General features: G+C 38.6%; 1 protein-coding gene, 1 non-coding gene and 1 pseudogene across 2 annotated transcripts; all 3 read right to left on the bottom strand.

The window, feature by feature from the left end:
- Positions 1-4159: 4159 nt before the first annotated feature.
- Positions 4160-4266, bottom strand: LOC148800543 (small nucleolar RNA R71). The gene has a single exon (XR_016071092.1). It is a non-coding gene; the product is annotated as a small nucleolar RNA R71 (small nucleolar RNA).
- Positions 4267-10515: 6249 nt separating this feature from the next.
- LOC104590527 (putative folate-biopterin transporter 7) lies at positions 10516-42210 on the bottom strand. The gene is made up of 2 exons (XM_088886613.1): positions 41863-42210; positions 10516-11831 (listed from the first exon to the last, which is right to left on the bottom strand). The coding sequence occupies exons 1-2, from the start codon at positions 42110-42112 to the stop codon at positions 10807-10809; spliced, it is 1275 nt and encodes a 424-aa protein (XP_088742739.1). The 5' UTR covers positions 42113-42210; the 3' UTR covers positions 10516-10806.
- Positions 42211-68926: 26716 nt separating this feature from the next.
- On the bottom strand, positions 68927-70138 carry LOC148800542 (UDP-glycosyltransferase 92A1 pseudogene; annotated as a pseudogene).
- Positions 70139-70712: the final 574 nt, after the last annotated feature.

Raw genomic sequence — 70712 nt, 5'->3', positions numbered from 1 at the left:
AGTACAACCAAAATATGCTCAAAACTCAACTAAGTTGCAGCCCAAAGGGAGCAAAGGGCAGAAACTTCTAGAGGTTTCAAGATGAAGAGAGAAGGGCAATCAATTCTAGAAGATTCAAGAGAGGGGTGAGGTGACAACATACTAGGCTTCTTGAAAGCCTATTTAAGGAGGCCTCTTGAAGGGGGAGAGTGTTCAATTGCTGGAGTTCAAGGTTCTCCATTCCCTTGGGTTCGAAATCCTTGAAGAGAAGAGGAGAGGAGAAGGAGCTAGGCGCAAGAAGGAGAAGGGCTAAAGAGATCCAAGAAATCAAGAGAGAAGAAGGTGAATTCGAATTGGGGGAAAGCTTGATTGAGAGATTCTTTGTTTCTATTTCTACTTAATTTGTGTTTTCTTGAGTTCGAATTCAGCTTCAATTCATGTAATTCCTCTTCCTTTCTTTCATTCCTTCTTGTTGTAATCAAATGTTATAAAATTCAGATTGTGTAATCAAGTTCATTGACGCATTCGAATAGAATAGATCTAATTTTGTTGTTTCCTAAATAAAGCATGAATTGTAGATCAGATTGGCCGAATTGATCTCTTAAAAATCTAGATCTGAAATTTCATATATGAGATTTGTAAGGACTGAATTACTTGAGAAAGAATTCAAACTTTCATATTTCAACTTGGCCGATTTGATCTAATTCTTGGAATTTCTAGAGTGCTTGAGAGAGACTCTAGAAATTCAGATCTGCTATTTAAGAACTGAATTGCATGCAATGTTAGAAATAATTTGTACAATGTAGTTGGTGATCAATTCAAATATGAATTGATGCCCTTGAAGTGTTTGATTAAATGCATGAATGATTAGATTCTTGATAGAGATATAAGAATTATCATTCTTACATAGGATGATCATGCACTTGAAAGATGATGTTCATTGCCTTGGGGTTTCACCAAACCAAGGCTAAATCATGTCCTATTCGAATGAGTTAAGAAGGTTGATTGTTGAATCATGAATTTGGATTTTTAGCTTACTCTTTCATCTTGAATGTAAGGTATTTGAGCCAATGCTTCTTAGGTAGATTGTAGGTTAGGATTTTGGATTTGAATAAAGTTGTAATGTTTTGTTAATCAGATAAGAATTAACCAATTTAGTATTAATAGTTGCTTCCTAAATCCTCGTGGGAATGATGCTTTATTCATCTCTTTATAACTTGAACGGCTAGTGCACTTGCTAGTGTCACAATGATCCATCAAGTTTTTTGCGCCATTGCCGGGGACTTATTGTAGCAATATTAGGAACCATTGGCCATTCTTAATATGATTTGTAGCTTTACATTCATTACTAGTTTTCAATTCTACATCTTAAATTTCAGTTTTGAATGCAATGGCTTCTTTGATGGAGCCGGTTTCCTCTTTTAATACTTGATTGCTCCATCTTTAAATTCAGTTTTAGTTGAATTTATCTAGATCTGATCACTCTCATTTTTGTTTTAGCTTCATTATCTCAAAGAGAGCCAATATATATAAACCTCAAAAGAGTACAAATCTGATTGCATTACTTGTTGTTTCTTGAATTCAGCAATCAGACCTACACTCACATAAAAAGATTTTGGCTGCATTACTTTCTTTTGTTTTAGTTTTCTTCCATCAAGGTTTTTTTGGTATGTGTGCTTTCATCTTAAAAGAAAAAGAAAAAAATAGTATGTGTACTTTCAAATCCGAGCTTTAGATCTGAGATCAGATCTGAAATGGTGTGAGTACATGTCTGATTTCAGATTTGTAGCTCACCTCCATTCAAAGATACATCAAGACTGATGAGAAGAAAGCTAGAACAACCGATGCACAAACCTGAGATCAATGATTTTGCATGATTTTATATCTGATCTACTGGTCTCAGATATGTATGCACCAATATACCTTGTTGAACTCTCATATCAGCTTTGATAACTGAGGTTCTAGCTGCTGAACCAAGCATCAGTAGCTGCTGAGATGCAAAATCTCAGATCTGAAGGTGAAAGGCATTCAAGCATATATTCTCATAAACTTCAGATCCCAAGGTATAGAAATCATGTACAATATCTCTATCCTATTTGGTTGGTGGTCTGAATTCAGTTGAGTTCAGATACTCAGACCTGAGCCCACTCAAATCAGATTTGAATTTGGGTGATAACAGTGCCAAAATTGCAATCTGATGCATCAGACCTGCCTCATTAATGAAAGTGTAGAAATAAATGATGAAATCAGACCTGAGTGCACTTGATTTTTAATGTGGACTGATATGAGATCTGATGCAGTATATGATCTGAAATATCTGTGGACTGATGTTTTTGTTATCTTATTTGCATCCAATTTGATTGACTATTTTTGTGTTAATTCTGATGTTCGAAGATCTAAGAAGGGCATCATATCAGTGGACTGATGTTTGTTTTGTAAACTACTGGCATCCGATCTGATTGCGGCTGCTAACAATACCAAAAATTGCAGACCTGATTTCAGGTCTCTGCAATTATTTGATATGTTTGAGCTATACAAGTTTGAACTTCAATTACAGAGCTTAAAGCTCTTGAACCAAGCCTAATTCAGATTTGATTACAGTCTAGTTCATATTTTTTCCAGTTCAGATCTGATCTCAGCCCTAATTGATGTATATTTCAGATCCCAATGGATGCGTATTTGTATACATAAATAGCTCAGATTTGATTGTTATCTTATCTGTGGACTATCAGTACTAAAAGGTTAAAGACTTGAATTCATCCAAATCAGATCTGAATTCGGATACTAACAAAAATTGCATACCTGATTTCAGGTCTCTGCAATTTATGGATGTAGATAAGATGTGCAATTTTGAACTTTGAATAAGCTCTTGATTCCAGTCTTTTCTCATATCTGGTTGTAGTAGATTTCAGATCTACTTATTGATGTTAGGATTGGAATTTTGTATTCTAAATTCCTTGTACATTTCAATAGCCATTGCTCTCTGCTTTGAAATCATGGTTCCTCATCATCCGTAATTCCTTTCAATCACCTTGCATTTCTTTTCAGATTTGATCTGTAATTCATTTCAGTTAGCCTGAGGGTAGGGTATGGAACCAATGCTAGTGTTCTAATAAACAGATCTGAATACTAATCATCTCTTTGCTCCTCAACCAGCTTTGAATTCAGATTGGTACAGTGAGAAAGAGTTTGTAAAATTGCAGTAGCTTTCAGATCTGATCTCAGACCTATGTAGAACTGATGTCTGAACTGCAGGTATAGATTTCAGATATGAGTCGAAATGATTTCAGACCTGTATACTGATGATGTGGCTATTGGGATTTCAGATCTGATTTTATATACTGTATACTGAGAATTTTTTTTTTCTTTGTAAATTGTAGTAGCTAACTGTTTTCAGATCTGTTATTGAGAGAGAAATTGTAAATTGTTGTCCTACTCTCAGTAGCTACTAAATTCAGATCTGTACATTGATATCTAATAGCCTTTCATTAATTCAAATCTGTATACATTGGCTTATGCTTTTCTAACTTCAGGCCTGAGTTGATAGATTGCTGATTTGCTAAAACTTTTAGATTGGTTAAATTGTATTCTTAGTTGCCTTATATATTCTAGTTAGAGTAGGATCATTGATTGGTTAAATTATTCATATTCTTTTGTGGATACTAGTCTTTTTATTGCTTTGACTTTTACAGTTTATGACAAGCAAACCTGAATTGGAGGAAATTCTTTATGATCTGGAGATTGAAAGGACTCTCCGTATCCGATTAAGAGATGCTCGACAAGTCAGACCAGAAATAGAAGAGATGGCTGAACCTAGAACCATGATGGATTATGCCAAGCCCACCCTAACTGGAGCTGCTTCGAGCATTGTGAGGTCGGCCATTGCTGCTAATAAGTTTGAAATCAAGCCGGCCATAATTCAAATGATTCAAAACATGGTTCAATTCTGTGGTATGGCTCACGAAGACCCAAATTCCCATATAGCCAATTTCTTGGAAATTTGTGACACCTTCAAGCATAATGGGGTAAGTGATGATGCTATAAGGCTGAGGTTATTCCCATTTTCATTAAATGATAAGGCCAAGGCTTGGCTAAATTCATTACCAGTCGGGTCTATAGCCACTTGGGAAGAAATGGCTAGCCGTTTCCTTTCTAAATATTTCCCCCCTCGAAAACAACAAAAATGAGGAATGATATTACCACTTTCTTCCAATAAGAGGGAGAATCTCTCTATGAGTCATGGAAACGATATAAGGAGCTGCTGAGGAAGGTTCCTCATCATGGCCTTCCAATATGGCTGCAAGTACAAACCTTTTACAATGGTGTAACTGATTCAAATAAGACCATCCTAGATGCAGCATCCGAGGGCTCTATCAATAATAAGACCCCTGAAGTAGCCCATGCACTCATAGAAGAAATGGCAGCCAATAATTACCATTGGCATTCAGAAAGAACACAAGCAAGAAAGCAGCATGGCCTTCATAATGTTGATTCATACACGACTCTATCTACTCAAATTGGTGCCCTCAGTAAGAAATTAGACGAGATGCAGATGGCTGCCATGCATGTGCAGTCCGTGACATGTGATTTGTGTGGGGAGGCCACATCAGTACTGAATGCCAAGTTGGCAATCAGTTTAGGCAGTCTACTGAACAGGTTGATTTTGTCGGAAACCCTCCAAGGCAGCAAAGATATCAGTACCCTCATGCCTTTCAATCGGGATGGAAAGGACACCCGAACCAATCATGGCAGAATCATCATGCACCAAAGCCCTTTCACCAAAATTTTCATAAGCTAGAACAAAAATCTAACTTAGAGGAGCTGATGACAAAATTCATAGCCAGTGCTGAAACCAAGTTTCAAAACCAAGAGGCTTCAATAAAGAACTTGGAAAATCAGGTTGGGCAGCTGATGCAATTGATCTCAGCAAGGATACCAAGCACATTACCAAGCAATACAGAGGTAAATCCACGAGAACAAGTGCAAGCTATCACTCTAAGAAGTGGTAAGGAGCTCCAGAAGTAGAAAAGAAAGCAAGGGCTGAACCCAAGGAAGATGCAACCCTTGAAGCCGGGAACCAGAAGAAGGAGCAATCTGAACCGCAGCAAGAAATGCACCAACAGCCACAAGTCCCCTTTCCTAATCGGCTAAAGCAACACAAGCTTGAAAAGGAATTCGGTAAGTTCCTTGAGATATTTAGAAGTTTACATATTAATATTCCTTTTGCTGATGCTTTAGCCCAGATGCCCCACTATGCAAAATTTTTGAAGGAACTATTGGCAAACAAAAGGAAATTGGGAGAGGTGGCTACGGTTGCTCTAAATGAAGAATGCTCAGCAATCCTTCTGAACAAGCTGCCTCAAAAGCTTAAAGATCCAAGGCGTTTCACTATCCCTTGCACTATAAGAAGTTTAAAAATTGAAAAAGCTTTATGTGATTTGGGAGCTAGCATAAATTTAATGTCATACTCGGTTTTCAAAAAATTGGGATTGGGAGAGCCCCAACCCACCAGAGTTGCATTGCAATTGGCAGATAGGTCCATTTAACATCCTAGGGGGATCATTGAGGATGTATTGGTTAAAGCAGACAAATTTATTTTTCCCATTGATTCATTGTATTGGACATGCAAGAAGATGTGGATGTCCCTCTCATCCTAGGGAGACCTTTCCTGGCTACCGGGAAGGCAATGATTGATGTCCAACAAGGACAACTCAACCTTAGGAGGAAGGATTTGGTGAAATCTTTGGGCGTGAACACCTGCATTGGGAACTACTATTGATTCATTATCAGGTATATCCCTCTCTTAATCTTGGTTTCAGATTTGGTCTAATTTGTTTCAAGAACGAACCTTTGAACATGCAATTTTTCTAAATTAGGGAATAGGATTCCCGGAAGGGAGAAAGAAATTTTTGAAATTTCGCCCAGTCACCCTGCATGGTTTGGCCATCCATATGATGAATCTCCCTTCCCTTCACCTGGACTGTTGCGTCGAGGTTGGTCCGCAATGGACTTGCTAGTTTGGAGAGTGCATCTGCTCGAACGTTCTTACCTCGAGGGATTTGCTGGATAGTGAAGTGATTGAGCCGTTAAACGAGCTCTTGTACCTTTTGCAAGTAACTTGCCATCGTCGGGGTCTACGTTTCGAACTGGCCATGGAACTGGTTAACCACCAACTGGGAGTCGCTAAAGGCTTCTACGTGTCGTGCACCGAGCTCTAGGGCAAGTCAAAGTCTAACGATCAAGGCCTCGTACTCGACTTCATTGTTGGAGGCTTTGAACTCAAACCTCAGGGCATGCTTGAGCGTTGTGTCTTCTGGTCCAAAGAGAATGAGGCCGGCCCTGCTGCCCTACTTATTGGGTGAACCTTCCACATGGAGAGTCCATATCTGCGGTGTCAGGCTAGGTCCTATACTGTGAATGTGCACTCTGCTAGGAAATCGGAAAGGGCTTGGGCCTTAATGGCAGGCCATGGAGCGTACTCTATGTTGAACTCACTCAATTCCACATTCCACTTGATTAGGCAGCCAGATGCTTTCGGTTACTGTAATACTTGTTTGAGGGGTTGGTCAGTAAGCATGCAGACGCTATGGGCTTGGAAGTATGGCCTGAGTTTCCTTACTGCGGTGATTAGGGCTAGGGCTACGTTTTCAAGATTTGTGTATCAAGTTTCCACATCGTTGAGAACTTTGCTTGTATAGTAGATCGGCATTTGTGTTCGGTCCTCTTCTTTAACTAGTATTGAGCTGACCGCCTCGTCACCGACCAAGAGGTGGAGCAGCAGCTCGTCCTTAGGGCTTGGCTTTGTGAGGAGAGGTGGTGAACTTAGGTACCTCTTTAGCTCTTGGAAGGACTACTCGCACTCTTTAGTCCACTGGAAGTCTTTGACCTTTTTCAGGGCCTTGAAGAAGGGCAGGCATCGGTCTGCAGACTTAGACACGAACTTACTAAGGGCATCTACTCGCCCAGTAAGGCACTACACTTCTTTGTGAGTTCGGGGTGACTACATATTGAGGATGGCTTGGATTTTCTCTGGATTGGCTTTGATTCCTCACTAAGTGACCATGAACCTAGAAATTTGCCGGAACCGATCTCGAAGGCACATTTGGTCAGGTTCAGCTTCATCTGGTACTTCCTAAGGGTTCTAAAGACTTCCCTGAGATCAGCTACTTCTTGCTTTATGGAAACAACAACAATGGTGCCAAAATAGAAAGAAGAAAAACATTTTCTAAGAAAATGGCATGCCAATGTAGTAGTTGTTTTCTCAAAACACACACACACACACACACACCCCTCAGGAAACAACATTGGATCCAATTACCAATTGCATCACCATCAATTGGTATTATGGAAATTTAGTTTTTTTTTGTTTATTTGAAAAACTGCCAAAAAAAGGTGCTTAATTTGGCCATCTCTAAAACTTGTGGCATTGACTCTTTTCTAACATTCAACCATACTATGACATGATTTCAAAGTTGTTTAGACTTCCTTATTGAATGATGCTGGCAATCCCTTTTAGCTTACCCACTTTGCAATTACCTAAAAGTATTATTAAAATTTCTCTCCTAAAGTATCTCCATTTCCTAAATTATTGCTTTGAATTAAACCTCATGTCTTCTCCAAAAACACTCGTTAATTTAACCTATCAATTTTTACTATTACTCTCTCTCTCCATGTCATTAAACACATCCTCTCATTTATTTTTCTCCCACTCCCCCTCTCACTCTTCTATTAATTATTTTTAATAAACTAGTAAGTGTGCATGTGCTTTGCACGTGGTAATTCTAGATGATGATAATGATAGTAATAATGTATCCAATTTTTTTTATAAATTTTATGTATTTCTATTTTTTTGTTTACATATACATATATATTTATTTTTTATTATTAATTGAATGTGGATTGAAAATCCAAATATGATTACATAAACACCTCATCCAAATATGTGATAATCGGATCTAGTTGTGAAGTTTGAAGTATCATTGATTGGCCTGTTTGCTTGGCTAGATTCTTCTTTTTGTAATATTTAATATTTTTGGTGTACCTTTTTTTATTCATTTATTAAAAAAATGTAAGATTTAAATAAGGAGAATTGAACGGGGTGAAAAGTAGTAGTTCAATTTACAATTTAAACCTCATAATTAAATAGAGACTAAATTAAAAAATGAGTATTTTAGTCAAAAGAAAGTTCCATAATCTTATTTATATTTTTAATAGTACTGTAAATATAAAATTGTAGATGTATTCAATTTTTTCTATAAGTTTTTTTTTTTGTATTTTTGTGTGTAAAAATAATTTCAGTATGTCACACTTACCTTTTGTTTAATATGATAAATATATGATATTATACAGTAAAATAATTTCTTTTTTGGTCAGTTCTAAATTATGTATTTCATTTTCATTACCAATAAAAATAATTCTTGTTTATTATAAATATTTTTTTAATTTGATTAATAAAAGTACCATAAATGTGCATAATTTTTTTTTACATTTTTTGTAAGTTTCTATATTTATTTCTATTTGAAAAATTTTATTAACTTACTATGACTTTGTTGGTTGATCAATTTGATTCAGATGATTGAATTTCTTAGCCACCTCTTGGATTAAAAATGGTTTTGTTTTTGAGTTAGTCTTAAAATATGTGGGTTTATATTGTTAAAAATATTGACATAGATCTAATTTAGTAAGAGAAAATAGGAGTTAATAATTTAAGTATATAAGACTTAATGAGAGGGGATTAAATGAGGTGGAAAGTAATAATTGAAGTTACATTTTCAACATTATCATTAGAGATGGACTAAATACAAAATTGTGGGCATTTTAGCAGCCATTAAAAATGACATTGAAGATATAATAAAATGGCTTTTATACCCTTTCTCAAACAAAGAAGTAGAGGGTAATTTTAGTCCAATTAGTCCAATATATTTATATGTATGTATGTATGTATGTATGTATGTATGTATGTATGTATGTATGTATGTATGTATGTATGTATATGTATATGTATATGTATATGTATACATAAATCTCTATTTCTCTCATCACATCAATCCATTTTATCTCTTCTTCTCCCCTCTCTCATCCATTATTATTTTAAAATAAGTATAATGCATCAAAAAATAGTTATTTATTAAGTTGACCTAATTTACTTAATATAATTTAATTAGATAAATTAGTTAATTTATTAAATTTAACTTAATTGACCTAACATGATAAATATAATTTAATTAAATAAATTTACTTAGTCAAATTAAACTAACTTGGTAACACAACTTAATTTAGTTAATTGGGATGATTATTGGATATATAACTTCCCTAACTTGATTGGGTCAAGGATGGAGACTACTTTGGCGGGGACAAGGATGGGGGATAGGGAATTATTGGGATAGGTGATTGAGGATGGGGAGTGAAGTCCTTATCCTGAAAGGGAATGCCGGGACAAATCAGAAACATTTTGAAAATAATTTTGTATAATTATAAAAATGTCACTGCATATATTAGACAAATTTCAATCTTATCTTGGTGATTAATGATGATAGTTAAGTGTAAACCAATTTAGATTACTGAACTTGTCTCTATTTTAAGCAAATCTTTTTCCTAAAGCAAGCTTTTAATTAAAAAAAAAGGGATTAAGGTCCTCAATGTGGAACCTATCTCCATTGGAGATGGAGGTGGACTTATTTTGAAATTGGGGACGAGGATGGTTAGTATGGTCCCCACCCTAAACTCATCTCCTTTGACATTCCTAAATTCCATCATGTCAATATATAAAATTAATAAAAAATAAATATGTAATAGAAGTAAAAAATAATAACTAATAGTATATAATACCAACACATAAAGTTAATCACAATAAAATAATACTAAGATAAATTAAGAAAATAGAAAAAACTGTTAATAAATAATACTAAAACAAGTTAATTAGTAACTACATATGCATAATATTTCTTTAGATGTTTTAAATTAGCAAAGAATAAAAAATTATCTAGCAAAAATTAATACAAATGAAAATTCATTTAAATTCAATTTAGAATAATAAATAATTACCAATAGTTTATCTAACCATTATAAAAATTAATAAGCAGTAATAGAAAAATTAATACAAGCTTATCTGACAATACATAAACCAAAAATAATGCTTGGGTAGGAATCAATTTGGCTTTGCCCAATTAAAATTGTCACAAGGGTCCTTCAACTTGGATTTTGTGTAATAAAGCCCATGCATTGCATGGGCCTCTGCTAGATTATTAGATAGGTCAATTTACTTAATATAGCTCAGTTACCTATGCTACTTTAGTTTATATTAAAGTAAAAAACACAGATTAATTATACCTATAAATGGTTAATTGAATTTGTATATAGATTTAGTTTAGATTGATTAACAGTGGTTGGAGATTAAAAACACAAACTTTGATATTACTAAAGACTTGTCCTATACATGGGGCGACTATAGGATATGGTCTGGCGGGCTAGGCCAGCTTGGTTGCGCTTAGCACCTACTATAAGGGGCATAACCAAGGCATCTCAGGCCTACAAACTTATATATATTTTATGTTTTATATAGATATTTTTTATTGTATAATACATAGGTTCTGATATGGACATGGAAATTGTTGTTATCGTCGTTGACATGAGCTGAATTTTCCATGTACAACACATTTGTACTTCTACTATTGTTAGAGAGAAATATTTAAATAATCTATGAAATACCAATCAGGAAGTAAGATAGCATTGTTTTATAGACCTTGAGGCTCATCTTTAACTCCATTTCAATGACTATATTTAACTCCATAAGTGCAATGCCTTTGGTAACTCTGAGAAGTGATCATTCTATGAAACACCAATCAGAATGCATGAACTCCAACACAAAGGTAGCAGTGTAAAGATGACTTGTATCAGAATGGCCTCCGGTAGCTTTGAGAAGTCATTCTCTGAGATGCCAAGGAGTATCATGAGTGCAATGCCAAGGGTCCGGCAGATGAAGTAAGCAAGTTCGATAGAAGACATGACAAAGGCCATAAGAGATCCCTCACAACCTTGTGGGCAGAGCTTTGCCAAGATGACACTAAATGGAAGCCACCGGAAGCCGGATAGGACATCTGACAACCCTAAGAAGATTACCACATACAATGAATCCTCTATGCCTATTTTCTTATAGAACCCATTCACGAACAACACATTAGAGAACTTGAATAAAGCCATTATGACCTGAACAATTGAAATTAGTTCTCCTGGTGGTACTGACTGCAATCGTTGATTATAACTATATGTTATGCTCCATAGAAGAGTAGCTGCTTCTCCAAACAGACTAGAGTATACCAACACCGATGGGGCAAGGTTTAAATGCTGTGTTTGGTGGAAAAACATGGTGCCTTTGAAGCTTGGAACAATGGCATATGATGTTGCATACCATGCAATTGCATATAAAATCTTGGGTTCACACAATGCAATTGATAACTCAAAGAATTTTTCTTGGATACCAGAATCAGATGCACTCTTGGGGAGGTCAAGTGAGGATTCATGGACAGTGAATGTTGTGAGGAGCTGAACAGATAAAAGGAGGCCAAATGCAACGAACATCCTTTTAGGGGAGTAGTGTTTGATACCTCTGATGCTAAGGAAGTTACCAAAGACTCCACCCACAGAACTAGCCACCATGACAAATGACTTAAGTCCAGTAGATGGTGATGACTGTGACATTTGTCTTCCAACCTCAGTAACAAGGGCTTCATGAACAACTTCAACAATTGATGCACCAAGGTTGCTGACGCATAAAAGGAGAGTAATGGTGAAGATTGATATGCCTGATGAGGGAAAGTAACCTATAGATAGCCATGAAGTTGCCTGCAAAAGAACTGTACTAGCAAAGTGAATGAAGTTATATATTATGATGAAATTAATAATCATAGATTTGTTTGGGTAAAGCTATGTTTGAATTTGGAGAAGAAAGTGAAATAGGATTATTAGGGCTGCAAATGGTTACCAATCCAATAAGGGTGATCCCAATTCAATTCATTTATAATTAGATTAAATACGGATTTACCTAATTCAAATCCAATACGGATTTACATTTGTGCTTATATCTAATATAAACATTTATTAACAAAGTTATTTTGAATGTTGCATGTTTAACAAAGTCATAGGTTCAACACTCACCAAAGTTACTAAAGTTATTGTCTATGTTTGGTTTAAAACTGAAGGAGAAGATTCAATTTAGGTTCAAATACTATATAACTCGAATTTGGATCAAGGCATATCTTACTCTATCCATTCCATTTGCAACCTTAAAGAATACTTCCTTCCTCTACATCATGGTATTGATGAATGACCAGATCTCTCATATAAGCATCTCCTAATGATAGTTCAAAAAATGAGTGTGGCAGAATGCAAATGTTAGATGGGGTAAAACTATATAGGTTTGTCCTATGTGTAGAAGACAATTTATAGCACTAGTTAGTAAATGTGATCTGTTACAAGTTGAAGTAAAAAAAAAAAAACTTAATTAAGTATCCATAATTTAACAATAGATATGGCGCTGAATGGAATGGAATGACTGAAGGTACGTGATTTATATGGCACACCATGTACAAGGCTTAGATGATGATGATGATGATGAAGTGGTATAACAATAGTTTTTAGTTTTTTTTTCCTCCAAAACTTGAGATATTACAAGGGAATAGAGGAAGGGACCTGAGGTGGGGAGGTTTCACCGCTACTACAAGTCTTTGAGTTTGAACCAAGGTTCAAAGTATTGGAAAGAAATTTTAAGAGGTGTATCAAGATATGCCTTAGATACACAGGTGTATCAATAACACTAAATATAAGATCCACCAATACGTATAGGGACTCAATGAGGTATACATACATTAAATTAATATATTTTAATGGTTTTATGAAGAAATACATTGTAGTCAATTATAATTTCATTAAGAAATCCTATGCTTAACTATAATTTATAAATTATAATTCTTAAGTTTCAAGGGATGGGAAAAACCTAATTATCCTATCCAACCATCGACATGCATTGCCACAACTTCTAACTAAAACTATAAATAATAATTATTTCTTATTTAAATAATTAATATTTATTTTTTATTTTCAAAGATTATAAAAAAAATAAATAAACATTGTACATTATATTCAAAAAAATAATTATTAAAAAATAAATTTCAATTTCTCTATTGATATGATAAATAATCCATAGATCTTCAACATATTAAGTCTTTATAGTCAGATAAAAGAATACATTTTTAATTTTTTGGTTATATTATATTTTTCCCAAATCTCTTCATTAAATAGATCTACTCTTAACACAAAAAAAAATGTGATTTTGAACATATGAAATGTAGATCAATATAGACTAAAATGTTTTAAAGCATCCAAGCAAAAAACAAAAAAACAAAAATATAAGATATTACGAAAAATTGAAAAAAAAGCTTACCTATTTTTGCAATATTTTTCAAAACTTAAGAAAGTTTACCACTCTAGGAATGAGGTTTGATTTTTTTTTATACAACACTAATGATATGCGTAATAGGTTCATTGACACACCCCCGATACATGTCTAATACGATTCAATATGGTGGAAAAAAAATGACACAACCAATTTTACATTGTATCTTGTATCAAATTTTAAAAGATTTGTTATGATACACCCTATATCGGGTGTGCCAAGTCGAAATTTGAAACCTTGGTTCGAACAAAGAAGATGATTGAGAGAGAGAGAGACATGACAAGTGGGACCCATATGTAATTAATATTTTTATTAATTAATTATTAAACAAAAATATTTTTATTTTTATTTTTGGTCATTTCTTAGATTTTTTACCTGAGTAGTGCCACATCAATGGTTGATTGCACATGCAACATCAGCATTTTGCAATATTTTAATCAATTTCAAATGGTGCCACTGTTGTCATTTTAGACATCACCTATTTTTTCCTACAAATGGCCCTTTCATCAAAGTCTGAGATAGAAAATGACCTTTTTGAATTTTTATAGTCAAAGTTGGCCTTTTTGCAAGGTTCAAGGGTTGTTAGAGAAAAAACTCCTAAAAATATAATAAAATAAATTATATTTTTGGGTAAATTACATGTACATTGTACTGTTACATGTATTAAAAAGTAAATACATGTAAATCATATGGTTACATGTGCAACCTATCAAGTTTTTGTTGGATGAGTTGAAACTTAATTAAACATGGCTGGACCAGTTACAGTTGTTGGCCAAATTTTAAAAAAACTTGTAGCCTAACTCGAGAACTAGTTCCTTGGTACTTTGAAATCTGAATTTCTAGATTGATCTTGCATTGAATCGGACCAGATTTGAAACCCTAATTAAGTAGTGAGCATACCTGTTATAGAGTCCATACAATGAAGCTCTCAATGTGGTAGTTCATGACCAATATTAGAACCAAATCATCCTCCCGCTGAAAATGGCACAACGGAAGCTGATTCAACAATGTAGTTTTTGCAAAGCCGAACTCTAACATTCTTGGAATCGATGCAGCTATGTGAACCCTAACAAATATGATCTTTTTATCTAAAAACTTAGATAAGGAGTGAAGAGAATCAGCCCCTACTATGGCTGGATCGAACTAGGGTTTTTGGGTGCAAGGGGAGGAGAGAAGAGAAGTAGAAGCATGGGGAGAAAAGACCCCCTCTCTCTAATCCCCTTATATAGAGCACTCTCCTAATCCTATTAGGAGCTGATCCAAATCATATTTGGATAAGGAAATATCCATGTTTAGCTAATCACTTTATGTTCTTAAGAGAATAAATTCTCCATACCCACATCCATACCCATATTCGATCCACACTATCATGTGACTTCTTAAACTAGTCTCATTAGTAATGGGCTTAAGGACAATATTCTTTAATGGCTCACATATCTTGGCATTGCCTAATGACTTAGGCTTGAATATTGTGTAGTGTAGGACCTACAAAGGTATCACACAAGTCCATAAGGGTCTATCCCTACCCTTGGAAGGGGCAGGTTGAATTCATTGCCCAAGGGTAATGAACCCCTAACCCAATCAGCTTGGGCTCAATTTAAACCCAATATTTAAACATAAATGATCATTGGATTCAACCACTTTATGAAGACCCAAGGATAATATACTCATATAAGATGAAGTTCATCAGGTTATTAGCCTTGTAATGGTCTCTTGCCTTTAACTTCTCAGCCCATAATCATCAAAATACTACTCACAAGGAAGGACCTCTTCCTTGACTGAAAAATGCAATGTCATACTCTTTGATCAGATGGATCATGGAATTAAAACCTTTTGCAACCATTTTCCCCAAAAATATTAATAGATTATATAAATATAATTTGCAAATCATATTTCAAATACAGTTGAAATCCACTACTGGTGTAAGTTCATGGAGTTCCCCTCCGCCATAATCAAGATAAAGGTATCAAAACAAAACCACATAGACACTCATAGCAATATGGAGGACCACCCAAAACTTGCGATGAGTTCAGAAAACCATCCCAAGCATGTGATGAACTCAAAGAATTGTCCTAAGCTTGCGATGAGCTTTAAGAGCCACCTCGAACTTGCGATGAGTACATAAAGTTGCTAAATACTCACAACGACTATGATGAAATGTTTTGAAGACAATAAGGAGAATAGCCAGACATAGCAATCAAACCTAGGCCCCAATGTTACTAGAGGTGGATTCGAGCCAAGTCGAGCTGAGCCGAATAGCTAGCTATTTAAGCTTGACTCGCCAAGGTAGTACAAGGCTCGTAAGCTCGAGCTTGGCTCGATTCGAGCTCAACTTGAGAAAAATGTTTTATAAAAATAAAAAAAACATATATATATATAATATTTTTTATTTGATATTTAAAAAATTAAGAATTATAATATATAAAAATAAATGTATTTTATATAATATTTTTATTATATAATATTTTTTATAATTTTATTATTATTATTGTTATTGTTATTATTAATTTTATATGTAGCTATTTGAGCTTGGCTCGTGAGCCTCATGAGTTGAGCCGAGCTCAAGTAGCTCGTGAAGAGCTTGGCTTGTGGCCACCTTTGTATGTTACCTCAAGGAACCTATAATAGGAAGTAGTACACACATGCCAAAAGAGAATCCTGCGATAAAAGGAAACTTTATCCTCAAAAGATCTCGTTAGACATTTGGTGAAACCTTAGTAGTGCTCCCTTGAAAACTGACATAAATACAAGGATTCCCTTTCCTAATGGGAATCAAATGTGGATTTGTGTGAGACCTTTGTGGGTTCCACACTACATAATTTTTTGGGCCTAAGTGGCCATGAAATGCCTAGAAATGTGAACCATTAAAGAATGTGAGCCTTAGGCCCATTAGTAATGAGATTAGTTTAAGAAGTTATAGGTTTGGATATGGGTATGGAGCACCCATTCTTTAAGTAGATAATGTGCTTATCCTATATGGATTAAGTCCTGATCCAAATTTGATTTAGATAGTCTCCTAATAGGATTATGAGAGTGTTGTATATAAGAAGATAAGAGAGAGGAGGTGAACCATCCTTTCTTTCCACTCTATTGCTCCTTTTCTCTTCTTCCTTTGCACCAATAAACCCTTGTTCGAATCAACTGTTGTGGGGGTTGATTTTCATCAGTCCTCTTTTATGTGTTTGGAAGAAAAAAACTTAAGAGGATATCAAGTTCATATAGCATCATCGATCCAAGCAAGTTGGGCTTTAATTTTGCTGAAATAGTGTTGCTAAATTGGCTTTGCACATACAAAGAGCCATCATCAGTTGGGGGCCAATTTGGGTCTAATATTGGGTTTGAAGTATGAAATAGAATCAATGAACACCAATAGAGTTTGGACTATAGTAGATCCACTCCTGGGATAAAAGAAATTGGTTACAAGTGGATTTATAAGAGAAAGAAGGGCCCTAGTAGGAAGGTTGAGACCTACAAAACTTGACATGTTGCAAAAGGTTATACTAAGAAAAAGGAATTATAAAGAAACTTCTTGCCTTTGGCCATGCTTAAGTCCATTATGATATTTTTGGATATAGTTGTACATTATAATTATGAAATCTAGCAAGTGGATGCCAAGACTATGTTCCTAAATGGAGATCTTATTGAAGATATGTATATGCAATAACCAGAAGGCTTTGTTGCCAAAGGTCAACAAGACATGGTACGTAAGCTCAATAGAAAAACAATTAAATATATTGACTTTGAGTAAAATTTTAATGAAACTTATGTTTATAGAAAGACAATGGGAGATAAGGTTGTAATCTTGGTTCTATATGTAGATGGCATTTTACTCATTAAGAATGATATAGGAATATTAATTACAATGAAAGTATATTTTCTCACAAAAATTCTCCATGAAAAATCTTGAAGAAATTTATTATATCTTGGGACTTTGATTCTATAGAGATAAATTGAAATGGTCGATTGGATTGTTTCAATTTACTTAGATTGACAAGATAGTCAAACGATTTAACATACAAGATTCTAAGGGATTGGTTCATTTTAGACATGGAGTCACTCTTTTCAAAGGAATATCACTTAAGATCCCTAAGGACTAAGGAGATAGAGTACATGAGAAAGGTTAATGTTGTGCATTCGACCTTAGCTTATGCTATCAATGTTATAAGCAGATATTAATCCAACCAAGGATAAGATAATTGGACAATTGTGAAAAACATAATAAAATACTTAAAAATAACTAAAGAATATAGTTTTGTCTTAGATGGTAGTTGGCTACAAATGATCAATTACACGGAAGAAAAGCTGCTAAGGAATCAATTTGAATGAAGAAATTTGTCAAAGAATTATTCCTCAAGTGTATCACCCATTCCACTATTATGTCATAACACAAGAATCATTCCTCAAGCCAAAGAACCTAGAGCATACTCAAAGTAAAACCACATTGAAAGGAAATATCTATGAGATTGTTGGTAGAGGGAATACCTAGATTCATAAAGTAGAATCAATGGATAATGTGCAACAAAGCCATTGACACAATAAGTGTTTGAGGGACATATAACAGTATGGGATTAAGGCTTATGCATAATTGGACCAAAGTGCCAGTGGGAGTTGTTGAAGAGTGTATGCCCTTAACTCAAATCAAATTGATGTACACAAACAATTCTATATGAATAATATAATTACATTATTATTTTTTGTTTGAATTTGTTTGTTTTTGTGAGTTATTTGGAAAGTTTCACTTAACCCTAGACTTGATTATGATATTACAGTAGGTCTTGGATTAAGTTACTTCTGATATGTCAACCAGTAAGATCCATGAAAGGATTAAATACTTGGGCATATTGGTGCAATTTAGTAAATTACCTAAGAGGGTGATCGTAGTAATAGGATTGATCCCTTTGTCATACAAAGTGAATGTTAAGATTTACACTCTCTCTAATGGAAACCTAAAATTATTGGCAATGGATTCCAATAGTATTTGAATTCTGATTTGCAAGAGGTTTTAATATTATGATCCATCTGATCAGAGAGTGTGACACTACACTTTACAGTTAGAGAAGAGGTCATTCCTTATGAATATTTTTTTGATTATTAAGTGCCGAGAGATTAAGGGCAGGAGACCATTAGAGGGCTAATAACCTGATGGGATTTATCTTACATAAGTCCATTGTCTTTGGGTTTTCTAGGGTGGCTGAATCCAATGATCACTTGTTTAAGTGTTGGGCCCAAAGTGAGCCAAGCTAATTGGCTAAAAGGTTTATTACCCTTGGGCAATGAATTCAGTTTGCCCCCTTCCAGGGGTAGGGACAAACCCATGTGGACTTGTGTGAGACCTTTGTGGTCCCCCACTACACAATTTTTGGACCTAAGTGGCCATGATATGCCTAGAAATGTGATCCATTAAAAAATGTGGGCCTTAGGCCCTTTAATAATGAGATTAGTTTAAGAACTCACAGTACAACTTAAGTTGTCATGTGACATGGATCGAATATGGGTTTGGATATAGGTATGGAACACCCATTCTCTTAAGTAGGTAATGTGCTTAATATTGAGTTTGGGCCGATTTTAAGTTATTAGGCCCAACTTTTTATTTTTTATTTTTTATTTTTTATTTAAGTTGTAAAGTTGGGAAGTTATTGGGCCTTAAGCCCATTAGTTTATGTTTTTTTGAGTTGTGACTGTTCAGCTACTTAAAGTAGCTGCCCTACTTAGGGCATTCTTGTAATCTTTCATTCTTTTATTTTAAGTATATAAATCAAGAGGGGTTGCTGGCCAGAACTATCCAGTTTTGGCAACATCCCACTTTATTTTCTTTTTATATCCTCTTCTCTATTACTGAAACTTTTTGGCTTTTTTTACTTTTCTTTGCAAGGCATTCATCTGAATCAGTTATCAGGTAAGCCTAGTTTTTGGATTTTTTGGTGGATCGGTTTTGCCTTGTAGTTGGTCTTGGGTTTCCCATTAAATTCAGGAAGAACTAGAGAAAGAGGGAGAGTCCTATTTTTGTAGGACTATTCATTTTTGACCTAGGAAGTGGTGCCCTAACTTTTTTAGGGTTCCTTGGAGTTTTCTGAAGGGAGCAGTTAAAGTTCCGTCTGTTTTGGAGGCCTCTTGAGGGAGTGACTGCTTCTTCTCTCTCTTCTCTTGCTCCCGTGAAAAGGGAGTCTTTTGTGGGAGGACCACCTTGGGTTCCAAAAGTGTGTGTTTGGTGCCTAAAGGGAATTATTTATTTTTTCTTCATCTCAGAGTAATTTTCTAACCCTTTGTTGGGAATAATGGAGGGTTATGGAGTTGAAAATAAATTGAGAAGTGAAATGGGACAAGGTGGAGGAGGTGTCGGTGACCTTTTCGGGGCTGGTGAGGAAGTGAAACCCGAGACTAACAACTCCAAGTGGGTACAAGAAAATTATATGGTAACGACTTGACTGTGCAATTCTATGCTGCCCCATATAAGTAAATTTTTTTTGTGGGCAAATATAGCAAAGGAAATTTGGGATGGGGTTGCAGAAACCTACTTATAGAGTGAAAATGTTGCTAGGGCCTATCAGTTGAGGAACCAGATTATTGCTACCAGAGAGGCAGATAAGCCTATTGCTGTTTATTTTTCGACCCTTAAAAACCTGCGGCAGGAGATTGACCATCATGGAGACAATGGTTTGGGAAACTACTAAGGGTGCAACTTCTTACCAGAAGCTCTTAGAGAAGAATAGGGTTTTTAAATTTCTTGCTGGCCTAAATCCCGAGTATGACATTGCAAGGCAATGTATCCTTTCTAGGGATAGTGTTACTCTTTCTCATACATATGCCTTTGTATCAGGGAAAGAGAGTAGGAGGAATGTGATGATGAAGAATTTCGGTCTTGAATAGTCAGCCATGGTCAGTATTATGAAACCTAAACAGAGTGGAGACCGAGGTGGCAGTGAAATCTGGAAGGAAGATAAGAAGGATCTGATTTGTGACTACTGTAAGAAGCCTAAACACATGAGAGATACTTGTTGAAAGCTTCATCCTCACCTTGTGCCGAATAGACTGAAAAACAAGAACTGGTGACTTACCTGGCCCCTCTACTACAACAACTTTGGAATTTGTTGCAGTTGTTGCAGTGAGGGCCAAACTTGAGAGATATAGATAGTTACTAAATCAGTGAAATACAGTTAGCCCTAATCCGTTATCAGGTGGAAAGCTAGGTACAAGTGGTTCTGGTGGTGGATATTCTACTTCTTTTGCCCATACAGGTAGTTCACATGCCATTGCAAACTATGTTTCTACTACAATTAAGGAGGGACCTCCTTGGATTATAGATTCTAGAACCTTAGGGCATATGATCCATAGTTCCACTATTTTCTCTTCTTACCAACTCTGTTCTGGTAGAGACAGAGTTTCTACAACCAATGGATCTCATGTTCTCATTGCTGGGAAGGGGTCTATCAAGATTACTAATTCCATTTCCCTACCCTCTGTCCTTCATGTACCCAGATTGATTACTAACTTATTATTTGTTAGTAGTTTAACTAAGAACTTGAATTGCTCAATGATTTTTTCTCCTGGCCATTGTGTTTTTTAGGATCTTGTTTCAAAGAGGATGGTTGGGAGTGGTCATGAGGTGGATGGAATCTACCTTCTAAATGCACTTCCTCATCATCAGAGTCATCATGTTAGTAGGGATTTTGAGTCAGAGTCTGTGGGTCAGATTATGCTTTGGCATAATTGTTTGGGACATTTGTCTTTTCCTTCTTTGTGTTTCTTGTTTCCAAAGTTATTTGAGTTTATTAATTTGTCTAGCTTAGAGTGTGAAAGTTGTTAGATTGGAAAACATTGTAGACATTCATTTAAAGCTAGTAATAAAATGTGTTCATCTGCTTTTGATGTTATTCATACTGATGTATAGGGACAAACCATGTTCCTTGTATGGGTGGCTACCAATATTATCTTTTATTTATGGATGATTTTTCTCAGTATTCTTGGATTTACTTGATGAGATCTCATGATGAGGTACCATCCTTGGTTTGACAGTTTCATCAGATGGTGCTAATACAGTTTGGGGTACGAGTGAAGGTGTTCAGATTAGACAATGCTAAGGAATATTTTGAGAAGAACCTTGCTTCGTATCTATTAGAGTATGGAGTAATCCATTAGAGCAGTTGTTTTTATAGTCTATGGCAGAATAGTGTAGCAGAAAGGAAAAACAAACACATTATTGAGATTGCAAGGAGCATGATGATCACATCTGCTGTTCTAGTTCGGTTTTGAGGTGACGCAGTTATCATAGCAGTTTCTCTGATTAATAGGATGCCCTCTCGTGGTCTTGGATTCAGCACCCCATTTAGTTTCCTTTTTCCTGAGGGGGAGATGTTCCACATCCCTCTCAGGGTTTTTGGTTGTGCTTGCTTTTCTCATGTTCTTGGTCCTCACTACTCGAAGCATGATCCAAAGGCAAAGAAGTGTGTTTTTCTTGGGTATGCAAAGAATCAGAAAGGGTATTGTGGCTATGACCTAGTCTCTAGGAGTCAGTTTGTTACTATGGATGTCACCTTTTTAGAGTCCACATCTTTTTTCCCTAAGGGTTCTTCTCAAGGGGGAGTGTTTTGGGGAAGTAACTGAGTAGTCTATCCCTCTTCCGGTTCCAGTTCTTGTGTCCACACCTGTGTCTGACCCTCCTGTGTCACCTACCTTACCACCTCCCTTGCATCCTGTTTCTCAGTGTTACTCACGACAATACCTACGACTTCACAGGGAGGTTGATTCCACTACAAAAGAACCCACATCACTTCCTACTGGTTCCTTGGAGACTCCAGATTCGGTTGACATGGACTCATGTATTCATCTTGATCCCTCTATTGTTTCAGTTCCTAATGATTCTATAATTCCCATTACAGATGACCTGGACCTTTCTATTGCACTCAGAAAAGGGAAGAGAAAGTGTACTACTCATTGTATCTCGCAGTATTTATCCTACAATGGACTTTCTCCTTCTTATCGAGCTTTCCTTTCTTCCCTCAACTCTGTGTCTATACCCAAGGGTGTCAATGAGGCTCTCTCCAAACTTGAATGGAAGATAACTATGCAGGAACAAATGGAAGCCTTAATTAAGAATCAAATTTGGAAGATTGTGGATCTACAAGAGGGCAAGGAGACTGTTGGATGCATATGGGTTTATACAATTAAATATAAGGTAGGTGGAAGTATAGAAAGGTATAAGGCCATACTGGTTGCAAAAGGGTACACTCAAACCTATGGCATTGATTACTTAGAGACCTTTACACCAGTTGCAAAGCTAACTTCTATTTGGATCCTTCTCTCTCTTGTTGTTACATGCTCTTTGCCCCTTTGCCAACTTGATGTAAAAAATGCCTTTATTAATGGAGACCTGCAAAAAGAAGTATATATGGATCTTCCTGCTAGTTTCTACAGTGATGTTGAAAAGGGGAAGGTATGTAGATTGAAGAAGTATCTTTATGGTTTAAAACAATCTCCCAAAGTATGGTTTGACAGGTTCAGGAAAGCCTTCATTGCTTTTAGCTATACCTAGACTCAATTAGACCATACTTTGTTTGTGAAGTGGAGGGGGTCCCTGGTGTCTATTCTGATAGTTTATGTGGATGACCTCGTAGTTACAAGAAATGACCTGAGTGAGATTGATAGTTTGTAGAAGAATCTACACAGAGAATTTGAAATTAAGGATCTTAGGGAGATGATGTATTTTTTGGGCATTGAGGTAGCAAGATCAAAGCATGGAATTTTTTTTCTTAGAGGAAGTATGTTCTGGACCTTTTACAAGAAATAGGGAAACTTGGAACAAAGGCAGCTAGTACTCCTATTGATCAAAATCACAAAATTAATGCATCAGAAGGTGAGCTGGTGAAGGACAATAGGAGATATCAGAGACTAGTGGGGTGGTTGCTATATTTATGTAAGACAAGACTAGACATCTCTTATGCAATGAGTGTGGTGAGTTAATACATGCATGCCCCACGAGTCCAGCATTGGGAGGTTATTGACAGGATTCTTGCTTATCTGAAGGGACACCCTGGTAGAGGCATACTATTTGCTGACCATGGACAGTTAAAGCTAGAAGCTTACATAGATGTTGATTGGGCAAGATGCCTAGATGACAGGAGATCTACATCAGGAGTTTGCACTCTTGTTGGAGGCAATCTAGTTTCATGGAAAAATAAGAAACAAATAGTTGTGGCAAGGTCATGTAAAGAATCTGAATACAGAGCCATGTCACATGGAGTTTTAGAGCTTCTTTAGATTTATTCTTTGTTACGAGATATTGGTATTGAGGCAGAAGAACGTATGATGTTGTACTATGATAATTAGGTAGCAATTAACTTCGCTCACAAGCCCATTCAACATGACAGGACAAAACACATTGAAGTGGGCAGACATTTCATAAGAGAAAGAGTGACTTCAAGGGAAGGTTGCCTCCCATACATTGCTTCTAATTTGTAGCTTATTGATGTTCTTACAAAAGGTGTTGCTAGAAACAAGCTGAGAACGATGTACGCAAGTTGGGAATGTGTGGCATTTACTCCCAACTTGAGAGGGAGTGCTGAGTTTGGGCCAATTTTAAGTTATTGGGCCCAACTTTTTATTTTTTATTTAAGTTGTTAAGTTAGGAAATTATTAGGCTTTAAGCCCATTAGTTTATGTTATTTTGAGTTGTGACTATTCAGCTACTTAAAGTAGCCGCCCTACTAAGGGTATTCTTGTAATCTTTCATTCGTTTATTTTAAGTATATAAATCAAGAGGGGTTGGCAGCCAAAACTATTCTATTTTGGCAACATCCTGCTTTTTTTTCTTCTTCTCTCCTCTTCTCTATTACTGAAACCTTTCAACTTCTTTTAATTTTCTTTACAAGGCATTCATTTGAATCGGTTGTTAGCAATTTCTACTCTTACCATGTATGGATTAAGTCCTGATCCAAATTTTATTTGGTTATGCTCCTAATAGTATTAGGAGAGTGTTTATATAAGGGGAAAATAAAGAGGGGGTGAACCATCCAATCTCTCAACACTGTTGCTCTCTTTCTCTTCTTCCTTTGTACCCAAAAACCCTAGTCCGAATCAACTATTATGAGGGCTGATTTTCATTAGTCCTCTGTTATGTGTTTGGAATAAAAACATAAGAGGATACCGGGTTCACATAGCATCATCGATCCAAGTAAGTTGGGGTTTGATTTTACTGAAACAATGTTGTTGAATTGTCTTTGCACATACAAATGAGCCATCATCAGTTGGAAGCCAATTTGGGTCTAATATTGGGTGTAAATCACCACTCTAGAAGTTGCATATTATGGACTCCATATCAGGTGTGATTAGTTTTAAACTCAGGTTTCAAATCAAGCTTTTAACTCTTCCAATTATTGTCCTGGAGCACTAGGTTCAGTTCTCACACTGAACTTGACAAAATTTGAAGATATGATGATCAAATCGGCTAAAACTAGTATAGTCGATTTGACCTAGCTGTTAGCACCTAGTTTTTCTTAATCCCTCACCATACCTCCTTTGAAGACCCCAATACTAGAAAACATAACCAAATCAACTTGAGACTTATTTCAGTGTAATCCATACATTAATCAATTAACTAATAAACTAAACCTCATATTCATTCACACCTATACACCAAATTTGATTCCAAAATTCTCTTGTTTGACCCATCATCAAGCCAAGATTCTCATCTCATTGACTAGAACACATAACTCATAGATGTCTATCCTCCAAGCCTCTTATTTGACCAATCAAACCTCATCATCATGCCTATGTACCCAAATTTCATGACTTAATTCATTCATTTAACTGTTAAATAAGCAAGATTCCATTTCAGACCTTCTTGTCAATTGATAAATCATAACTTAAGACCATGATATGAATCAGATCATTTAATCCACATCTCTGGTCCTAAATCCATTTTTTCCATCAGATTCAAAACATTCAAAAATGCCTACCCACCAAATTTTAATCCAAAATTCTCTTGTTTGACCCACCATTAAGCCCAGGTTCAACTTCAACAAATCTCGTTAATTAGAGCATACCATTTATAGATCTCCACCATCCAAGCCATATTTGACCAATCGAACATCACCACTATTTTTAAAGACCTAGAAAACCTTGTACATCAAATTTCTTGACCTAATTCATCCATTTGACCATTAAATAAATGTGGTTCTATTTTTCAAGCCTCTTCATTGATTGGTGAGCCACAAGCTAAAAACCTGGATCCAAACCGAATCTTTTAATCCAAACCTCCAATAAAATATCAATTAGTTCCATAAGATTCAGGATGTCCAAAAACATCCAACCACCAAATTTCATTCCAAAATTCCTTCATTTGACCTACGACTTAACAAAGATCGTTTCAACAAATCTTGTTGATTAAAGATTATCACCCATAGATGTCTATCATTCCATACTTATTTGACCAATTAGACCTTAAAACTATGTTTCGAGACCCAAAAACCCAGAACATCAACCTTATTTGACCAATTCACCCGTCTGACCGTTAAACTAAAATAATTCCATTTTGACGTGTGCCAGATTAAATTGTTACTTTATTTTTCCTAACCTAAAACCTCAAAAGTGTAATGGATGATGTTAGATACATACTTAATCTGTTCAAACACTTGGACAAATAAAATTAATCCTAATAGAATTAAAAACACAAATACCCAAATAAAGCCCCCACTTAAAGTTAAGCAAAGATAAGATAGTATTCATTAGTGAGACAAATTTACGTTTTATGCCCTAGAATCCCCAAGTATGAGAATGCATAGGCAAGCACACGCCAAAATCCCATTAGACGTACAAAATGCATGAAAATCAACCCCAAAATCGGGAGAATCATTGCAACAAGAAAGAAAGTTTGATTGTAAACTATTTTCATTGTAAATCTTTAACCATTTTCAAGAAAAAAGCTTTTTTGAAGCCCATTTTGTATGACTGGATGAGATTTAGACCTAGTTTTCCTTCCTTTCCCTATAAATAAAGACTAAGCTTAATCCCAAGAAAGGGGCAAGCAACAGTGGAGAGATTCTAGAAGCATCCTTAGGCTTTGAAGAGACCTCGTTTGATAGAAATGCCCAAGCACTTGAACCACAAACTTCAAATCTGCCCCTTGTTCTTTAGACTGAAGATTTGCAACCAAAAGCTCCATAGCTCGTTCAAGCATCATTCCCACTTGTTTTAGTTGCTGGAAAACTCTTACCAAGGTTAGACATAATAAGTAAGCCTCTTACTTCATTATTAACTCAAATTTGTGATTCTTGTTTTTTAGATTAGTTTGGATTGTTTGAAGTTTCAAAACATTGGAGAAGCTACATACTCAACTTCTTCCAGATTAAGATAAAGAGATTAAGAGGTGAGGGTCTTAGGGAAATTAGTACCTTAGACACAATAACATCACCTTAAATTAGTTATAGGATATTTTAGAAGCATATTTCCAAATTACAAGAATTTTTAGCAATTTCTCTACTATTAGTTTTTGTTAAAAATTGAGCCTAAACCATTCTTGTATTAGGCTGTTACAGTAACTTGGAGAGAGGGATGCCTAACACCTTCGCTCTCGCAATCCTTTGGATTCCAACATCTTACTATAGAGTGTCTTTGCCATGGAGAAATGGACTCACTATTTCAAAGACAAATCAAAATTTTGAAGAGGTTGGCTAAGCCAAGTTGTTGAGAGCAAACTGGTTTGGGCTAGGTAGGAAAGTAAGAAGTAAAGGGAAGTTAGAGAGTTGAAAGGGTTAAAGAGAAAAGAGTAGATCGATAGGCGTACCTTTAAATATCCAAGTGCTATGGTGCACTTGGTCACATTTCTTGTGGGGATGCTTAGCGTTTGGATGAGGAGACCGGCCATCAAGGTCTTTGGATAATCCCACATTCCTTAGTAAGGATACTTATTGGTGAGGTAGAGATGTTGCGTGCCCCACTCTTGTCCAAGGTTTTTGCCTGCTGGTACATTAACTAACTTTAATGTGTGTCATGTTAGCTTGTTGATGTAGCCAAGGAGATTGGACGGCTCTAGGATATGGCGCAACAATTAACGGGTCAACACATGACCCTTACAACACAAAAGGCTTGTCTTGGTCGCACATGGCCTAGATGCTGCACATGTTTCTTCCATTGCCAAACCTAACCTTTTGAAAGTTGGTACTAGAGCAATAACCCATCCAATCTGGAACAATCATCACAACAAGTAGATACATCATGGTGTGAGGTCCCTCGACACGCCTACGCAATAGGGTTGAGCAAGAAAAAAGCATCAAGCCTGGAAAGAGGCCATATATCGTGTCCCCATTCCAATTACCCCAAAGAAGTGCTCACAAGGGGGTAGACACATGGGCCATCATCTAGAGGTCATATTGTGGTGGTTTGTGAGGGAGAGTGCCATGCTTCTTCATGAACATTAGTTACTGTTCATTTTGGTGAGGTGTGGGTGGTGCATGTACATCCTAGTTTCATGATGGATGAGCCATTGTTCTATATATTGTTAGAGGAACTACTATGGTGAGGAAAATAGTCTAGAATTAGTTGGTGTCAATGGTTCATTAAGGAATATCACTGAGGTGGCTGCATTTACACAAAATATAGGTTGAAGCCACAATATTGGAATGATAGGAATGTGAATACACTAGCCATTGGAGCATGAAGACATGGCACTGGATCATGCATCGGAGGACATGCTCAGAATACACAAGTGGAACATTCGCAAGAACAACACACATCACATTGGCGGGTGCATGCTCGACAACATCATGGGTAAAAGTTTTCATCACTCACACACAATGCGATCAGATCCTTGAGGTAGAAAACATTGGGACCCCCTTGAAGCGAAGAAGGTAGCTTGAATTAGTGAGGTGAAGTGTAGTTTTGAGGACCCACAATGCATAAGCCATGGTTAGGTTTGAGTAACCTGAACACAGTGAGGGGAAGTTTGTAGGCTAGCATGGTGAAATTGTTTCCTAGGAAGCGACACCATCAATAGGTAAAGACCTACCACAACATGTTTGGTAGCACCACTAAAAAGCTACAAAGAAGTAGGTAGAGGCTTGAGGTAAAGAGAACATGGGCCCGACCTCCGCAAAGCAACACACACACATACACATCTTCAAGGGCCAAGTACACACACATAGAGGGCATAGCCATTGCACGGTTTAAGTAGCCTAAACATAATGGGTGAAGTCCAGGCAGGTCGGCATGGTGAAATGGTTCCATGCCCTTAGTTGGACACCAGCATAGGTGAGACCCGGGTTGAGGAAGCCTTGACTACGAAAAGGTGCAGTTAATTGGAGCTCACATGGATGAGGGGGGGGGGGGGGGGGCACAGACACCCAACCATAAAGGAGACATTGTCGAGATGACAATGGATTGAGTGGGGGAGCCTGTCATGGCATAGCACAGGCTTAGTGTTACCTACACTTTGTGGGCTTCTGTTGAGTAACATTATCACAAATATTGTCAGTATGATTTTCCAAAAAAGTTATGTATCCTTCTAGCAGACCATCAAAAGCTTAACGTACTCTTTGAGGAGGGGTGATCGACCTTCTTGGGTGCCTACCCTTGGCACTTCCAAGACCAACATCCCTTGTGGGGCAGCCTTGGTTAATGGCTAGCATGGCTACCAAGGTTCCTCATGGGCACACAATCACTCATGGGAATAGGGCATGGGCCAGTACTATACAATGCACATGAAGGGGAGGCTTTGTATGTGGGTCTTGCCCAAGCATGTCCCTACATTTTGCGAGTTCCGTGTCTACGCTAATCGAGCTACCCCATTTTCCACAGTGCATGGAAGTGTTTGCATGGACCAACGGTTGCCTAGCACATCATTGGCACAATCCTCCTTTGGCACTTAAGTAGTGCCTTCCATAGACTAACAAAAGCCAACATAGAGCCCCAACCATGCACAATAAGGTCATGATCCAGTCCCATTGACCTTGGTGGAGCCATTAACGTGTCGACATATGACCCTTACAACACTAAGGGTTTGTCCTAGCTGCATATGGCCTAGGCACTGCACAGGTTTCTTCCATTACCAAACCTAACCCCATGACAATGTGGCAGCTTAACCACTAGGGTATGGCCCTAATAGTTTATATTTAACTTTTTTATTTTTCTTAAACAAGTTGTACAAGGATTTTTCTGATGTAAGTACTATAGAATTATGGTTTCTTAGTTTATTTACTTTGGAGAAAGAGTTGGAGATCGCAAAACTTGGAGAGGAGCAAGTGCTATGTGTAGTGGAAAGTTCAATGTAGTTTGCAGTTTGTTCAGATTGGATTTGGCCAACCACACTCCCAACCATATTATTGGTCTTCAACCCTAGGATGGAGTTTAGATATGCCCTCCATGCCCAAAATAAAGATATAGGGAGATAAGGATCCCCTTGACAAAGTCCCTAAGAAGGATAAAGGTGACCTTTCGGCATACCACTCACTAGATTCAAAAAAGAAACTGAAGAGATACAATAATAGAGTAGGCCACACCAATGTTCAGAAAAATCAAGAGCTTTCATCACATGGATTATATACTTCCACTCAATTCTATCATAAGCTTTAAGCATATCTACCTTAATGGCCACAAAACCAGTCCCCCTCTTATTATGGTTCATATAATGCAAAGTTTAATCAGTTATGACTATATTATCCATAATATGCCTACCCGGAACAAAAGCATTTTGGAAAGGAGGGATATATTTGTCCAAGAGGGGCCTTAACCTATTAGCTAAAATTTTTGAAACTACTTTATACACAACATCACATTAATTGATGGGCCTAAAATCTTTCACTTAAGAGCAATCAAGTTTTATTTTTGAATGAGAGTAATATGAGTATAATTAAATTTCCTAAAAAAATCTATCATTACACAAAAGAATCTTGAACAAAAGAGACAAGGCAAATTTCATCTCTTCCCAAAACAACTTAAACACATAGGCTGGGAACCCATCAAGTCTAGGGGCTTTAATATTCCCTATACTGAACAAAGCATCTTTAACTTCTTCTTCTTTAGGGATTTAGGTAAGGCACCTATTCTCTCATTTAGAAATAATAAGATTATATAAGACCACAACTTCCTCCATCCCCTAAGTTCCTTGAGAAGTAAATAGATCTTTAAAGTAATTAACAATGAGTTCACTGATTTGATCATGTTTGGAAACCCACTAACCTTTGTTATATTTTAATCAATAAATTCTATTTTTCCTTTTTCGAATTGAAGTAAAGGGATGAAAAAACAAAGTGTTCTGATCACCACCCTTTGTCTAGGTTTGTCTTGATATCTATTTCTAATATAACTCCTTACACTTCAATCACTCCTCCAATCAAGACAATCCATGGACTAGGGAAGGATCGGTCGTACCTTTTCCAATTTCCTCGATCTCTCTCTCAAATTTGTCCAATTTAGCATTAAATTTCTCAAAGTAAACCTTATTCCAATTCCTCAAATTCCTCGAAAGAATTCTCAACTTCTTATCAATTCTAAAAGTTGCATAGCCTCGAACTAAAGAGTTTTACCCATCAAGTATCAATTTCTTACAATCTTGCCTCAAAAGCCACATTTGGAAAAATCTAAAAGGTTTGGGATTGCTAACTAGTTGAGGTGAAAGATAAAAAATTAAGGCATGATGGTTTGAGCCCCATTTTGGTCCTAGATCAAGACTTGCATTAGGATAAACCACAAGCTAATCTGGGAATACTAAGACTCTTTCCAAGGTTCTAGTTACAGGACCTTTCCCTTGGATAAATCTGTGCCGAGTAAATCTTCCCTTATTATTCCTCATTTGCTATCAATCCTAATCCCTAATCAAATTAATGAAAGCAAGTGTAACTCGAACTCAACTTGACTTAATCCACTACATCACAAGGCCATCTTCATCAAGCCTCCCAAATTCATTTAGGTCTCCAATAAATATCATCAAATAATGCAAACCCACAAGATAGTCATACACATGGGTCCAGAAATCCTGACATTTACTATGATTGGATTCACCATATAAAGAAAACAAAATCCAAGGAATAGACACATGATGAGAATCAACTCTAGGGGGTATTTGTTTTTTGGATTTTGAGAGGGGGGAGGGGAAAGTTGGTCAATGGGATTTTGGTTCCCATAGATCAAGATACCCTTGTTCTTTCTTTAGATTTATGTGGGATTCATGGAAAATTTATTTACTCAGAGTATCACTTAGCCAAGTAAGTGATACTCATTTCCTAGGTGGGTAAGTAACTTTCCCACCTAAGGAGAAAGTTGCTAATACTTGTGTGGGACAGAACTACCCCTTTTAAATAATTGATTTTCATAACTAAAACATTCATTGTCTTATTTACCTGGGAAAGAGGAGAACATGGGTAAATATACTTACCCAGGTAAGTGATTCTAGGAAACACTTACCTGGGTAAGTGCATTTACCTGGTTAAGTAGCTTCTCAAAAAACAAATGGGGCCTAAGCACTATACCTCAATGACACTGAACTAAAATGGAGATATTAAAATCACTTTCCAAACAACCAACAAACCACCAACAAAGTCAATAGGGGGAATCTTAGTTTTGCTAGGAACAATAAGATCTAGGTTCCACCTAGCAACTAAGTCCTTCAATCCTCAAACTACTAAGAGGTGACTACCCACCCTTCCGACAGTTCCAACTACAAATCCTCATGGGCCCCTTGTAGCTGTTTAGGGCTAGCCAGCCACCACCCAAAACCAAACACATCGAGAGCAATATATAGCACCTTAATTGAGTATAAAAAGTGCCTCCAATAGATCCCCTACTACCATCCTAAACACGTTCTCTGTTTGTTAAGCAAGACAAAAACAAAAACAGATAAAAAGTTTTTAACAAGAACACAACTATAAGAAGTAACTCCACCATAATTAGTACCGTTATTCTTAAAAAAGGTCTTACCCGACCCTTCACCTATTTCTCAGATCTGAATACATGATTCCATTCGTTGACGCTTTACAGACCAACTGCTTAAGTCATGAACTCTTGGAAGATCTAACTTTCTAACAACCATGCCAGCTTTCTAACGGATATAGGAAAATCTCCTATCCAAGTACTTAGACTCACTTTTTAAGATTTCTAATTCCCTGTCCAAACTTCTTGCCACCACTGGCAAGATGTTATCATTGCTCTCCTCTTTCCAGTCACATCTCTCCCAATTCCTAAAACTACTTTTTGAACCACCCTTTCTACTGCACTACCATCTTCCCCATCTCCCTGTATTACTTGCTCTTGAGCTCTACCAAATTCCCTATGTTAGAGTTGGTAGTATAAGGGTAGCTTAGTCATTTGTCATTTAATTAAAGGTGAGTTGTCTATTTTGTATGTGTTTAAGTTGTGTGTACCATACTTAATGAGGAAAAGAGTTGTCTTTTGTATTCTAATGCATAGATTATGGATAAAAGGTGGGTCGACTAAGATTGAGAGACTGTTCTCTCTGGCCGAACCCTTTTTTTCTCTGCTCTCTTCTTTCTCTTCTTCTTCTCTCTTTCTTTCTTACTTCAGACCTAGGACAAAACTAGTGTTAATTGAACCATTAACATGGATCCAGGGCACTAGAAATCAATTTTCTTCCTTTCTTTTCTCCTTGGATCACCATTTCAGACTTGAGATTTTGAAATATCTCATCAACCAATTGGAGGATCGATAAGAGGCCAAAAAGGACTGGTTGTTTTTCCTTTAGGAGGTAACTATGCCTCTAGTTGTTGTGGCAGTGTTCATCTTAGTGTTTTGCTAGAAACCCTCTACTCAATGACTTGAAGAGGGCTGGTTTGTGGACAGGTGTGAATAAAATTCTATAGTCGGTTGATAGCATGGTGTTTTTCTCCCTCTCTTGGATTGGATTTCAACTATGTGGTAGTGCTGATTGGTAGGTATGCATAGGGACTACTTTTTTCTATTTATGTCTAAATGTGTGTGACAACAGTAGGGTTTTTGGTGTTGAATCCTATGATAGTGAGTGTCTCATCAATAGTTGTTTAATTGTGGTGTGGTGTGTGGTGTAGTGAGTGCTGAATAGTGAAGGGTGATTTCTTTGTGGTTAATTTTATTTTTATTTACAATGACAACAATCGAAGAGGGTAATGATAGAAAATGGGTGTTATGATTTTTCCTAATTATCTAAATGTACAAATGACCTCTATCAAATTAAATGGTGAGAACTATGTACCATAGGCTAAATAAGTGGAAGTGTTTTTGAGAGCCAAGAAGAAGGTGGAACATATGAAGAAGGAGAAACCCTCATCTAACTCTTAGGGGTATAGTGAATGGGAACAGGATGATGCACAAATTATGATTTGGTTGTGGAATAGTACTTAGCCTAAACTTAGTGTGAATTTTATGTTCTTGGATACAACAAAGAAGATTTGGGACCATGCTAAAAAACTTTATTTTGACCAAGATAACACCAGTAGAGTATACCAACTTTATTAGAAGTATTTTAACATAAAACAGAGAAATTAGTGCCTAGAGGAGTATTATTCTAGTATTAGAAACCTTCGTAATGAGCTTAATGTGTATCACTCTATGATTTCAAATGTTAACATTTAGCAATTGTAACGACAATAGCTTGACGTGACAAGGTTTTTAGTGGGACTGAAATTTGAATATGAACCTATTAGGGCACAAATACTAGGCATATCTACTTTTCCCTCTCTTAAGGAGGTGTTTTCCTAGCCCCTAAGGATTTTTATTGAATGTTCAGAGCATTCCACCCTCTTAGACAAGTTTGTTTTTGTGGTGGCAAGGGTGGGAGGTCATGGAAATAGAGGTGGTGGAGGTGGACATGGATTTTCCAGGGAACCGAGGTGGTCCTATGTTTAACCGTACTGGTGGTCAAGGTGAAGGTCGAGATTTGGGGGAAGGTCATGGTAGAAGACGGAGTAATGGTCCTAGGAGGTGTACATATTGTGGATTAAAGGGACATACTATTAACTCATGTTATGGCTTCCATGATCCGCCCAATACTTGGGCCAATTATGCTGTGACTAGTGGTGGCGGCATAGTTATTGAACCAACAAGTTGATCAAACACCTCCACATCTACTAGTGCTTTTAGGAAGGAAATGGTGAGTGTCTCTCGTGATGAGTGTGAGAAATTTCTTTAGACATCCTCTCAGTAGAACATAATTACTCTTGTTCATTCAGGTATGGTTTGCTTGGTTTCTAAACCTTCACATTGGATTATTGACTCTGGAACCTCTGATCATATGATTAGGACTCTAGGTGTGTAGTCTTCTCTTTCCCAGTCTTCCACATCCCAAACAATTACCTCCGCTAATGGTTCTACTTCTCCCATTTGTAGTGTTGGTGATGTTGACCACATCTTTATCTTTATCCTCTATTTTATATGTACCTAAATTTCTTTTTAACATGTCTATTACTAGATTGAGTAAATATCTTAATTGTTCTATAAATTTTACCCCTCCGCTTGTGTGATTCCAGATCTCAAGACGGAGATGAAGATTGGTGGAAGCCATGAAGCAGGTGGATTATATTACCTTGATAGTGGTGGTCTGAAAGTAGCACTTCAGTCTTCTCCCACTCCTCTCCAGTAGTAATATAAATTTGGTCATCTGTCTCTCAAGGCCCTAAAGATACTTGTTTTGTCATTATGTCATCTTTCTTCTTCAGATTGTGAGTCGTGTTAGTTTGGAAAACATCATAGAACCTCTTTTAGTCCTAGGGTTGATAGTCATGCTTTAAGTCTTTTTTCATTAATTCATTCAGATGTTTGGGGTTGTACTATGGTTACAAGTACTTTGTAATTTTTGTTGATGATTATTCAAGGATGATGTGGCTTTATCCTATGAAAGATAGAAGTGAACTATTTTCTAATTTAAAAAATTCCATGCTGAAATTTGTACCCAATTTGGTGTCCATATTAAGATTCTTCATTCAGATAATGAAAAAAAAATATTGTTAAACACCATTTCAATAATACATAGAACAACACAGTGTAATTCATCAAACTTCTTGTTCTTACACTCCACAATAGAATGGTGTGGCTGAATGGGAGACTGACACTTGGAGTGATGTCCTTACATCATGTTTTCTCATCAATCGAATGTCTATGTCTATCCTCGGAAGTCGGTCACTTTTCTTGGTTTTGTTTCCTACTCTATCTTCATTTCCTCTTACTCCTAGAGTTTTTGGTTATATCTATTTTGTTCATAATTTAGGGCCTAGGTTGGACAAATTAGATGAACATGCTACAAAATGCATCTTTCTTAGCTATTCCAGAACCTAAAACGAGTATAAATGTTACAACCCTAGCTTTCGTTGTTCATTTGTGTGTTCAGATGTTACTTTCTTTAAATCTGTCATCTTCTCTTTTTGTTCTGGTGTTCCCCATCCTCGTCTTGTGTTTCCTCTTCCTATTCTAGTTGACGACTCCATTCTTACAATTCTTGTTGTGTCTCAGCGATCGTCTTCTCAAGTGCACGTTATTACTGAAAGACCACCAATTATGCAAGTGTGTACTCACAGAGGGTACTGGCTCCTCTTCTAGTTCATTCCTCATTGATAGATCTAGTAGTTGTTCATCCTCCTTCCAATCTTGATCTTTTCATTACATTGTGAAAAGTTAAACATAGTTATACTTCTCATCCTATTTCCCATTATGTTTTGGTTGTTCGCCTTTCTACTTCTTGCCGACAGTTTATATCTCTATTATCTTCTATGTTCATTCCTAGAATGTCCAGGAAGCCATTATCTCTTCTGCGTGGCATTAAGCAATGGAAGAGGAATTGTCTATACTTGTAAACAATAACACATAGGAGCTTACCACTCTCCCTCCTAGTAAGCATGCTATTAGATGCAAGTGGGTGTATACAGTAAAATATCTCCTAGGTGGCAGGGTGGATCAGTTGAAGGCTTGATTTGTAGCAAAAGGTTACTCTCAGTTGTATGGTGTTGATTACATGAAAATTTTTTCTCCTATGGGTAAGTTGAAATATTTTTTGAGAATAGAAGTTGCAAGATCAAGACATGGTATTAACTTGTATCAAAGAAAGTATATCCTTGATTCTCTCAAAGAGACATGATTGCTAGGTGCCAAACTGGCTAAAATACCTTTGGAATCAAATGTTAAGTTAAATATTGATGCAGGTGAAGATTTGGTGAGTGAGTTTAACTACATACTAACTATTACTTGGCCAAATATATCATTTATAGAGAGTATGGTGAGACTGTTTGTGCAACATCCTTGAGTTCCACATTGGGATGCAATTCTAAGGATTGTTAGATACTTAAAGGGAGCTCCAGGTTGTGGACTATTATATAAGAATGGGGATACTCTTGAGATAAAGGGGTACACAAATGCTAATTGGGCTGGATCTATTTCTGACCGGAGATCTGCTACAAGGTATTGTACTTTCCTTGTGGGAAATCTGGTAACTTGAAAGAGCAATAAACAAACTTTAGTAGCAAGTAGTGTTGAAGCTAAATATAAGGACATGACACATACTACATGTAAATTAGTGTAGGTTGAATGGATTAATGGATTAGATCGTGCCTTGTTAGAATATATATATATATATATATATATATATATATATATTATCAATAAATAATGTATTATTATATTATACATGTAGTATATGATAGTGGGGTAAGGCACCTATGGCTATTGGGATCCATAGATCTCAAAAAGTTATCGGACATTGGAGCACAAAGTTATGACTTCTAAAAGTTTGTATACACATTTAGTGTGTGACTCATAACCTAGTCACTAGGTCGAATAGGTCAACTTTCCAACTACTAAGGTTGAACGATTTTTGACAAATTCATGGGTGTACATGGGGCTCGGAATTATAGCTGCGTGATGGTTCACATGGTACAATTGGTTGAGTCAATAGCGAGTTGAAAACACTACCAAAACCCAGTAAGGTTCAGAAGAGATATTCTTGATTTTACATGGAAAACCTGCATTAGCATCTATTAACTTCAAGAAAGAATGAATATGAGTAGGGGTTTTCAATATATGGTCTAGACCACTAAATCAAACTAAATCAAAATGAAATTGGCAGTTTGTTATGGTCTAGCCTTAAACGGTTTGGTTAGGTATGAGAATTCCTCAAACTATAATTTTTTTGGTTTGGTCCAATTTTTAAAATTTTAGAAGCTAACCCAAATTGTAAACAATATTAACTAACATGCGTTTAACATTTCATACATTATTGTTTGTTTGTTTCAATATTTAACATGTAATTTGATGCCCAAGGAGCTGTTTATATTTGAGAAAGTGTAAATATAGTTTATATAATAGTAATAGGTGGCATTTGTTAACATTTTCAATTTGATATTTGAATAATATTTGTTATTTAAGTAGATATTTGTGTTATTTGGGCTTTTTAATTAGAGTAACTAGAGTAACCCAAATTGTATTAGAAACTGGACCAAACTATAATAGAACAATTTGATTTGGTTTAGTTTTTGTACTAAAATGGTTTGGTTTGGACTAAAAATTTCTTAAACCATAATTCACAGGTCTGGTTTGAGATCTTCTCCTAACCAGATGAGGTGTTGGGACCATGAGAACCCCTAATTATGAAGCCCCATGGAAAAAAAAAAAGCAATAAATACAAACTTTCTGGGGCATTAATCAGATGAGGTGGTCTCAACTATCTTTTCACCAAAGCAAATTGCAACAGCCATGCCAAAAAATTCCAATCAAAGAATCATGGTTACTATAATTCATAAAAAGTTGAAAAATAACATATTGTGGCTTTACCTACGAAAGGTGGCTAAAAAAAGGAATAAGAAGAGGGCTAAATAACTCACCATTAACTCCCTCTCCTCTTTCTCATTAACTCAATTATCTTTTCTCATTAATTATGCTATTAACTCTATCCTTCAATAATTCACGCAATTAATTTTCTCTCATCCTCATCTTCAGTACTTCATTAAATTGTCTAAAATTCATTAACTTTATCTATATCTATATCCATTTCAGTTTAACTATAATTTTATATGCATTAGATATCTTTCTATTAAATTGTAATTATCAATAAAAAATAATTATATTGAAATAGAGTTATTCAATGATATATTGTTAGGCTAAATAATATACTTCAATTTAAAAGATAATTAATTTTTAAGTTAATATCATTTATTTTAGAATAAATTCTATTTAAACCAATTAACAAATAAAACTAGTGTTTTAAAAATTAGCTTGGAGGTTGAATATATTTTTCTTCTAGGTCATGAGTCAATGGTTCAACCAGATTGGGCAAATCAAACCATGACACATCATCCATCTATATATCTATAATATGATATAATATAATTACATTTTTTGTGAGTATATATTATTTTAGGTTCAATCTGTATTTTTTATTTTAGTTTTTTTAACTTTTTATAAATAGAAGAGCCAGGAATTGAAATTTGAATCACAAAATGAGTTCTTTTTTTGTATAGTGGGTTGCAAAGATCATGAAAAGTTACTCAAAATAAAAAATATCACCCTAATTAGACAATTAGGCACAAAGTCCCCTAGAAGTTTTCAATACATTGTATATAGTAACCCATGACCCAATGGCTAGATCAAAAGGGTCAATGGTTCAACCACCTATGTTGAACCCAAAAATAGAAATAGGGTCAAGTGATGGTTCAAATGGTTTAACCGTCTGAGTCAACGATGAGTTGTAAACATTGAATACAACATCTTAGAAATTATAATCCATTTGTATTCCATTTGAGATAATAAAAATCAATTAACCATAGTAAAAATAATTTATTAAATTACTTAAACAAGATAAAAATGATTTTTAATTATTATTGATAAAAATATTTTTATTAATACAATAAAAAACAAATAAATTAATAAAATTAATAAGATAAAATTAAAATCTAATATCCATTTAAAATTAATACAATCAATACAAAATTATCTAACAATTATTAGTTTTATAATTAATTTTGACAAATGAACTTAAATTCAATTTATAAATAAAAAATTAATATAATTAATTAAATTGAATAAGGATTAATAAAAAGAAAAAATAATAAAAAATATTAACATTAAATATAGTTTAATTAATTTAAAACTAACCTAAATTCTATTTACAACTTGGAAAATTGTAAAAACCTCCTTGGGTTTTCTAACAATCCTATGAACCTCACTATATATGTTTTGACCTTAATAAAAACTTCCCATATTATTTTGAAAAAAGGTGCAGATACTTTCCTTCCCTTAGCACTCAAAATAGAAAATGTTGATGTAATGTATTAATTTTATTAAATACCAAGTTTATTCATAAATAATTGCAAACAAAAAAATATTTTTACCTAAAAATAATACAAAAACAATTAATTACTAACCATAAATTTTTAAAAATTAAAAAAAAGTTTAGTATTAAGGTACGGAAATAATATAGATTTATCTAGATCACAGGAAATTAGCCACTCATTAAAGTGCAACTTAAATTGTGATTGATAAACTAGACATATCCCAAAAAATGCTTGAATTGGACTTGATGAACATTGTTTAATTGAAATAATAAAGCACCTTCCTCAAATTTTCTTAATAAAACCCGTGCATTGCATGGGTCCTCACTAGTAAATTGCTATGGAAAGAAACCTGACTTATCTGATGTGTATTATCTGAGAAATGTGAGAGGGGAAGTTGCCATTGAAAAATCAGCATATATAGCAGTAGAAGTGTATTCTTTCCCATCCAGATGAGCTAGAAACAAAATCATGCACACCGGGCTGGGTTATCTATCATGAATGAATACATGCACCAATGTTAAATACAGATATGGCCCATAGTGAATATACTAGCATGCTTACTTGTGATAGGTAGCCCAGCTCGATGTGCATGATTTAATCTCCGGCCAATTCGCACTGCTTTCTTTAACCATTTTTAATTTCTTCTGTTATTTAAAAAAAAAATAAAAAATATAGAAAAGGAGAAACACAGCGGGAAGAACATTGAAGGGTGCTGAAGATGTTGGTTGAGAGTGAAGGAAAGCAGATGTTTATCATTTTTGTTATTTAAAATTGATTGTTAGGTCTGCAGTTTTGATCATGCAATTAAAAAATTATTAATAATAAGCTAGTGGTGTTGACCACTTCATTGAAACCGTATAATGACTTGAATAGTGGAGAGTTTTAAATACATAACCAATAAACAATGAAACAATAAGCTTTAAATAACAACCAACTTGCTAATATATTTGAGAGTGGTTGGCCTGTCCTGAGCATGAGGCCATTATCCAGAAGGTTTTGAGTTAGAAAGAGAAATAATATATTGTAAGAACGTTGAATGCAAAGTGAATGAAACCTTTACAATTATTTTTTTAGTATTTAATCATACGTCTGCATCTCCCTGTCTTTTTAGGCGATTCTTTACGTTCCTATAATGGGTGTTTTAGGGTATGATTTGATTAAAAAATATAAAAGCGTAGCTTAGTACAGGCCAATATGTCCCAATTGGCATATCAGCCAATATCTATTTAGAACTTGCAGAAATACATTAAGGCTCCGTTTGTTTTTTGGTAAGTTATTTATTTGGGTAAATACAGTTACTTAGATATATTTTTCCTAACCCGGGTAAGTGTATTTACTTATGTTCTTTTATTTTTCATGTAAATAAGGCAATGGCCATTTTGCCATAAAAATTCATTATTAAAAGAGTATTTTTGTCCCATTCAAGTATTGACAATTTTCTCCTTAGGTGAGAAAGTTATTTACCCACCTAAGAGATGGATATCACTTACCCGGATAAGCAACACCCAGAAAAATAAACTTTACCTGGTCCCCATATAAAAACACCCCCTAAATAATTCTTCTCCAACGTCAGTGGTAGCAGGAACAATTTAGCTTACTTAGCTTCTACTGTTGTATAAGGAAAAGGAATTCATACCCTTCCTATTGGCAACCAAACACCAAACATCTCTGAAAAAATAACTTTCTTTTCCGAAATTTTCTTTCACTTTATTTTCCTCACCAACGCCTCCCACCCCCACAAGTGGTTTCAACATTTCAACACTATCCTATTTCATCATGCATCACAGAGACAGCTTAGACCATCTCTTCTAATGCAATTGCTCTAGAAAAAATGAAGTCTAGTTAGCTCCTGTAGAAGCCTTATACTTTGGAAAGAAGTGCCGGCTAGAATCTAAGTAATGCTTCAAAAGAGACAAATATAGACTGAGAGGAACTCAAGAAGATCATGGGTCCCTAACAGTGAAACTAGGTTGGTTAATTTCTGATGCAATTAGCTAGACTCTTTGTTGCTTGACTCCTATTTTCCTTGGGTGTTTCCCAGCTATCTGTTGGACTCTGAAGTGTCTCCTGAGTTCTATGTTAACTAATACATTTCTGATTCTCTAAAAAACATGCAAAAATAAGGAAAAAAATGGGGAAAATTGGTTTTAATAAATTGTGTACTGGTCTCTGATGAAGGTGGGTGGTTTTAAATTGACTTACCTCCAATAGCAATGTAAGGGATTCTATGCTGGCCTCTGATGTAAATTGCATCGGAAACAATCCCGTGGAACCATTTTATGATCTTGGGAATATCTGCTAAGGTCTGCAACAGCTGAAGAGTTGAGGGAGCGGCATTGAGGCTGTCTTTGAGAAAGAAACTCACGCCCATCCATGGGAAGCATTGGAAACCCTGCACCCAGTATCCGAATCCCAGCAACGGTCGGAGTGGATTTCCGGCGGGCCAACTCATTTCGCCAAAGTCGAAGAATCAGGACCCTTTTGAGAAGATGAAATGAAGCCACTACTTTCTGTGGAGGGCAGAGCGGAGCAAGAAATTTCTTTCCTTGGTATTATTTATGGTTTCTTTCATCGAGACTCAGTTAATAGAATTTATATAAATTATGATATCAAGTTCGGATTGCAATAGAAATTGAATAACGTTAAAAGAAATATACTTTTTACCAAAACTACTAATCTATTCTATGGCTGATGAAGTTAAAACTGGATTGATTACTATATCCTATAATATTTTATTATTTAATTATTTTATCCACTAAAACACGTTTAGGCAGTGTTTGGTTTGAAAGAAAAAGTAGGGAAAGGTAAGGAAATCTTTACAAATCATGTATAGGTTTTCGTGACTTTTCCTTCCTTTTTCCACCTTTTCCTTCAAACCAAACATGGCCTTAATTCAAACACTTCAACCAATATCAAGTAACCCCCATTCAAATTTGATGTAGGGTGATTTGGCCCGACTTAGTAATAGAGGGACACGTGGACACGACCTAGCTGACAGAACGACAGCTCACCCCAAATGTATCCAAGTCTGCGACGGACCAAGCTCGGATAATCGAATCATCTCGGGACAGGCCCACCTCGGAAGCGAATCCACTTCGGGACAAGTTCACTTCAGGGCACGATTGCATTAAGATCACCTCGGTTACTAGGCTCCTCGGCGTTCGTAACAGGTTGGTCCCAGGGGGCATCAGTTCGGATAATATTGACCGGCCTCCACATGATAACCCCAAAATTCTCGTCACCGGATTCCATGTTTCACGGGATCACGCCTCGTAATAGCTGGCCTTATCTCCTCCGACCGATTCGGACAGCAACGATATGCCTTATCGGCTGGCGAAGTCATCTCCTATTAATTCGGTAACAGGCCACATCACAGCAAGAATCCCGGAACCACTTCGAAAAACCTGCGAGGACTCCAGTATATAAAGACCCCAACCCTTCGGGGGAAAAGGTACACGTAATCACTGCTCACTAGCTCTCTAGCTTTCTGAATTACCTTCAGTTCGCAAGTTACTGACTTAAGCATCGAAGCGACCTCGCCGAGTAAGCACCCCCGGGTTCTCTGATTCTTTCTGTGCAGATCCACCTAGTCCGTCGTCTACTGAAAGCCGAGTCATCTCCAGCTAGGAGCAGCCAAATTGCGCGGCATCAATTGGCGCCGTCTGTGGGAAGCGCTTCGAAAAGCCTTTTCCATCAAGCATCCTAAACTCATCTTCAATGGCATCTTCCAGCAACACCGTACAAAACACCGACAGGAACACCTCTGGGGGAAACTTCAGGTCCCAACTGTCTATATCGGACAGTTCATCGTGCCTCTTTCTACAGACGGGATCCCCACTCTCAATGTGCCTCAGGTTCTTGCACCAGTGAATGCCCCACTCCCCTAGACGATGGGTGCAACCTTCGCCGAACCTTTTATCATCCCCCCGGCGGTTGGAAAGAATCAATTGGACGACCTGGTGCACTACATGCGGGCTATGCAAGCCTAAATGCAACAGGTCCAGCAGTTTCAATTGTATCAACAGCAGGTCCTGCACCACGTTTATTAGCAGCAGTTTCCCCAATTGTCGTAGAATCAGCAAACTCAACAGTCGGTTCCACCTCGGCATCCGGCCACACAGCAAGTCAAGCCTCACCGCCAGGGCGAGCGTCCTCCTCGCCAGGGAGAGACCTCCCAAGCCCAGAACCCCCTCGGGAGTCTGGTCTCGTCCTATAGCAGGAGGGAGAGACAGGTTACTCCGCCCGCCTCCCAACAGGTGAACAGGTTGGGAGATACCCAGCCTGCCAAGGCCGTATCACCTCGGCCCTCCTAGTTCAAAGTTCTGCTCGTGGAGAACCGATTCGGGGTTCTGGCCATGGATTCTAGACTAGGCCCCTCAGTTCACAGTAGCCGCCGCCAACAATCTGAGCAGCTCCCCGCAAGAACAGTGCCTGATAATACAGAAACTAGTAGCACTAATCCGGAGCCGGTGAAGAAGCAGCAAAAGCGGCGTCGCAAGGATTGCCGAGCTACAGCCCAAAGCCAGCCCGACCAGCCCAAAGGAAAAGAAGAAGCGAGTTCGGGAACAACGAAGACTACCCCACTCCTCTCTGTACCATCTCCCCTATCCCCTAAGCTCCTGGCAGTTCCAATGCCCAAGGACTTCAAAGTACCTCCCTTAGACAAGTATGACGGGTCGTTCGATCCGAATGACCACGTAAATTCATTTAAATCACAGATGCACCTAGCCGGTAAGGATGAACCCTGTATGTGTGTGGCTTTCTCCACCACCTTTAAAGGAGTAACTCGCACGTGGTATAATGCCCAGGACAATCAAGAGTTGGGCGCAATTCATGCAGATTTTTACCTTGCACTTCATCACAAGCAAGAGGTGCCTGACGTCCTAGGAAAGCCTGCTCGGAATAGTCCATAGGGAGGGAGAATCTATCCGGAGCTACATTAAGAGATTCAATGATGCATGCTTATAGATTCCTGATCTAGACCCCATTGTGAGACTCACAGCAGTCAAAAGAGGTATCACCCACAAAAATTCAAGTGGCACGTGGTCGCCAACAAACCCAAAGATGTTACTGAATTCCTCATGCTCGCTGACCGGTTCATCGGAATAGAGGAAGAGATGAACCAGAAGAGCGAGAATCCATCAGAGAAGAGGAAAAGAGAAGGTGAGACCTCAACTAACGGGGACAACAAGAGAAAGAAGGATGAGCCAGCTCGAGGAGGAGGAAAACTGGATCAGCCTTTCCGAGCTCCTCTAGTTGAAAGAACAAATTACACGCCCTTGAATGCGAAGCGAGCAAAAATCCTCATGGCGATCAAGGACGCTTCTTACATGAAGTGGCCACCTCGGATGAGAGGGGATCCGAACACCAGAAACAGAAATGTATACTGCCACTTTCACAGAGATCACGGTCATAGCACCGAAAATTGTAAAAACCTCCACGACGAGATAGAAGAACTCATCCATCGTGGATATCTGAAAAATTTTGTACTAAATGATAATAAAAATCAAACAGGTTGGCAGGGGGAGCAAGGTAGAGATGCTCCCGAGTCCAGCAATAGGCAGAACGAGCAGCCGTAGAGACAGCTGCCTGAAGAGAGGCCAGTTCGAGGGGTAATACACATGATCACCAACGGATCGATTGTTGTAGGCTGCACCTCAGCCGCGGCAAAGACATCAGCTCATGAGATTGAAAGAGAAGAACAGAATCCTCTAAAGTAGCCAAGGTTAGAAGAGCCCATTTTCTTCATCGAAGATGACGCGCGCGGAGTCTAGTACTCCCATGATGACACGCTCGTCATAAAGATAAGAATTAATGATTTCGAGGTGAGACGCGTCCTGGTCGACTCTAACAACTCGGCGGACATAATCCTTAAGGATGCATTCGACAAGCTGCAGCTTCAGGGGAGCGACATCAAGCTCGCGAACACTCCCTTGGTAGGCTTCAGCGGAGAGGAAGTCAGGCCCCTGGGAAGTGTTACAGCACCTGTGGAGGTTGGTACCTGGCCTAGCATAGCGAGATTCGATCACACTTTCTTAGTGGTTGCAACTCCCTCCCCGTACAACGCCATAATAGGTTGGCCTATCACCCACACTCTACGCACAGTGGTGTCCACCTATTACCTGGCCATGAAGTTCCCTACGGACTTTGGAGTAGGGGTAGCATGAGGCGACCAGCTCGAGTATCGCAAATGCTATGTCGCCGCCCTCAAAGGGAAAGCCAAGGCAAATCGATGAGGTATAGAAGCCAATCCCAACAAAATCAAGGCCATCTTAGATATGAGACCGCCCCGTAAAGTGAAGGAGGTTCAGAGGTTGAACGGCCATATAGCTGCTCTGAGCCGCTTCATGTCTAAGTCGGCAGATCACTGCCTGCCTTTCTTTAAGGCGATTAAAAAGAGCAAAGACTTTGAATGGACCAAAGAGTGCTAGCTCACCTTCGACGAGCTCAAAAGGTATCTGACCAGTAGACCGGTTCTAACCCAACCCGAGGAGGGAGATATTTTGAAGTTGTACCTCTCCACGAGTGACGAGGAGGTCAGCTTGGTACTGATAAAAGAAGTAGATCGAGTTCAACGACGCATCTACTATGTTAGTAAAGTTTTGTAGGATGCAGAGACGAGATATCTAGAGATCGAAAAGCTGGCGTACGCGCTAGTCACTGCAGCTCGGAGGCTTCGACCGTACTTCCAAGCTCATACCGTCATCGTCCTCACCAACAGACCCCTAAGGCAAGTCTTACTCAAGCCCGAGGTCTCCGGCAGGCTGACGAAGTGGGCCATTGAACTCAGCGAGTATGACATCCAGTACGAGCCTCGGACAGCAATCAAGGCCCAAGCCTTGGCTGACTTCGTCGCAGAATGTACCTTTAGCACTGCAATTCCTAAACCAATTGAGCCCGAGCTTAGAGGAGAAGCTTCAACCAATGTGGCACCCCTCCCGGTCAGAGCAGCGCCAACCTGGGAGGAGGAGCACTGAATCCTCCATGTGGATGGCTCGTCAAATCAGCAAGGTAGCGGAGCTGGTATCATTTTGTACAGGCCAAGTGGGGTGAAGCTGGAGTATGCGCTTCACTTCGAGTTCATCGTGTTCAACAATGAGGCGGAGTATGAGTCATTGATAGCTGGGCTTTCCCTAGCAAACGAAGTGAGAGCCAAGCATATTGTCATCTGCAGCGACTCCCAGCTCGTGGTCAACCAGGTCACCGGCGAGTACGAAGCTCACGAGCCAACTATGGTCGCCTACTTAGCCAAAGTCAAAGAGGCTCTACGCGATTTCCAATCGTACTTCATCAGACAGATCCCGAGATCTGAGAACGCTGAGGCTGATGCTTTGTCCTGGTTAGCCAGCACAAGCAACAACACCATTAGGACCGTGTACATAGAAAACCTACCTCAGTCTAGCATTCTCGAGGGGCAGAAGAGGTTGCTCCTGTTGCACAAGCAGAGCTGAGCTGGATTGATCCACTTGTGAACTACCTGCTTCACGGGACCCTCCCTGCAGATCGTAATGCAGCTAGAAGGGTAGAGCGACAGGCAGCCAAGTATGTCATAATAGACGGGCGGTTGTACCGGAGATCCTACATGCTCCCCTACCTGCGCTGCTTGCGACCCTCAAAAGCCGAGCTCGTTCGCCGCGACACTCATGAAGGTTTGTGTGGCGGACACTTCGGGGGCAGGGCTCTCGCACAGAAAGCACTACGACAGGGTTACTACTGGCCAACGATGAAGGCAGATGCACTGGAACTCGTCAAAATATGCGACAAGTGTCAAAGGCACGCCAACGTCCACCATCAGCCTGTTGCTGACCTAAAGTATCTCAGTAGCCCATGGCCCTTCGTGCAGTGGGGAATTGACATCCTTGGACCGTCCTCGGAGGCAGTGATCCCAGCCGAGATCGAGGTGCCCACGCTATGACTGGAGGCATATGATGAAGAGGCAAATGATGACGAGCTACGCACCAACCTCGACCTAATTGAAGAAGTATGGGAACTCGCATACATCCGGACTGCGGCCTACCAACAGAGAGTGTCTCGGTACTACAACGCCATAGTCAAGAAGCAGAACTTCCGCATCGGAGACTTGGTACTTCGTAAAATCATGGTGCCTGAGCCTGGTGTTGGTAAGCTCGGACCGAATTGGGAAGGACCCTACCGAGTAAAGCGGGTGCTCGGGGAAGGTACGTACGAGCTCGAAACCTTAGAAGGGAAACAGGTGCCTCAGGCATGGAACGCCAGCAACCTGAGGCGGTACTATCTGTAATCGTCCAACTGGAGAGCGGACCGTAAGTCACTCCCTGAAGTCTAAGGACTAAAAGTGCCAAGCTGGTAAAAGACCTCGGCATTGTATAAGCCCCAGTCGCCTCTTCGGCATGGGCAGAATCAAGAAGGGTGGACAATAAGTCGCCCCCAAGGCCTAAGGGCTAAGGTACCGAATTGACGAATTCGTCACTATATAAGTCCCAGTCGCCTCCTCGGCATGGGCACCCAAGACCTAGTTGCCTCTTCGGCATGGGCATATAAGTCCTAGTTGCCTCTTCGGCATAGGCAAAATACATCTAAATGCCTAAGGCATAGACAACTCGGGTGTAAGCCCTACGATGTCTAGCCCACTTCGGCGTAAGACAACAAGTTGGACCCGTTAGGGACAACCGACATTTAAATGAGTAGCATGTGCGCAAGTTACTCCAACTAGTTTGGGCAGGCAGTTCAGAGTAATCCACACTTAGAAAATTTTTATGGTTGGTTATCTTTACTTATTGTCCAGCTTGGTAGCTCGACAATTCGGATAACCTACACATTTGCTGCCTAGATCGGAAGCCACTCACACTTAGAATATTTTTACATAGAGATTAGATGAAAAGATGTATTTCATTGACAGAATGATTGAAAGTACAGAAGACTTCATTTGTGACCCGAGCTCAATAGCTTTGGGGTGTACATTCATGATTCGAAGGAAAACAGAAAAGAAGAGAAAATTCTCAAGCAGGAGGACTGCCAACCACATCCGTGGAGCCCACTACTTTGACCTCGTCATCACTCTCCTCCTCTGACGAGTCAGGTTCCTCGTTCGCTGCCATGGCCACTTCTGGAGCTAAGCCCGTCGGTGTGATGGCACTAACGTCGAGATCAGGAAACTTCTGCCGAACTAGATATCTGCATAGTTTGAATCCGGAGCAGTAGGAGCTTGAACTGTATTCGACCTGAAGAGCGTGGAATTTCGAGGACTCCTTGAAGCGTTCAATGGCCTTAGTTCTCTCTTCTGACCGTGCCTCCTCGATGGCGGTCTTGAAGATCTGAGTTCGCTCTTGGACCATTGCTTCGAGGTTCTCGATCTCTCATTGAAACCGCGTCCTCTCCTCGGTCATCTTCATGATCAACTCCTCTTCCCTCGCGGCTATCGCGGAAATATGCTCCTTGTACTTGGTATTCTCCTCGGTGAGCGAGGAGATTTGCCCCTCCTGGTCTAGAATTAGCTGCTTCTGGCACTCAACTCCCTTCTTTGCCCGGAGTACCTCACCCCAGGCTAGATTTAGGTCGCGATGGAGCTTTCGCACCTCCACCTTGGCGTCCCGAGCCTGCTTTGACTGGATCGCGTACTGGCAAGCAAATGCGTGAAGGGCGGAGTTAACCTATCAAAAGCAAATCGAGGTCAGTACAAAAAAAAAGGAAGAGAGAGAGAAGCTGAAGGTAGAATGCTTACCACCATGCAGTGACTAGAAGCTAGTGCCAGAAGCCGTTTCGGGAGCATCTCAGCCCATCGCGCAACCTCCTTCAGAAAGATAGCGTCCTGGCTCTTCCGCACCACGAACACATGGTTCGTAATACTCTCCTCCTCGTCAACAGAAGCGAGCTCCGGCTCGGTAGCACGCTCTTCTAGCGCAGACGCACCCTCCGGTTCCTGAGGCTGGACTTCCTCCTCGCAGCCCTCCATCACAACAACCTTGGGGTCCGTGGGTTGGCCCTCCTTCCTTGGGAGTTCAGTGGAGATCGGTTCATCAACCTGGGCCTCGGTTGCTCCAGATGTCGAAGTCTCCTCCCGACGAGTTCTCTTCGCCGCCTTTTGCTTTTTCCCCTTCTGGGAGCTCATCAGAAGGCTTCCTACATCAACCTCTAGCATCGTAGCTGCAGAAAACAGATAGTTAGTCCAAAAGCTTAAAGGATGCTTTGAGCAAGTATCTGAAAAGAAACCTACCAGGAGGGATCATACCAGCTCGCACCAGCGCCTCCTCGGCCAACAAGTTCTTCATCTCGAGGCTGAGGTCCCTCCAAGAGTTAATCACCGCCCTGGTCTCCACGTCCAAGATCACCCCAGGGTCTTGGGTAGCTACCCTCCAGTGGGTCAGGAAAGACCACCCCTCTAGGTTACGGATGATGAGGTACCGTCTTTTCCAGGTCGGAACCTTGTTCGGGCAGCCAGACAGGATTTTGAATCCAGGCCTAGGGGAGATGTAATAGCTCTGTCGTACGTCCCCGCGCAGACAGTCCGAGTTTCGCTTGATCGCACAGATCGATTTAAAGATAGCAAGGGATAAGGGTCGGTTATAGGCGTGGAACAAAGAGATGGTTCCAACTATGTTTCGAATAGAGTTCAAATAAAGTTGGTCGATGGTGATGTTGTAAAACCTAACAACCTCTATCAAAAAGGGGTGAAGAGGGAAGCGCAGCCCTTCCATGAGCTGCTCCTCAAAAACAACGAGCTCGCTGTGGTTGTGATCCCAAGGATACTGACCTAGTGGAAGACTGAAGATTAAGTTGTCAAGAAAGCGATACTGAGACGCCAGGTACAACAACCTATCCGAAGATAGTTTAGAAGGCCCAAAGTCATCAGCCTTCCGACCTCGGGAAGAAGTTGGGGCCCCTGACCTAGGGGATGGACCCTCTTCCTGGACTTCGGTCTCCCCGAGCCGAGATGGCCCTACTTCGGGGTCAGAGGTTCCCTCTACAGACCGGTGAGGGGAGGCACCCTACCGTGGACTGACTTCCCCAGCAAGAACAACGGTGCCCTCCTCGCTAACACTATCTACAAGTCTATCTATGCTAGAGCTCGACATAATTGGAAACGGGAAAAAGCTAAGAGACTCACTGAAATCAAGGAACGAAGAGGGAAGCGGAAAGAAAATGGAGCTGGAAGACCCTGACACAACCTCGGGAAAGCTCAATTGCAGAATTTGTGGCGAGGAATGAGTCGCAGACCCTCCTATTTATAGCCTCTATGTTCGAGAACTAACGGTCGAGATTAAAGCAATCCTACAGCTCCTAGGAAAACCTGTTGCGTGACCCCCGAGGGTAAATTCGGTTTAGCGTGTTTTTTGACGTCCGCGGAGTTTATAATTCGTGTGACGTCCGCGCATAAACCAGACGCAACCTGCGTTTTCCTGGTTGAGTCGGGTGGCCGAACGAGTCCGACCCGTGATTTATCTGACTAGCTACCCGGGCCTCGGACCAAATCCACTTGGCTCGTCATGAACTCCCCGCATCAGGTCAGGACCCCTGGCCCGGGTAGTGGGGGCAATTGATGTAGGGTGATTTGGCCCGACCTAGTAATAGAGGGACACGTGGACACGACCTAGTTGACAGAATGACAGCTCACCCCAAATGTACCCTAGTCTGCGACGGACCAAGCTCGGATAACCGAAACATCTTGGGACAGGCCCACCTCGGAAGTGAATCCACTTCGGGACAAGTTCACTTCGGGGCACGATTGCATTAAGATCACCTCAATTACCAGGCTCCTCGGCATTCGTAACAGGTCGGACCCGGGGAGCATCAGTTCGGATAATATTGACCGGTCTCCACATGGTAACCCCAAAATTCTCGTCACCGGATTCCATGTTTCACGGGATCACGCCTCGTAACAGCTGGCCTTATCTCCTCTGACCGATTCGGACGGCAACGATATGCCTTATCGACTGGCGACGTCATCTCCTATTAATTCGGTAATACACCACATCCCGGCAAGAATCCCGGAACCACTCCGAAAAACCCGTGAGGACTCCAGTATATAAAGACCCCAACCCTTCAGGGGCAAAGGTACATGTAATCACTGCTCACTAGCTCTCTAGCTTTCTGAATTACCTTCAGCTCGCAAGTTACTGACTTAAGCATCGGAGCGACCTCGTTGGGTAAACACCCCTGGGTTCTCTGATTCTTTTTGTGTAGATCCACATAGTCCGTCATTTTCTGGAAGCCGAGTCATCTCCAGCTAGGAGCAGCCAAATTGCAGCATCAAAACTCTACAAACCAAAAGACCTGTTCAGCCACCACTTCAAAGTTAAGAGCGAGACATATGGTAAGAAGTGTTCATCAAGTTTGCTGGAAAAAAACCCATATTCAAAATGTATTTAACCAACAACTAGAGAAAAGGATCTCGGCTTTCTTCTGCACACCTTAGGTCTAAGTCGGTGATCATAAGATCACATCCATTTAGAGAATATAAGTACCCGTAGCATTCTTAACGACTAAATAGAATTGAATGATCATCTAGAGTTGTTCATATAAAATATGGCGTTCGGGAGCATAAAGAAGAGTTGGTTGCATAAGAGATGAGAGTTGGTTATAAAAAAGAATCATGTTATTGGCTTTCTATGATACCTTGACAAAGGTATTAACATACAGACACGGATAATGCAATTTAAGCCATGTTTTGTTGGTTGCTCTGGGCCTCATTTTTTTAATTTTTGTTCATTCTAGCCAAGAATGAATAACAATAGAGTATTTAGGTTACAAAATTATTGCCATGGGCTTCATTCTTTTTAGAATGAAAAATCAACCCATAGCACAAAAATTGAGCATCCTACAACATAAAAAATAATAATGTCTCATCTTGCTCATTTTCATTCTTTAAGGAAATTCTATGCTAACAGTCATTAACCACCATCCTAGGTCTACAAAACCACCACCATTAATGTTTATTGGTGGACTGTTGTGAAAACTTATTCCAATGGGCATTGACCACCGACCATCTACCAGTAAACATCTATGCGACGGTTTTGGAGACCTAGGTTGGTGGTTTATGACTGTTAACACAGTTTTGTTTAAGAATGAAAATAAGCAACATAGAACACTTGTTAGTTTGAAAAGAATTCACTTTTAAGATAAAAGTATTTGGTTCATAGCAATATTTTCTCATTCTACCCATTTTTATCCATTCTTGTCCATTTTAGAATTTCATCTTGAGTAAGAATGGGAAAGAATGAGAGTTGAACCAAACATGGCCTTAGTGTGCCAATTCTAGTTAGAAGTTCAATTCCAATTACCGATAATGTAATGTGGTGTGGTTTTGGAAGTCGAACAAAACCTACATGCTCATATATAAGAGAATTCTATAATTGGATTTAATTCTAGTTATACGTTTAAAAGTAGTCAGCCAAACATTTAAGTTGTGTAGACACCCCATTTTTATGCACTTTAATCTTTCTACAACAGTTTGAGCTTCAAGCATGCTTCAGCTAATCTCGTAGTCGATCCAAGGGTATTTTTAGAATTTTATAAAAGTTTGGACCTCTAAGATCCGATACCACAGTATGTAACATAAATTCCAAAATTCTAAGTCTAACAATGCTAAGATCACACTCAAATCCAACAATGTATATGCCTTTGTCCTAAGACCCATATCCAAAACCAATTCCAACTGTCCGATTAGGGTCATTTTGATCCTAAACGTTATTTCATATCAAATAAAAAATCCAACATCATAGGTATGTAGAACCCAAAATTCTAAATCCAACGATATCAAAATCACCTAAATCTGACACCATTTACTCCTTTATGCTAAAACCCGAAGCTAGAACCAATTCTAATCGTCCGATCAAAATCATTTTGATCATGAACTATATCTCACATGAAATAAAAAATCCAACCCTGTAATTAGGGTTTAAAATTCTGAGTCTAACAATGCCAAGATAGTCCAATTCTGACACCGTAACACCTCCATCTTAGGACCCAAAGATATACTCAATCCGAATCTTTCATTTGGAATCTTTTCAATTGAAACTTGGAAAAATGAAACATGGCACAACAGACTCAAAGCATTAAAACAAGAAATGAGAAAAAAATGGTATAACAGTTTGCAGAAACTAGTAAAAAAACTTAAATCGTTATAAATGAGTCAATTGAACACCCAAAGAAAAAAAACTGAATATTTTAAAGATAAATGAAATGGAAATCATCTCAAAAAGAATGTTTCTCACATAATATCTATGAACTTTATCGGAAAATATCTTTGATCTCTATCCCCTTCCCTGTTAATTTTTATTGATGGATAATTCTATTGTCTTAATACCACAACACTAACCCTTTCATTTAGGTTGTGTTTGGTTTGAAGGAAAAAGTAGGGAAAGGTAGGGAAACCTTTACAAAACTTGTATAGGTTTCCCTACCTTTCCCTACTTTTTACTTCAAACCAAACATAGCCTTAAGTTTATTCTACGAATTTATTGTGACCTTACATCATTGTCTCCTCTCTTTCTGCAATCACCAGACTTCTGGACTGAAACAGAAATTACAATCAAGAAAGCATTTTCCAAAACTGATCCTGTGATTTTGGAGAGATCAGGTGATTTGGGAAGAGGAGGTTCAACTACAGTTATTGCAATATTACTGGTGATAGTAAATATTGGAGATTCTCAAGTTTTGATCTGCAAGAATGGTGTAACCAAACAACTGTCAGTTAATCATGAGCCAAATAGGGAGCAGAAAATCACTGAGAGAAGAGGGGGGTTTGTGACAAATATTCTAGGTAACCAGAATTATGTTGTTTACCCCTGCCTTCCTCCACAGTGTGTTGAAGCAGAAAATTTCTTGTTCTGTTTTAATTGATGGTTGTATTGATGTAATTTTGGAAAAAAAAATGGTATTATAAGTAGTAGTGAAGATAGTAGATGAAGCAGAAAATTTCTTGTTCTGTTTTCATTGATGGTTGCATTGATGTAGTTTTGGAAAACAAATTGGTATTATAAGTAGTATTGAAGACAGTAGATAAGCTTGTCTAGTTTAGACTCTAGAGTAATCAGAGTACCACTCTGTAGTGTCATAACATTATTGTTCTAAGTTTGCACATAGGATTATAATTTCTATTTTTTATGGGTTTAGGATACGTCCCACAAGTTGATGGATAGTTTAAGGTGGAAGGGAGTTTGGTGATAATAGTTTGAAGGGCCACCTCAATTCAGAACCATATGTTATAACAAGATAATTGCGGATGAGAAAGAGTTTCCTATATTGACAAGTGATGTGTTATGGAAGGTTGGCCTTGTTTAAAAGTACCATTCATTCATTTATTGTTATGGTTGGAGAGAAATAAAAAGAAAATATTTTTAATTATAGGGGACTAGGAGGTGAAGGATCCATACATTTAACAAGCCATTTTCTAGATCATTGCCTCTCCTTTCCTTTATAATGCATTCAATTTAAGATACAATTCATAGTTTCTGATTTATCTCACAATGTTTCCCTAGGTTATGTGACAAAGGAGATTTGACTGTCTTTTAAATTTCTGATGGATCTACTTATTGAGTTTTACCCATATAACTTCCTATGATTATGTCTACATACCTATAGTCTTGTACATGCTTAGCATACCAGTGTTGGGCATGATGCATACCGTACATGACACCAGATGTTGCATGGACACTTCTAGATAAGCTCTACAGAATCAACAAATTTTTTTTTTAAGAAAAGATAACTTGTATTCAGAAAAAAAGAAAAAAAAAGGAGAAGGGGAAGGATGTACATAAGGCTCAGTTTGGAAGGAATAACATGTAAATATGAAGAGTGCAAAACTATCTGTTTCGTATATATTTATATTTGTACTCCTTCCAAACTGATCCTAAGGGTGTTAGAGTCAGATTAAAAAACTGAGAAAGAGAAAGAGAAAGAAACAACACAGCCGAATGGTGGGTGTGACACCTTGTGTCAGTCGACACCCTAAAAGAAATATTTATATTAAGTTGTAAAAGGACATATTTACCCTTAATGTATAGGAGAGAGACAATACAAAGAAAGATATACAAAAAAAAGTAAAAGTACAAAAATAGCCCTACGATTAGATTCCACTGTCTCTACACTCCCCTTCAAACTGATGCATAGGAATAAGCATCAGTTTGTCCATGAGAAATAGATGTCGAGCCTGTGCCATTGCTTTAGTTAACAAGTCTACTAGTTGGAGCCCAGAAGAAACATGAGGAAGAGATATGGTACCCTCAAGAAGGAGATCATTTATGAAGTGGCAATCAACTTTTATGTGTTTGGTGCGCTCATGGAAGACAGGGTTGGATGTAATTTTTATTGCACTAATATTGCTTGCATAAAAAGGAACAGACAATGATGGCTCATTTAGTATTTCAAATAGAAGAGCTCGAAGCCATATGATCTCACTACACACGGAAGACATAGCCCTATATTCAGCTTCAATGGAAGATTTGGACACAGTAGCTTCTTTCTTGCATTTCCATGAGATGAGGGAGTTGCCTAGGAAGACACACTAGCCAGTAGTGGACCGTCAGGTGTCAGGGCATCCAGACCAATCAGCATCCGCATAGGCCATAAGATGAATGGGAGATGATAAGGAGAAGAATATCCCATGTGACAGTGTGCCTCACACATATCTTATAATTCGATGAATTGCAAATAAATGTGGTTGTCTCGGACAAGACACAAACTGACTTACTATCTGAACTGCATAAGATATGTTTTGTCGAGTCATGGTGAAATAGATTAAACTGCCCACTAGCTAACGGTGAAGGGTAGGATCTTCAAGGGGAGATCCATCATCTTTCTTAAGTTTCAGGTTTAGTTCTAGTGGAGTGTCCACAATCTTAGAATCACTAAGATTTGCCAGTTTAACCAGATCAATCACATACTTCCATTGATTAACAAAGTAGCCTCAAGAATTTCTGCTAACTTTAAGGCCCAAGAAATATATCAACGGCTCCAAGTCCTTCATCTTGAAGGATTCACTAAGTAATTGTTGTAGCCTAGAAATTCTTTCTATGTCATTCCCTGTAATGAGTATATCATCAACATAAAGGAGTAATATCATTACTCCTTTCTTCCACATTAGGGTGAACAAGGAGTAATCAGAAGAACTCTGGATATAGCCAGCATCAGTGATGACAGACCTGAACTTCTCAAACCAGGCCCTAGGAGCTTGTTTCAGGCCATAAAGTGACTTCTTCAGATGACAAACAAGTTGTGGATCTGTACAATAACCCAGAGGAGGCTTCATGTAAACTCTCTTTCAATTCCCCATGGAGAAAAGCATTCTTGACATCCATCTGATAAATTGTCCACTGTTTAACTGCAGACACAGCCATCAAAAATCGTACAGTGGTCATCTTAGCTACAGGAACAAAAGTCTCCTCATAATCTATCCCATATTCATGTTTATAGCCCTGTACAACAAGCCTAGCTTTGTATATGTCTAGGCTTCCATCAGATTTTAGTTTCAAAGAATAGACCCATCGGCTTCCTTTGAGAGATGTCTCAGGTGGAGCTTTGACTAGGTCCCAGGTGTCACTCTCCATAAGAGCTTGAATCTCAGAATCCATTGCACCTTTCCAGTGTGGTTTTGCTACAACTTGCTGATAAGATCTAGGAATGTCTGTGGTAGATAAAAAAGGAGTTATGGTCTGGTGAATAACCATAATGGTTAGGTGGTCGAGAAATTCTAGAGGAATGGCATAAAGTAGGAGCAATAGGTTTAGAGGGAAGGTCTTGAACACTTACTGAGGTAGCTGGAGTGACTGGATTAGCAACTGGAGGTGGAGCAAAGGGGGGATGGAGACTGAAGTAGGCCATTGCTTCCTGAAGTAGGTCTGAAGTTGTTGCAGAGATGACAATGGAGTATCTGAGGTACCTGTAGAATCAAAACTATGCAACAAGGAAACTGAAGAAGCTGAGAATTTCACAATATGTTCAAAAAAAGACACACTTTCAAGAAAAACTACTTTATGAGAAATTCGAAGACGACAAACCAAAGGGTCATAGCAAAGATACCCTTTATGTTTAGAGTTATACCCCATAAAGGCACACAAAGTTGTTTGTGTAGTTAACATTGTAAGTTCATGGGGTGGAAGGTGGTTAAAACAAGCACATTTGAATACTCTGAGCATGGATAGGTATGGGGATTTGTGGAAGAGGGATTGAAAAGGAGAGGATTTATTCAAAACTGATGACAAAAGACGATTTATGAGATATACAGCAGTGTTGGCCGCCTCCACACAAAACCAAGAGGGTACGTGGGAATCTTGCAGAAGAGTTATGACTACACTCAAGATATGCCCATTTTTCCTTTCTGTAAACCCGTTTTGTTGTGGGGTGCCTGGATAAGACTTTTGGGTTTGAATTCCATATTGTTTTAAGTAGTTTTGAAAATCTCCATCAATATACTCTCCCCCTAAATCCAACCATAGCACACAAATTCGGGCATCAAATTAAGTGGTAACATAGGTGTGAAAGTTTATATTTCTTTTGAAGAAAATAAGCCCAAGTGAAATAAGTGTAGTCATCAATTAAGGTTACAAAATATTTAAAACCCATCCGCGAAACAACTGAAGAAGACCAAACATCATTATGTATTAAATAAAAAGGAACTGTTGCATGTTCAAAATGAGAAAGAAAAGGCAAAATATGACTCTTACATAAGCCACAAGTAATGCAATCTTTATTCACATTTTCAAGAGAAACATTAGAAACAGGTAAACTACTAAAGGAAAACAATTGATCAAGTTTCTTAGAGAAAAGATGGCCCATTCATTTATGCCACAACTGCCTATCTTTATTACAATTAACATATTCAAAACTAGAAGTAGTAGAAATCAAACATGAAGTAGAAGTACACACAATTTTATTCTTCTCAAATTTTATAGCAAAGAGTCTTCCCAATCTATGCCCCTCCCCCTTTACCTCCCCAGTTTGTCGGTCCTATATTGAACAGCCATCAGAAGTAAATGAGACATTGTTACCTTCCTCTACAAGTTGACCAACAGAAATTAAATTGGTGGTAAGTTTAGGTACAAATAGGGTTTTGGACAAATGAAATGGAGATGACTTAGAAGTAGATAAATATAAATCATCACATCCAAGTATATCTAATTTCTCACCATTAGCAGTAACAATGTGTTTATTGGGGAGATGGGGTTTAGGACATTGACCAAGAGTGGCCCCTGTCATATGGTTAGAGGCACTTGAGTCAATGTACCATAGATGGTTCGGTGAGGGATAGTAGGTAGGAGACTTACCAGACAGGCCCATAGCAGATAAGGCTGAAGAGATAATAGAGGACATGAGCTGTCGAATTCATTCTTCAGACATGCTACCTAAGGTGTCATTTTTCTCTATCACAAGAGTAATGGAGGATGTTGCATCTGATCCATCTACACCCGTCTGATAAGCCTTGTAACTTCCTTTCTTCTGATTTGATCCACTGCTTTTCTGAGGCTAAGTGGGGCATTCAGTGATAATATGGCCAACTTGCTTATAATAGGTACATGTATTCTTTTTCCTGTAGTGAGAAACAACATGCCCAAACTCCTTACATTCATAGCACTGTATTTTAGAGAAGTCCTTCCCTTTCGGTTTTGTTGCTAGAAAGACGATATCAATGTTGGACTCTCTTCTTCCATCCAGAGTAGTATGTGTGGCAAATCTAGTTTCAGCCCTTAGAATTTCCCCAATAATAGTATCCAAGTTAGGAAGTGTTTATCGACTCAAGATATTATATCTAACAACTTCGAATTCAGGTCTGAGATGCATTAGGAAGTGCATAATCTTTCTTCTATCAAAATGTTCCTTCATATAGTTCACACAACATTCTGAAGGATCATTCCCCCTATGAACAAGCTCATATTCGGTCCAAAGGTTAATAAACCTAGCATAGTAATCTTGGACCTTTTTTCTCCTTGATAATAGGAGAAGATGTCAACCTCTATTTGGTACTGTCTCGACTCTTGAGGTGTTTGATTGTTGATATACTCTCTCGAGATACTCATACATCTCATAGGTAGTCCTGTATCCTCTCATAGGAATTGCAATGTCAGTTTCAACGGATCTTAAGATCCATAATGCAATTTTTGCATTATCAATTCTCCACTGATGAAGACCCTTAATGTCTGAATCATCAAGTTTAATTACTGATCCATCCAAATATCCCCAGAGACCTTTCGCCTCCACAAGAAATTGGAAATTGAATTTCCAAAGTGCGTAGTTCGTACCATTAAACTTGATGAGGAGAACTTTCATTCTTTTTGATGCCATTGAATCACAAGAGCAAGAAAAACCACAGAAAGAAGTGTTCAAAATAGTAGAATAAAGAAGTGCCTTTCAGTCAATGTCCAGAAAAGGAAACTATAAGGGTCTGCCAAACTCTAAAGTGGCTCAAAACCCTTCTAGATCAAATCCGATTCAAACCAAACCAATTAGAAATAGTAGACCTGCCTTGGGCGACACTAGATCTAAAGTTTCAACCTGATCCGATGCTTTTAGAGGGAGATCCATTCCAAAAAGAGAAATCTGGTAGTGCAACAATCCAGGAATAGAGTCTGTCGAGTTCTAACTGAATGCAACTTCAGAAATAGGATTCAAGGACACTCAAGAGCCTCCTAAATACTGTTAGGGAGTACTCTAGATAATAGATAAGAAAGAGGTGAGGAAGAAGTCACTTGCAGATCAGATCGTGACCTGCTCTGATACCATGTCAGAGTCAGATTGAAAAACTGAAAAAGAGAGAGAGACAACACAGCCGAATGGTGGGTGTGACACCTTTTGTCAGTCGACACCCTAAAAGAAATATTTATATTAAGTTGTAAACAGACAGATCGGCCCTTAATGTATAGGAGAGAGATAATACAAAGAAAGATATATAGAAAAGAAAAGTAAAAGTACAAAAATAGCCCTATGGCTAGATTTCATTGTCTCTACAAAGGGATGTACAACAGCCCTCTAAAGCAAAAAGAAGACTTGGAACAGTTAAGCAGGCAATGAGACAACACTTTACAAAAAAATCCCTTCCCAAACCTAGCATTGTTAAATAGTTAGATGTTTGATATAGAATCAACACTTCTAAATAATGTAAAATAGTATGTTTAACCATACTTAAAAAAGAAAAGAAAAAAAACTTCACATGCTAAAAGTTTAATTAAATTTAGCAAGGCGTAATTCTTGAAAAATGACATGTAGATTAAAAAGCCAAAAAAATACCTAGATATAAAAGCATGATATAAGTATATTTTATGCCATGGTTTTTGAATCGCCTTTGACCCAGACAGTCGGACCATTCGGCCCAAGAATCATTCAGCCAATCGATTTTGTTTTACCCCAAATCCGGTTTTTTGCCAAAAACCTTGAATCAGTCAATGACCCGCTGACTTGGGAAGTCGAACTATCAACCCATCGTCAACTAGTTCAACGGTTTTGGCCGTTTTTTTATTTTTAATTATTTTTTATCTTTTTATTAGAATAGACCATTTGTTCGAACTAGACGATCAAACTATCAACCCAGAAATCAGTGGCCAAAACGGTTCCATTTTTGGATGATTTTTTAAAACCATATTGTATGCAATACTTATACATATAAATGGAGTGTCATATCCCCATTTCTTGCATGTGTCAATGTCAGTATCCATATCTGGGATTTATAGATACATCTATATAGTTGTCAGTTGTCACCCTTTTCTTCTTCGTTAACATACAAAACCTCTCACTTCCTTAGAAGATAACAAAAGAAAAATATTAAAAAAAAAAAAAAAACTATGATCCATCCTGTAGGTTCAAAAAAAAAAAAAACACTGTTGGCCTTTCTTACAGGCATCACTCTAACCCAACGAGCCATCCATCAACCACATAGGGGGTGAAATAACAAGGCATGAGCTGATATTCAAGAATGGTGATTTCACAATATATTAGACTACTAGTACTATGCATTTTTCACAAAATCAGTAATCGATTTCTCTCTATAGAGAGAGAGATTTACATGCGTGTAAGAATCTTGCTGATTGAACCTATTTTGCAAAACCGGCCGGTTATTACAGGTTTCCATGGCTTCAGGGCAAACATCTCTAGCTTTAAATTTCTCTACAATAAAATACATGAAAGATACACTAGAAATTGTTAGTTTTCAGTATAACAAAAACAAACAACAGAGGCAGTATCGGAAAGGAAAGAAGATGAATATCCATTCACACAAGCATCGCTCACAAGGAAAAATATTAATTCAAATGGAGTACCGGGAACGAAACAATATCTAATGTAAACTCAAACTCTCTAGCTTCAAGTCGAACTCTCTGGACTCAAATTGGTCAAGCATTCACAAGTCTTTTCAAATCAAACTCTCTGAGTTCACAAAGTATATGTTCGGCATCAATGCTACATATGCAACACTGTTTTCTGTGTAGATAAAAAGTATTGTTTTTTTAGAAAATGGCGTCTTTTTTGTTTGAAAACGTTACTGCCAAGTAGGATTTTTCTTGGAGCAATACCTTATGTTTAGTATCAGTGCTCCATATCTATTTTCAGCACTGGTACCCATTATAGGAAGTCTACATCATTGACACATCATGCTCTCATTGATAGCAACGAGCTCCAAGTTTTCTAGATCACGCCTTCTTAATTTTTAAGGCATGATTTAGAGCACCATTTAAAAAAAAAAAAAAAACGATTTGAAACATATTACCATTTTCTGAAGCACCGATTTTTCTAAAATAATGCTAATGTATCACCATTTTTTAGAGCAACGGCATTGATGCCAAACACGACCTGTCATTTGGAATCAACTCTCAACGGATCAAATGAGAAGGATGAAATGTGCAACAAGATTCAAACCGAACTCTTTGGCTTCTGCAACTGATCAAATAAATGGAGCAAGAAAGATTAATAAAACTTGAAGAAACGAGAAAGGTGAAATGTGCAGCGAGATTCAAGGGGGGGTTTTTTAGTGAGGGACTTGCGAAGTCTCTGACTTCACGTTGGTGACTTCAAATCCGTGAAGTATCCAAATCGAACTTTCTTCTTATCGGTGGCTTCAAATCGGTCAAGTATCCACGTCAATTGAACTGGAGCTTCTGCAACAGAAGTAAACTCGAAGATGAATATTTTGAGATTAGAGGAGATTTTTTGAGCGAGGGATTCTTAATGACGCTCTGCTTTACCATGACTTAATTTTTGGCGGGTCCCACTGAATCTATTTCATCGAATATATTTATTATTTTTTTTATAGGGTAAAATACAAAAACTTCCTTTGAAGTTTTTGACAATCTTAAAAACCTTTCTTCTACCACTAATCCGGATAGAAAACGTTAGCTGAGCAACTTGAGAAGGATTCGTGAAGGTCAAGTATGGACTCTTCAGTTTCAAAGTTTCGTTCGGCAGCAAGGGATGTGGCGCAGAGGAATTCTTTTTTGGGCATAAAGCCTAGCAAGGGATCTTGACCTCCCAAAGCTTCCATCTTGATTGGAGAATGCATTAGAATCCACGTCTTGCGATTTAGAGAGGGACCCATCTTCTAATGCCTCTTCGAGCGCTTCTCTAAGTTTGTTTTCCTGCAACTGTCGGAGGATCGAGGGCCTTCGCTTTTCTTCCTCTGTCAAACTAGAACCATCTCTTCTTCTCCAGGATTAGGGCCACACTATGAGATAAAGGTTTCCATAGTGAAAGAAAAGACGCATGAATGCTCCCCTGTCATAAGCCAATCCACATAAAAATTAAACCTCTGTTTCATAAATCAAAATCTTTGTGCAAAGAGGGAAGATGGCAGAGATTCAGCAACATTCACAAACTTTAATCGGGTCGAGGGGTCTTTACTTTTTATCCAAAATATTCAAGCACGCAGACTCAAAATATTCTTCCATTAACGGCCACAACTTTAACTAGATCATGAGTACTTGGCCTGAAAGAAATGAAAAGGAAAAAGAGAAAGAATAGGAGATCTAAAGATATTGGACAAAGATAAGTCTCACAAGAGTCCCGGATAGACTCGCGAGAGTCCCGGATAGGAAGTCTTTTTGTTTTGCTCTTCTTTTTGGATTAGGAAAACCTTTGTTTTTAGAAAGTTTTGGGGAGCAAGAAACTCCATCGTTTGTATATAAATATCATAAGGTATCAATGAAAAAGGGACACCTTTGGCTTCCGAAATTTTTCATGGTATTAGAGTCGTTGCTATTCGCTGCTCAACCAACGGTTATTGCTGCAGATCTTGATCCGACCACAGCTTGTTATCTTCGAGACTTCAACTATTCTGGTCTTCACAGACTTTGCTTGTCAATTGGAGAGAAGAGGAGTTGTCAATCGCCGGGTGCCATCGCTGCAGCCGTGGCATAGAGGAATCGCCGATTGCCAGGCCACATCCTCAACGTCAACTCATGATCCGAACCTGTATCCAAATCCTTGATTTGTACCCGCGTGCCCACCCCGTTATTCACCTCCTCCACCTGCTCACCTTCCATGAATGGGAGTACGTGAGCTTGAACCAACGCCTTCTTCAGCATAAGCCGAGAAAGGTTGTTTACGTCGCTTGTCGTCAGCGTCTTCTTTAATACCCAGGGATCTTCGTGCAGCTTCAGTTCTGTTGATATACCGAAGTGATCATTGTTTAATCCTCGGGGGCGATCATGGTAGCGATTCATCCTTTCAATTGCAGCAAGGTCGATCCAGAATAACTCATCACTTTGATCTCCTCTCTCAGGGCGGTTGTGGCGTGGATTCATCCTTTCATCAGTTACGGCAGCGTGGATGATGGGGAATATGATTTCTTGTAGGTTTCCGTTGTTGCTCTCCTCGCCGGCAAAGAAACCGGAGAAGGTGACTTCTTGTGCTTCTGCAGAAACTTGGTGAGAGTAAAATAATCCAACTGAAAGGGAAAGAGAAAGCCATTCCTTGGGTACAGTCGAAGAATCAGCCAACTTTTTTAGCACTATTGTCGAAACCCCTGCAGCGCTGACTTCTTGATACTTCACCTTAGAATTATATTAGAGACAGTACTAATCGGTCGCTCAACTCAAGTAGTATTGCTGATCGGTCACCATGGCTGCCAACAACGACAGGAACGGTGAGAGCTCGAGTAAGTCTGTTGGACCCTCTAGCGGATGTGGTCGAGGTATGACAAAGGCTTATACTGCTTAGTCATCAGCGGGGTGTGAGGTGGCTGCTAATGCAGTTGTGACTGACGAAGACAGGACTGGACTGAACGGGCTTAATGACGAGCAATGGCAGACTCTTGTAAGCATGCTTAATGGTTACAAAACCAGGACTAATGAAAAACTCTCTGGTAAGAATTACTCCACTGAATGGATTGTTGACTCTGGGGCGTCACATCGCATGATAGGGAATTTAAATGTGCTCGTCGTCACCTATGATGTTGCACCTTGTCCTGTTAGCTTACCCAACGATGCGCACATCGAGGTCATGAAAGAAAGCACTGTTGAACTTGGAAATAATTTTAAATTGTTCCACGTATTATATGTCCCAAAACTCAATTATAATTTATTGTCAGTAGGTCAGTTACTTCGTGACATAGATTGTATTGTGACGTTTACTAATAAGTTGTGTGTGATACAGGACCGCATCTCGAGGACTGAGATGATGCGGGAGAAACAGCGGAGGGGTCTAAACGACGAGCAGAGTGTGCGATGTGTGATACCCTGAACGATATCGACGTCTTGTGGGCCGTTTGATTTATTTAACCATTACATGGTCGGATCTCAGTTATTGCATCCATGTCCTAGCTCAATTTATGGAGTGTCCTCGTGTTGATCATTGGGATGCGGCATTACGTGTGGTTTGTTATCTGAAAGGATGTCCTGGTCAAGGAATATTTTTGTGTTTTGATAGCGATCTGCAATTTATGCCTATTGTGATTCCGACTGGGCGAGATGCCCTCTAACTCGTCGCTCTCTTACTGGGTACTTTGTCATGTTAGGACATTCCCCCATCTCCTAGAAGACTAAGAAACAACATACTGTCTCTTGGTCCTCTGATGAGGCTGAATACCAGTCAATGGCTACTACCAATTGTGAGTTGAAGTGGCTGAAAGGTCCGCTGTCGTCTTTGGGTATATCTCATCCTCAACCTATATGCTTGTTTTGTGACAATCAAGTTGCTCTGCACATTGCTGCGAACCCTGTCTTCCATGAGCGAACCAGACATATTGAAGTTGATTGTCATTTCATTCGCAATGAGCTCCAAGCCGACAACATTGCGCCTTCCTATGTATGTACCGGTGAACAAGTTGTCGACATTTTCACAAAGGCTCTCGGACAAAAACAGTTTGATTTTTTCCTTCCCAAGCTGGGCATTCACAATCCTCATGCACCACCTTGAGGGGGAGTATTGGACAAAGATAAGTCTCGCGAGAGTCCTGGATAGGAAGTAGAGTCTCGGATAGACTCGCGAGAGTCCCGGATAGGAAGCCTTTTTATTTTTCTTTTCTTTTTGGATTAGGAAGACCTTTGTTTTTAGAAAGTTTTGGGGAGCAAGGAATTCCATCGTTTGTATATAAATATCATAAGGTATCAATGGAAAATGGACACCTTTGACTTTCAAAATTTTTCAAAAGAAGTAGAAAGGAAAATAGTAAGATGGAGATCTGAGTCCAACCCAACCTTCAACCGTAGTTTGATAAAACTCTAATTTAAGCCTATGGTTCAAGAACCCAAAGTATAGGATTTAATTGAAAGCGGAACACATCGTCAACAACCTGAAAAATGGTGAAAAGGTACCCCATAGTTCAATCCCAAAGAAAACACAAAGTCCAAATCTCTCGAAAGCATATATGTGAAGACGATGGCGCCCCAGATCTCCTGCCCACGAGAACCTTGCCTACGTTTATTGCAGTCATACAAGGAGAACATCTCATCCTTTGCATAGTATTATGCAGGGGGAGATGTTCCCAATTCACAGGGGGTAGTGTATTGTGAGTAGGCATGGGCAAGAGATCTGAAGTCTGATGCCCTTGCCACGTGGGTGATTGGTGATGTTTTTTGTCTGAGGCAGTGACAAAAGGGTAAAATTGGAATTTAAAAAATTAATGCATCAGTTGACGATTTTTGTTTGCATCAGTGATAGAGGGGAGGTTTTTGTTGACTTTCTCAGGAGTTCATGGGAGATATTTGTTACAACGAAACTATAGGGGAGGTTTTTATGATTGTCAGAAATTTCAAGGGAGGTTCTTATATTTTACCCTTTGCTAGAAAAAAGATCCCCAAGGCCCACCATTCATTGTTTTTTCTCAAAATGTGGGTTCTTAATCAAACACCAACGAGAACTGATCTGCTCCTCACACATGATGCCTCACACCGACCTCAAGGCACATCTCACTTTGCACTGGGAACATCTTCTATACTCGTGTTATTAATTTATTATTTATGGGAGATGTTCTCAATGCGTGGTAGGATGTGCCTATGAGGTTGTGAGGCACCCTCTGAAGTAGTGAACAGTATAACGACACTTGCAAATCTGATGATTCAGTTGATCATCAAAGTGGCCCTTTTGGGTCTATACTGATGGAATTTTGTTATATACAAATGGTTTCTATCCGTTAGTAGGTCACACTATATTTTATATAGTGCAACTAAGGGTGTCAATGGATCGGTTTTGGATTGGACCCAAATCAATTTGGACGGATTGGACGGACCAAAAAGACAGTAAATTGATCAATCTGATCCAAAATATTTATTAGATTAGACTGGACCTGGTCCGTCCGTAATAAATTTATATTGGATTTGGTTGGATTAAGCCAATATCCAATCCATTGATATAAGATAAGAATATAGGTGTCAATGGGCCGGATAGAAGAACTTAACTTTATTCAATTGTCAACTTTAAGGAGGATACATTGTAGGGTAATCACCCCTTAAGAGGCCACAACCATCGAGGTATTTGGTGAGGGCCATCTCCATATATGCGACTAGAGCAGGATTGATCTCGATACACCACTTCATGGGCTACAGAATTTGCTGATCTGCAAACACGAGAGAAAAAAAATTGATCAAAGCCTTTTTGAATTCTCCCCAATATCCACTACAATGTTCCCAACTAGATAAGTTGCCATGGATTGATTTCCTTGGCAAAGTTCAACAACTTTCAGGCAATCAGACTCCACTGAGATCGTGTGGCTCTAGCTTCAAGCACATTCTAGGCATCCTAATCTGATGGCCTGGCATTTAGCATCCAAAGCCAACACTGCATAAATAGGTTGGCAAACAAAACTCACGACCTCCCCACGGTGGAATTCAAATCAGCCCTCCACAAGATTGTCCCTCATAACGTCCCACAGCACATCCCTGTCATGTATTGAGAACATCTCCCGCTGATGAAATCATCATTTCCGAGATTATCATCGGGAGATGTTCCTAATACACGAGTTGAAATCAGCCCCCCACAACGTTCTATAGCACATCCCCATCGTGTATTAGGAACATCTCTCGATGATAATATCAGGAATGATGAGGTTATCATCGGGAGTTGTTTCCAATACATGGTGGGGATGTACTGTGGGGCGCTGTGGGGGTTGTGGGGGATGATTTGGTCTCCCAGGGTGGTTCCTGATGACGCATGCAATAATTCCTTCTTCAGTTATGGCGTTAAAAGCTCCATCACAATTGCATTTTATCCACCCTTCCTCCGGATCATTCCAAGTCATCGTCCCAACATCCACCTGCTCACCTCCTTGCTCCTCTAATTGAAAGTAGACCAAAGTGCTCTCTCTACAACCTGTATTGGAGTTATATCCATTCCATTATACACCAAGTGATTCCTGGCCTTCCAGATTTCCCAACAGATTATGAATATCATAGCTATCCAGTGACCCCAATTATCAGTGCTCCACCAAACACAGTTGGCCCATGATAGAATTCACTGATCTAAGAGTCAACCCTTACATCTTTTAATCTATAGAGCGGAGCTATAAGGGAGAGGCAAACCACATCACTCTCGCAAACTCACAGTATAGCGACATGTCAACATCATCCTATCTTCTGATTCACATCTTGGACAACTATTATCATCCATTATGTGTCTCTTTTTAAGGAAATCCTTCACCGTCACTGCCTTGTTTCACACTCTCCACATAAAATTTTGGGTAAATTATAAAGACTCCCCTGTAATATGGGGTCAGTGATAATGACCCCTGTACATTTTTTGTAATAAAGGCCCTTGAACTTTGGTTACTAGACAAAGACCCCGTTAGTGTTCTGTCTGTTAACTTTGAAAAAAAATTCTAATTTTACTGTTAAAGTTTTCTAAATGCCTAAACTACCCTTTCTAATTTATTTTAGTTTTTTTCTCTTTTTCTGCTATTATCTTCATCCCATTTACTTTGCTCAAACTACCCTCTTCTCTCTCTTTGGTTTAAACTCTAAGAGTACAGAGAAATAAAATGAAGAACACTAACAGAGAGCTTCTGAAAGGGGTCCCTCTGATGGCTGTGATGGCAAATTGAAGAACAACAAGCAGAAGCTCTCTTACATCTCAGTCCCATCTAAGACCGAGCGCCAACCATCCGAAACACTTGTTTCCCCTAGAAACTTCAATGCAAACACCAGTTTCCTCCTCCAAAAATTTTGTGTTGTAAAACTGATCGGCGGCATCGGTCACTTGATGATTGGCATGCCATGGCTCAAGCTTTCCATCACTGAATTCCAACCGCAATGGCTTAGAAAGGCAGAGGTAGACATGTGAGATAGAATATCCACCTGGGTGCCCATTTATGCACCAATAATCATCTATTTTGCACTTTTATTCATTCCTCGGATCCCTCCGACAACCAGTCATCTACCCTGAATTTAGAGTTTATGTCAAATCCCACCTGAGGCCTAATGACCGATATAAAATTCCTACCACTTGCCTCCAAAGCAATAGCCAATTCCATCATTTGTGAAGCAGAGATTGTGTTATGAGAACCGAAGCAGACGTAAAGAACAGAATCTGGAGGCTACATATCTTGCCACTCGATGCATTGATTCGGGGTGATTCTGGCGGCTTTGTCCGTACGAGTTTTGTTGGCCAAGGAAGAGGCAGTAGGCCCAATCGCCCAAACAGGTCGACCACTCACCCTTTTGAAATATTGTAAACTAGTCTGATCGAAGTCCTCCACTGTGTTTAACAAAATCCCGTCTGACCTCAACCACACACGAACCTATTTGTATGAATTTAGACCAAGCATCAGTCCCATTAGTGTATAGTTTGGCAGAATTTGTTTCGTAGAGGGAACTTGGGAGAATCCATTTGGTAGTGGGCGACTTCAACTGACCATCCGTTTGGTAGTGGGAGACCTTAGCTGACCATCCATTTGGTAGTGGGCGACCTCAGCCGACTGCCAGCGTTGAAGACGGAATGAAATATACCTAGGTCGTCGGCGACCTCAACCAACCATCTGAAAAACATGTCGGTTTCTCTGTCATCTTCATCTCCCTGGTCTCTTCTTCTCTCGCCCAAGAACTTCACCAGGAATGCCAACTGGTTTTTCAATACCTCGAGGAGGTGTTGGTGCTAAGATTATGCCAACTGGTTCTTCATCTCTCCAAACCTTATGTTTAAATAACAACCCTAATTCTAGTAAGTTTGAAGAGAGAATGGCTGTGGTGAATGGATCGTTACTTTTGGGCCAGTTAAGTTTTAAGAGAGAATGGAAAAAAAAAAGAAAATTTAAAAAGCTTAATGGGGTATTTGGGTAATTTAACACCTTCTGTTACATGATTTAACGGCCGAGGGGGCATTTGTCACAATGTAAAAATTCAGGGGGGTCTTTGTCGAAAAAAAAGTATAGGGGGTCTTTGTCACTGACCCTATAGTACAAGGGGGTCTTTGTAATTTACCCTAAAATTTTTAATCTTTTATGGCACTCTTTCGCTAACGAAACAGTTGGCCATACCTTCCTATCAATAGTTGTGCTATTTAGGGGATTACTTTGTTGAGAATTGACATCTGTTTTCCACCCGAGATAGTGGGTTGCCCACTATTCCATTCACTCCTATTCGATTGAATGGAGAAAACTATCTATAGTGACGTGCACAATTCACTTTAATCAAATTGGGGTGGAGAATATCGTTCCTTTACCGACTATTTAT

The sequence above is a fragment of the Nelumbo nucifera genome, chromosome 4, assembly GCF_055504915.1.
Source record: "Nelumbo nucifera cultivar China Antique chromosome 4, China Antique-T2T, whole genome shotgun sequence".
In the NCBI taxonomy this organism is placed as follows: Eukaryota; Viridiplantae; Streptophyta; class Magnoliopsida; order Proteales; family Nelumbonaceae; genus Nelumbo; species Nelumbo nucifera.
This window is presented reverse-complemented; position numbering and strand designations above follow the sequence as displayed.

Coding starts and splice junctions, on each gene's coding strand:
- LOC104590527 (XM_088886613.1), bottom strand. CDS start 42,112: ATGAGTTGGCCCGCCGGAAATCCACTCCGACCGTTGCTGGGATTCGGA. Junction 11,832..41,862: donor CCCTTACATTGCTATTGGAG/GTAAGTCAATTT, acceptor TTGCTAGTACAG/TTCTTTTGCAGGCAACTTCA.